The sequence below is a fragment of the Ranitomeya imitator genome, unplaced genomic scaffold, assembly GCF_032444005.1.
Source record: "Ranitomeya imitator isolate aRanImi1 unplaced genomic scaffold, aRanImi1.pri SCAFFOLD_170, whole genome shotgun sequence".
Lineage (NCBI taxonomy): Eukaryota > Metazoa > Chordata > Amphibia > Anura > Dendrobatidae > Ranitomeya > Ranitomeya imitator.
The window spans coordinates 346,129-407,076 of record NW_027194006.1 but is presented as its reverse complement, the minus strand read 5'-3'; the positions used below and the strand labels follow the sequence as shown (position 1 = coordinate 407,076).

The following is a 60,948-nucleotide window of genomic DNA, read 5'->3' as shown; positions in this document are numbered from 1 at the left end:
AGTCACACCTCAGGGACATTGTAATGGTCTGTAATGAGACACATTTTGTACTTGTTGAGTTTCACGTGTGCAAGGAGAAAAAGTCAGCCACCTTGTACAAATGCAGCAGTACTGCTGTACAAGGTGGCTGTTATACATAGAAACACCTGGGGGGGTGGGGGGCAGGCTCACTTCAATTTCAGTTCATGTGCCTGCGTGGCGTTTGCAGGACACGTTGCCAGCTACACAGCAGGGGAACAGCTGGCGGTGCTGAACCCCACTAACACATTGGCTGGTGTTTTTCTCTGTGCAGCTAGCATGTCCGGGCAGAAACTGGCGTTGTTTGAGCCCAGGGTCAGCAGGAGGAGGAGAGGAGCAAAGTGTAGGCCGAAGCCTGCACTGGTGGCAGCTTTTGGTCAGTTGTGCCAGCGTGGCTTGTGCTGGACACGATGCCGACTACACAGCAGGGGAACAGCTGGCGGTGCTGTACCCCACTAACACATTGACTGGTGTTTTTCTCTGTGCAGCTAGCATGTCCGGGCAGAAACTGGCGGTGTTTGAGCCCGGGGTCAGCAGGAGGAGGAGAGGAGCAGAGTGTAGGCCGAAGCCTGCACTGGTGGCAGCTTTTGGTCGGTTGTGCCAGCGTGGCTTGTGCTGGACACGATGCCAACTACACAGCAGGGGAACAGCTGGCGGTGCTGAACCCCACGAACACATTGACTGGTGTTTTTCTCTGTGCAGCTAGCAGTTCCGGGCAGAAACTAGCGGTGTTTGAGCCCAGGGTCAGCTGGAGGAGTAGAGGAGCAGAGTGTAGGCCGAAGCCTAGTTGAACCAATTTCAAAGGTTACCTTTAACCCCCCCCTCAGGTGTTGCAAGATACAAGAGCCACACCTTGAACAGCATTAATGATGCACAAGTCAAAGGTTGCTCTATTTAATTTTGCTCCTTGCACAAGCTGAATAAAACACGTACACTATTTAGCCCATTATACTGTCAAACAGTAGTGGAGGCGTGACTACTAGTCTTTTTAAGGAGATGCAGCACAGGTGTCAAAATTTACACCTAGCTGCTGTGCGCAGATTCCTGAGCGTTGTTATTTGCTGTACAGGAGTCTGCGCTATTGGGATCCCTTGGCCATGCGCTGTGAGCGCTTCCTGTCTTCTGACCTCATTTAATGTCGGCCGTTACGGTTAGCGATGGACATGAATCCCAGACCCACAGTGTGTTTTCAAAAAATCACACTGCGTGGCTGGGATTCGTGGCCTTGTTCAGTAAATATGTTTGACGCTCACACATGTCCTTACACCTGCTTCAGACTGGGCGGCCTCATCTGATCCCTTATCGCCTGCCGCGGCCATGAGGACACCCAGTCTGAAGAAGGCGGAAGGAGATGAGTGAACACAGGCAAACATATGCACTGCACATGCCCATCAATCACACCCTCGCTGTTCAAAAAAATAAGACACCGAGGGGCGTTGTTTCGAGCAGGGCAGACGCACAGGCGCAGCCAGCTAACCAATGATGTCAAAAGACGGGCAGCGCTAACAAGGGTGGTGCTGCGTATCATTAGAAAGGAAAGTCACACCTCAGGGACAGTGGAATGGTCTCAATGAGACACATTTTGTACGTGTTGAGTTCCACGTGGGCAAGGAGAAATAGTCAGCCACCTTGTACAAATGCAGCAGTACTGCTGTACAAGGTGGCTGTTTTACATAGAAACACCTGGGGGTGGGGGGCAGGCTCCCTTCAATTTCAGTTCATGTGCCTGCGTGGCGTTTGCAGGTCACGTTGCAAGCTACACAGCAGGGGAACAGCTGGCGGTGCTGAACCCCACTGACACATTGACTGGTGTTTTTCTCTGTGCAGCTCGCATGTCCGGGCAAAAACTGGCGTTGTTTGAGCCCAGGGTCAGCAGGAGGAGGAGAGGAGCAATGTGTAGGCCGAAGCCTGCACTGGTGGCAGCTTTTGGTCAGTTGTGCCAGCGTGGCTTGTGCTGGACACGATGCCGGCTACACAGCGGGGGAACAGCTGGCGGTGCTGAACCCCACTAACACATTGGCTGGTGTTTTTCTCTGTGCAGCTAGCACTTCCGGGCAGAAACTGGCGGTGTTTGAGCCCAGGGTCAGCAGGAGGAGGAGAGGAGCAGAGTGTAGGCCGAAGCCTGCACTGGTGGCAGCTTTTGGTCAGTTGTGCCAGCGTGGCTTGTGCTGGACACGATGCCGACTACACAGCAGGGGAACAGCTGGCGGTGCTGAACCTCACTAACACATTGACTGGTGTTTTTCTCTGTGCAGCTAGCAGTTCCGGGCAAAAACTAGCGGTGTTTGAGCCCAGGGTCAGCAGGAGAGGAGCAGAGTGTAGGCCGAAGCCTAGTTGAACCAATTTCAAAGGTTACCTTTAACCCCCCTCAGGTGTTGCAAGGTACAAGAGCCACACCTTGTGCAGCATTAATGCTGCACAAGGAAAAGGTTGCTCTATTTGTTTTGCTCCTTGCACACGCTGACTAAAACACGTACACTATTTAGCCCATTATACTGTCAAACAGTTGTGGAGGCGTGACTTGTCTTTTTAAGGAGACGCAGCACAGGTGTCAAAATTTGCACCTAGGTACTGGGCGCAGATTCCTGAGCGTTGTTATTTGCTGAACAGGAGTTTGCGCTATTGTGATCCCTTGGCCATGCGCTGTGAGCGCTTCCTGTCTTCTGACCTCATTTCATTTCGGCCGTTGCGGTTAGCGAAGGACATGAATCCCAGACCCACAGTGTGTTTTCAAAAAATCACACTGCATGGCTGGGATTCGTGGCCTTGTGCAGTAAATAGGTTTGCCGCTTACACATGTCCTTACACCTGCTCCAGACTGGGCGGCCTCAGCTGATCCCTTATCGCCTACCACGGCCAGGAGGCCGCACAGTCTGAAGAAGGCGGAAGGAGATGAGTTAAGACAGGCGAACATATGCACTGCTCGTGCCCATAAACCACACCCTCGCTGACAAAATAAATATGACAACGAGGGGCGTTGTTTCTAGCAGGGCGGATGCACAGGCGCAGCCAGCTAACCATGATGACAAAAGACGGGAAACGCTACCAAGGGGGGTGCTGCGTATCATTAGAAAGGAAAGTCACACCTCAGGGACAGTGGAATGGTCTCAATGAGACACATTTTGTACGTGTTGAGTTCCACGTGGGCAAGGAGAAAAAGTCAGCCACCTTGTACAAATGCAGCAGTACTGCTGTACTAGGTGGCTGTTATACATAGAAACACCTGGGGGGGTGGGGCCAGGTTCCCTTTAATTTCAGTTCATGTGCCTGCGTGGCGTTTGCAGGTCACGTTGCCGGCTACACAGCAGGGGAACAGCTGGCGTTGCTGAACCCCACTAACACATTGGCTGGTGTTTTTCTCTGTGCACCTAGCACTTCCGGGCAAAAACTAGCGGTGTTTGAGCCCAGGGTCAGCAGGAGGAGGAGAGGAGCAGAGTGTAGGCCGAAGCCTGCACTGGTGGCAGCTTTTGTTCTGTTGTGGCAGCGTGGCTTGTGCTGGACACGTTGCCGACTACACAGCAGGGGAACAGCTGGCGGTGCTGAACCCCACTGACACATCACCTAGTGTTTTTTCTGTGTAGACAACACTTCCAGGTGGCAACTGACAGTGTTGAAACCCAGGGAATCAAAGAGGAGCAGAGTGTAGGCCGAAGCCTGCAGTGGAGCAAGTTGAAAGGGAACCTTTAACCCCCCCCCCCCCCAGGCATTTGTTGCTGAAAGAGCCATCTTGTACAGCAGTAATACTGCACATGGAAAATGGTGGCTCCGAAAATTATGCTCCTTGCAAACGCTGAAGTACACACTCATATAATGTGTCCCCTCACACCGTCAAACCATCCCGGAAGTGGGACTTTCCTTTGTAATGTGACACAGCACAGCCGTCATTCCAACCCCCTTGGTGCCGGGCGCCACCTCCTCAACGTTGTTTGGTTCTGTCACGGAGCCCGCGCTGTAATGTTATCCCTTGGCCATGCACAGTTAGCGGTGCCCGTCTTCTGACATCATGTAGGTGTCAGGCTGGCAGTGCCTGTGCGTCCAAGCTGCCCGAGATCCAACCTTGCAGTGTCATCTAATGTAGTCCCACTGCGGGCCAGGGATCCATGGGCATGCGCAGTGCATATCATCGCCTCTCACTCACCTCCTTCCTGCTTCTTCAGACTGTGCGGCGTCACGGCCGTGGCATGCTATTAGGGATCAGCTGACGCCGCCTAGTCTGAAGAAGCGTGAAGAAGGGGAGTGAGAGGCTAGTATATGCACTGCGCATGGCCATGGATACCAGGCCCACTGTGGGATCACATTAGACGACACTGCGAGGTGTGATTTCGGGCAGCGTGGACGCACAGGCGCAGCCAGGACGACAACAAATGATGTCAGAGGACGGGCAGCGCAAACTGTGCATGGCCAAGGGATAACATAACAGCGCAGGGTCCATGACGGAATCAAACAACGCTAAGGAGGCAGCACACGGTGCCAAGGGGGTAGCAATGACGGCTGTGCTGCGTCACATTACAAAGGAAAGTCCCACCTCCGGGACGGTTGGACGGTGTGAGGGGACACATTACATGAGTGTGTAGTTCAGCGTTTGCAAGGAGCATAATTTCAAGAGCGACCTTTCCCTTGTGCAGTATTAGTGCTGCACATGGTGGCTCTTTCAGTAACAAACGCCTAGGGGGGGGGGACAGGTCCCCTTACATTTTAGTTGTGCCAGCGTGGCGGTCGCATGACACGTTGCCGGATACACAGCTGGGGATCAGCTGACGTTACTGAACCCCAATAACAGAGGAGCGACTGTTGACTGTGCACACAGCACTTCCAGGCACCAACTGGCGGTGTTAGAGCCCAGGGACAGCAGGAGGAGCAGATTGGAGGTATTGCCGCACACACAGCTGGGGATCAGCTGACGTTACTGAACCCCAATAACAGAGGAGCGACTGTTGACTGTGCACACAGCACTTCCAGGCACCAACTGGCGGTGTTAGAGCCCAGGGACAGCAGGAGGAGCAGAGGAACAGAGTGTAGGCCGAAGCCTGATTGGAGCAAGTTGAAAGGAAACCTTTAACCCCCCCCCCCCAAGACGTTTGTAGCTGAAAGAGCCATCTTGTGCAGCACTAAGGATGCAAAAGGAAAAGGTTGCTCTTTTAATTATGCTCCTTGCAAACACCGAAGTAAACACTAAAAATGTGTCCCTTTATACCGTTAAACCGTTCCGGAGGTGCGAATTTCCATCGTAATGGGACACAGCACAGCTGTCATTCCTATCCCCTTGATGCCGTGCGCTGCCTCCTCAGCATTGTTTTAAGCTGTCACGGAGCCTGCGCTGTTCTGTTAGCCCTTGGCCATGCCCAATTAGCGCTGCCTGTCTTCTGACATAATTTGGTGTCAGGCTGTCAGTGCCTGTGCGTCCACGCTGCTCCAGATCCCACCTCGCAGTCTCGTCTAACGTAATCCCACTGCGGGCCTTGGAACCATGGGCATGCACAGTGCATAACCTCGACTCTCACTCCCCTCCTTCCCTCTTCTTCAGACTGTGCGGTGTCACGGCCGTGGCATGCTAGGGATCAGCTGACGGCGCACAGTCTAAAGAAGGCGGAGGGAAATGAGCGAGAGCCCGAGGGGAAGATATGCACTGTGCATGCCCATGGATCCCAGGCCCGCAGTGTGACTCAATCAGAAGACACTGCGAGGCGGGATCTCGGGCAGCGCGGCCGCACAGGCGCAGCCAGCCTGACACCAAATTATGTCAGAAGACAGGCAGCGCAAATAGGGCATGCCCAAGGGATAACAGAACAGCGCAGGCTCCGTGACAGCTTAAAACAACGCTGAGGAGGCAGCGCATGGCACCAAGGGGGTAGGAATGACGGCTGTGCTGCGTCACATTACGAAGGAAAGTCCCAGCTCCGGGACGGTATAACGGTATCAGTGAACACATTTTATAAGTGTTAAGTTCTGCGTGTGCAAAGAGCTAAAAAAAAAGAGCTACCTTTTCCTTGTGCAGCATTACTGCTGCACAAGATGGCTCTTTCAGTAACAAACGACGGGGGGGGACAGGTTCCCTTACATTTAGGTTGTTGTGCCAGCGTGGCGGTCACAGGACACATTGCCGGCTACACAGCTGGGGATCAGCTGACGTTACTGAAACCCAATAACACTGGGTCGTATGTTTTTACTGTGCAGCCTGCACTTCTGAGCCGCAACTGGCGGTGTTGGAGCCCAGGAATAGCAGTTCAGGTGGTAGAAAGATGAACACAGCAGGAGACCTGGATGACACCCAATTACTTAATCAGGCAGAGGAGTGGCAAATTACTGCGAGATCCAGGCCTGGTTCATTTTCAGGAAAGTAAGCCGGTCAACGTTATCGGAGGATAGTCGCATGCGACGGTCTGTTAGTACACCACCTGCGGCACTAAAGACACGTTCCGATAAGACACTAGCCGCAGGGCAAGCCAGCACCTCCAATGCATACTGGCTTAGCTCTGGCCATGTATCCAGCTTAGAGACCCAAAACTTGAACGGGGAAGAGCCGTCTGGGAGTACAGTAAGAGGGCAAGCCATGTAGTCTGTCACCATCTGACGGAACCGTTGCCTCCTGCTGACTGGAGCCGCCGGTGATGGTGTAGACATTTGGGGCGGGCACACAAAAGTGTGCCAGAGTTGTGCCATACTGGGCTTGCCTTGGGCAGAGGCACTGCTTCTGCTCCCTCTTTGGGCAGAGCCTCCCCCACTGCCTCGACGCACTGAGCTGCTTTGTAAAGCACTAGCAGCACTCCTCTCAGTTGGACAGGAGAAGATGATGGAATTCACCAGTGTGTCGTGGTACTCCCGCAATTTACGCTCCCGGGTCAACGCAGGGATGAGGTTTTGGACGTTGTCCCGGTAGCGAGGATCGAGGAGGGTGAACACCCAATAATCAGGCATGTTGAGAATGTGGTCGATGCGGCGGTCGTTTCTCAGGCACTGCAGCATGAAATCCACCATGTGCTGCAGAGTGCCAACTGGCCCAGAAACGCTGTCCCCTGCTTGAGACATGATCTCTGCCCGCTCGTCATCACCCCACCCTCGCTGTACACACTGACCACTGGACAATTGTGTCGCTCCCTCCTCTGGACGGAGCTCTTCCTCCTCCATTGACTCCTCCTCATCCTCCTCACAAATTGGCCCCTGCGTACCCCTTTGTGAGGAACCACGTGGCGCTGACTCTCCAGAAGCTGATGGAAAAGGTGACTCCTCATCCTCCACCTCTTCCACCACATCATCCCTTAACCCTTGCAAAGTTTGCTGAAGCAGGCAGATAAGGGGGACAGTCATGCTGACTAGTGCATCATCTGCACTTGCCATCCGCGTGGAATAATCAAAAGGACGCAAAACCTGGCAGACGTCCTTCATAGTGGCTCACTCTGTGGTTGTGAAGTCTGATCGGCGCTGACTGCGACTTCTTTGCGCCTGATGCAGCTGGTACTCCATAACTGCTTGCTGCTGCTCACACAACCGCTCCAACATATGTAACGTGGAATTCCACCGGGTAGGTAGGTCACACATGATGCGGTGTTCCGGAAGGCGGAATCGGCGCTGCAGAGCAGCAATGCGGGATCTGGCCAAGCTGGAACGCCGCAAGTGAGCACACTCTAGGCGGACCTTGTGCAGCAGGGCATCAAGATCCGGATAGTCCCTCAGAAAACTCTGCACAACCAAATTGAGCACATGTGCCAGACATGGGATGTGAGTGAGGTTGCCAAGGGCCAAAGCTGCCACCAGATTTCGGCCATTGTCACACACTACCATGCCTGGCTGGAGATTCGCTGGCAGTAACCACACATCGCTCTCCTGCTTGATGGCATTCCAGAGCTCCTGCGCTGTGTGGCTTCGATGCCCCAATGAAACTAGTTTCAAGACGGCCTGCTGACGTTTGGCCACGGCTGTGCTCATGTCGGTCATAGGTAAACGTTCACGGGTCCATGTGGAGGTGGACTGTGACGGATCCTGCAGAGAGGAATCAGAGGAACTGGTGTAAGAGGAGGAGTCGATGCGTACAGACTGGATTCCTGCAATCCTTGGAGTGGGCAGGACACGTCCTGCGCCACTCGCACGATCTGTACCTGGCTCAACAACATTAACCCAATGGGCAGTGAGGGAAACATATCGCCCCTGTCCATGCTGACTGGTCCACGCATCGGTGGTGAGGTGGACCTTGCTACTGACGGCGTTCAGTAGCGCATGTTTTATGTTTGCCTCAACATGCCTGTGCAGGGCAGGGACAGCCTGCCTGCTGAAGTAAAAGCGGCTGGGCACCTTGTACTGTGGGACTGCCAATGCCATCAAGTCACGGAAGCTGTCAGTCTCCACCAGCCTGAACGAGAGCATTTCCAGGGACAACAGTTTGGCAATGCCTGCATTCAAAGCCTGTGCTCGGGGGTGGTTGGCCGAGAATGCCCGCCTTTTCTCCCATGCCTGTACTACCGATGGCTGTAGAGTAGACTGGGAGTGTGAGGATGACTGGGAAGGTGGTGCTGTGGGTGGAATTACACAAGGTCTCTGGACAACAGTGGAGGAAGAGGCAACACGAGATGAAGAGGTGGTAGCTGCCGCTGTTGGTTGGCCTACGTCTTCACTGTGTTTCTGTAACTCCACCGCGTGCCTGGTCCGCACATGTTTCCACATATTTGTGGTATTGAGGTTGCTGACACTTTTACCTCTTTTTACTTTCTGATGACACAGCTTGCATTTGACAAAACAAATGTCATCTGCAACTGTGTCAAAAAAGGACCAGGCACTGCAAGTCTTGGGAGCGCCCTTTTTGGCTTTGGAAAGAGACAGGCTCCTAACGGGTGCCAAAGTGGAGGCTACAAGCTCCGCAGTCTTCCCCCTCCCTCTCCCTCTTTGGCCCGTAAGGGGAAGCTCTTCCTCAGAGCTGCTCCCACCACCTTCCTGTTCCTCACGCCACGATGGGTCAAGGACCTCATCATCTCCACTACCCTCTGCCACCAACTGCTCCTCCTGGGTAGTCTCGGCAGCACAGTACGCATCAGAAAGCGGCACCTGAGTTTCATCATCAGATGCGTACTGCGCTGTGGTCACCGGAGGCACTGGCCCACCTGCCTCTTCAGAGTCAGAGAGATAAAGCTTTTGGGCATCACTGCACACTGCCTCTTCTTCCATTTCTCCAATGCTGCTTGGCTGGCCCCCTGTTTCCAAGCCAAGAGATTCAGAGAACAGAAGTAGAGACGGCTCCTGTCCTGGGCTCTCTGACTGCCTGGCCAATTTGGCAGGTGGTGAAGAGACAGATGGCTGCTCTCCAGTGCTCTGTGCCTGAGAGGATGTGGCACTAACTGAAGTCGATGCCGAGGCGTTAGCTGCCATCCACCCGACAACGGCTTCAATTTGGTCTTCACGTAGCAGCGGTGCACGGCGCTCTCCGACAAAGCTGCGCATGAAGGACTGTTCCCTGCTGAAACTGAGTGACGACGAGTCACCGGCGCCCGCAGCAGGCACAGAATCACCACGTCCTCTCCCTGCTCCTCTCCCTGCTCCGCGCCCACGCCCACGTGCCTTACTCCCTGCCCTCTTCATCTTGGTTGACAGATAAAGATAAGCAGAAAAGTACTAAGGCCTTAGTGTGCTTATTCCTGTAATGCTCCTCCTAACAGGTGTAAGAAACACTAATGTTGTAAATTGTGGACTAAACTTTATTATTTTTCAAATGTGGCCTACACAAGTGTTAAGTTGTGTTTGGTGAACTTTACTTTTTTTTTGGTGCAGATCGGGCTACAGAGCTAGTTTAAATCACACGGAGACCGTGTAGACAGCCGTACAGGCTGCACTATTTGAAAAAAAGTAAAATTTTTCTCAAGGTATGAGGCAGTAACGAACCCTGAGCTGAATCCAACCGGCTATGGCTGCACACAGACTACAGGGCGAGCTGGGCTCACACGGAGACCGTGCAGACAGCCGTAAACGGCGCTGCAAGGCCAAAAAAACCTCCTCTAGGTTATCCTATATAGTGTTTTTCCACTATTTAGCTGGATACGAGTGGAAAGACACTAATAGGAATTTTTTTTTTCAAATTTTAAACTGGCTGCACTATTTGAAAAAAAGGAAATTGTTTTTCAAGGTATGAGACAGTAACGCACCCTGAGCTGAATCCAACCGGCTATGGCTGCACACAGACTACAGGGCGAGCTGCGCTCACACAGAGACCGTGCAGACAGCCGTAAACGGCGCTGCAAGGCCAAAAAACCCTCCTCTAGGTTATCCTATATAGTGTTTTTCCACTATTTAGCTGGATACGAGTGGAAAGACACTAATAGGAATTTTTGTTTTTCAAATTTTAAACAGGCTGCACTATTTGAAAAAAAGTAAAATTTTTCTCTAGGTATGAGCCAGTAACGAACCCTGAGCTGAATCCAACTGGCTATGGCTGCACACAGACTACAGGGCGAGCTGGGCTCACACGGAGACCGTGCAGACAGCCGTAAACGGCGCTGCAAGGCCCAAAAACCCCCCTCTAGGTTATCCTATGTAGTGTTTTTCCACAATAGAGCTGGAGACTGGTGGAAAAATACTAATAGGAAATTTGAGAAAAAATGTGCAGCAGGCTGCACTAAGAGCAAAAAAGGACAACTGTGTGAGGCAGTGTGAACCCCCCCTGAGCTGAATACAACCGGGTATATGGCTGCACACAGACTACAGAGTGAGCTGCACACACACACACACAGAGACCTTGCAGAACGCTGTTAAAACAGCGCTGCAAGGCAAGAGCAAGGTGAACAGTGAAGAACACACAGCGTTTTGCTAAATTAGCCTTTGGAAAGGAAAATAAAGCAATTAGCAAGCTCAACTGGCCCTCAGTTAGAACACAGCGTCCTGTCCCTAACTGAAATCACAGCAGAGTGAGCGCAAAATGGCGGCAGCGTTTTTTATAGTGCAGAGTGACATCATTTCAGCAGCCAATCACAGCCTTGCCAGTACTTACATGCCCACCATGCTAAACAGGATGTGCCCACACTTCCAATCATTCCTCATTGGCTGCTGCGTTCAGTTTGAATTCTGGGAACTTCCGATTCCGGTATCCGATACGCGGGAAGTATCGGAATTCGGTATCGGAATTCCGATACCGCAAATATCGGCCGATACCCGATACTTGCGGTATCGGAATGCTCAACACTAGCCACCACCCTTCTCTGCATAATTCATGTATATTTATTTGTTTATTAAATAATATTTTAAAATGCAAAATTAATAAAGATACAATTTTTAAAAAATTAATAAAATATAGCAATGAAATTATCCTTTTAGATTTATTTTTTTTATTGTCTTTTGCTGATAAAAATAAGGTACAAATTGTAATGATTGTGGTGGAATTTTTAAAAAAATAAATAATCATTATTTATCTGTCGTCCATGACAGCACTACGGAGAGAGGGGATCCGCCCTTCAGGAACAGGAAAACCTACAGATACATAAGGGCGGCACCTCTCCCACGCATCAGTTGGTTTCCTGTTCCTGGAGGACAGGATTCCCTTCAGATACAACTTCGATCACCTATCAACACCCAGGCCGACTGTCCGACCCAGGTAGCGAGGGGATCTCCTACCTCGGGCAGTGCGGGTCCCTGGAAGCGCCACGGTGGGTCCGGGTAGGACTCCACGACAGTGAGCGGTGCAGCGTGAAGCGGCGTCCGGTGGAGGTCCATCCCCAGTGGCAGCGAGGTGAGTATGCCCCCCACCCCCCGAGGTCCATTCACCCCACTAGGCCTCGGTCTTCCCCACCTCTGATCCCGTCGGTGCAGTGCAGCGTCATGTGCGCTCCTTCCGGTTCGGGGGGGGGGGGGGGGGGGCCCAGTCCGGAGCCGGGGGTCGGTCGCCGTTTTTTGCCGCCGTGGGCGGCGATAGTGTGGCGGCGGGCGGCTGGGGGGACCGGCAGTGCCGTCCCCGGGATTCCGGTCGCGTCCCTGAGCTCTCTGCCTGATACCGGAAGTGACGCACTGAGGGGGCGGGGCCTAAACCGGAAGTGAAACGCCGGCCGTTTTTCTTTTAAAAACGCCACTATGCGGGGGGAGGGGCGCAAGGATCTGCAGGTGCGGGGGTGGATTTAGCCACGCACCTGCACATGTTCCGGACCTGGGGGAAGGGCTATATATAGCCATACAGAGTGCTGCTTGTGAGCCCATCTGCAGCTATGGATGAGCCGGAAGCTACCGTCGGTCTGCTGGAGGAGCAGGACAGATCCTCGGAGAGGTCCCATGCGAACCCCCAGCCGAAGACCCGCGGACGCAGTAATCAGCCCAGTCGCAGATCTAAACAAAAGGATCTGGACGGACCCCCCCCCCCCCCCCAGTGTTCCGGTACCTACCGCTACTGCCCGGGTAAGAGATCTACGTGAACGTACCCTGATGCAGTTTTTTACTATGTTTATTTCCGTAGGGGAAAAAATGCGCTGGTAAAGTTAAAAACAAGGCGTGCGCGCTATGCGCTTGCCCTTTGCCAGACGTGTATTTACAGAAAGTGCAACCCAATCTGGTCAAGCCACACATACCGAATACTTATTTCCTATCCACCACAGGGAACGCCATCTATAATGTCTCCAATGATAATTATGCGTTACCATGAGAAGTAAGATTTAGAAAGTCTAAAATATTTCTGAAAGTTTGTGTGCAGAGCTATATGTTTGGTTCTCTAGATTCCATTCTAGGCTTGAGCTTTCCTTCGTCACCAGCCAAATGATTAGGAAGGTAATCGAATCCTGGACCATCTCGAGACTGAAGGACACCGAAAAACATTTGTTTGCCAGGTATCTAGGACACTCTAATGAAACGACAGAAAGAAACTACCGTGAAAATACCTTGGAAAATATTTGCCATGGCCACTCGGTGCAGGAATCAAGAGCCAGCGCATCAAGGTATTTAATTGTCAAGTTTGTTGCAAAGCAGGTTTGAGTTTGTATTTTACAAACACTCATATTTGATTTTTCAAACGCTTCTAACGAGCTGCAGAAGCGAATGCTAGGGAGCCTGCGATTAGACAGTTAGTATACCTTTAATTAAATACTATGATGCCAAGCCAATGGGTGCACTCATTCTCTAATAGTGCTAATGGGGCAGAAAACTCTGCACTGAAAATGCAGCAGATTCAAAAAAGGACCCTGTCAATTCTTTTGTGCAGTTCTGCAGCGTTTCTGCACCCATTCCATTATAGAAATCTGCAGGGGTAAAGAACGCATGAAATCCGCAGCAAATCTGCAACAAAAATGCAGAAAATCCACAAGAAAAGCGCATCAAATCTGCCTTTGTCTTTTCTGCCAGGAGATGCAGATTTTGTGCAGAAAATTCTGCACCCAAATCTGCAACGTGTGCACATAGCCTGAAGGTGAATGCAAAGTAAACTATAGGTACTCAGGAATGATATCTGCTGTCTCTCTAGAGCAGTGTTCCCCAAGTCCGGTCCTCAAGAGCCACCAACAGGTCATGTTTTCAGGATTTCCTTAGTAATGCACAGGTCATTGAATGCTTGCCTGTCCAGGTGATGCAATTATCACCTGTGCAATACTAAGGAAATCCTAAAAGCATGACCTGTTGGTGGCTCTTGCGGACCGAACTTGGGGAACACCGCTCTAGAGGGACCTCTGCTGTCTCTCAGAAGGGACACCATGTTAAAGGGACTCTGTTAGCAGGTGGTTGCCATGTAACCTGAAGGCACCATGCTGCAGGGGTTGAAAAACTTCTGATCTGTCGCTCTACAATATGTGTTTTTCTTATCTTTATCTCCCAGTTATTGACTTAAGGTACCGTCACACTCAGCAACTTTCCAACGATCACGACCAGCGATACGACCTGGCCGTGATCGTTGGAAAGTCCTTGTGTGGTCGCTGGAAAGCTGTCACACAGACAGCTCTCCAGCGACCAACGATGCCGAAGTCCCCGGGTAACCAGGGTAAACATCGGGTTACTAAGTGCGGCCCTGCGCTTAGTAACCCGATATTTTAGTGAATACATCGCTGGATTGGCGTCACACACGCCGATTCAGCGATGTCAGCGGGAGATTCAGCGACGAAATAAAGTTCTGGCCTTCTAGCTCCGACCAGCGATGTCACAGCAGGATCCTGATCGCTGCTGCCTGTCAAACACGAGATCGCTATCCAGGACGCTGCAATGTCACGGATCGCTATCAATGTAATGTTGTTCAGTGTGAAGGTACCTTTAGTGATTTAACAGTGTCTGACCAGAGGCACTTGTGTCTGCCCTAAAAATCTCTCTATTAAGAGCCTGGTGTGGGGGAGGGACAGCTCTTCAATTCTGCTTTTCTGTTTATAAAAACTTTATGTCAGAACGGCCGTAGCTGCCAACCTGAGTGATTTCTCATTGAATTCCGAGTCTCTCTGCCTACATTATGCTGCTCTCAGATGAGGTAGCAAAAGCCTGATGAAAGATCCCTTTTAAAGGTAAAACATTGGAAAGTGTTTGGTAAGCGGTGTCACTGTTTTGGGTCAATTTCTCTGGAACCACATATCGTAGCTAGTCTGGGTAGCTGCCTCCCATTCCTCTTGTTTATTGCCGAGGATGTAAGAATTTCAAAGTCCTAAATGAATGCCATTCTGCATAGGGAGCCAATTGACTGTTATGGCTCGGGTTGCTGCGACTTGCGGTTCTGGAGAAGCAGGGCCGTAATCGCAATTATAATCCAAATGTGTAGGTCTCATCTGTTCTGGTACATGTATGTCTATTAAAGGTGATAAATACTCAGGAAGGACCTCTGCTGTCTCTCAAAAGGGGCAGCCAGGAATCAGGGACTCGGTTACAAGGGACAGGGGGACATGCTGCTGCTGCTGCACTTTCCACGAGTTCTGGCGGTGCTGGTCACATGATCAGCTATGAAGGAGGAGATGGAGAGTGCCTTGACCTGGGGAGAGTGAAGCAGTGGCCATTAGTAGACTGTAAATTCACACCAAATTTTAAGGTGCAAATTCACATCACAAATGTGACTTCGCCTTTATAATTCCAACCCTGCATTACAAACCTTGCATTTCTATTTTAATAGGTTGTCTAGGATGCCCATGCCCTGTCCCAACTGCCACAGAGTAACAACCATACTCGCCAAACATCTCAAGCGGCGGTGTGGTAGGTTTGACACGGATGACCAGAGAAAATCTACTTTGGCAACCGTCAGGCATAACCTCATGAAAATTGCATCAAAGGGAGAGACCATCAACTATGAAGACATGTCTCTTGGGTCCGTAGAGAACGTGGTTCCTTTCCTGGAGAATAGAGGATTCCTTGTGTTAAACAAGCCAATGGCCAGGTACAGTGGGGCAAAAAAGTATTTAGTCAGTCAGCAATAGTGCAAGTTCCACCACTTAAAAAGATGAGAGGTGTCTGTAATTTACATCATAGGTAGACTTCAACTATGGGAGACAAACTGAGAAAAAAAATCCAGAAAATCACATTGTCCGTTTTTTTAACAATTTATTTGCATATTATGGTGGAAAATAAGTATTTGGTCAGAAACAAACAATCAAGATTTCTGGCTCTCACAGACCTGTAACTTCTTCTTTAAGAGTCTCCTCTTTCCTCCACTCATTACCTGTAGTAATGGCACCTGTTTAAACTTGTTATCAGTATAAAAAGACACCTGTGCACACCCTCAAACAGTCTGACTCCAAACTCTACTATGGTGAAGACCAAAGAGCTGTCAAAGGACACCAGAAACAAAATTGTAGCCCTGCACCAGGCTGGGAAGACTGAATCTGCAATAGCCAACCAGCTTGGAGTGAAGAAATCAACAGTGGGAGCAATAATTAGAAAATGGAAGACATACAAGACCACTGATAATCTCCCTCGATCTGGGGCTCCACGCAAAATCCCACCCCGTGGGGTCAGAATGATCACAAGAACGGTGAGCAAAAATCCCAGAACCACGCGGGGGGACCTAGTGAATGAACTGCAGAGAGCTGGGACCAATGTAACAAGGCCTACCATAAGTAACACACTACGCCACCATGGACTCAGATCCTGCAGTGCCAGACGTGTCCCACTGCTTAAGCCAGTACATGTCCGGGCCCGTCTGAAGTTTGCTAGAGAGCATTTGGATGATCCAGAGGAGTTTTGGGAGAATGTCCTATGGTCTGATGAAACCAAACTGGAACTGTTTGGTAGAAACACAACTTGTCGTGTTTGGAGGAAAAAGAAAACTGAGTTGCATCCATCAAACACCATACCTACTGTAAAGCATGGTGGTGGAAACATCATGCTTTGGGGCTGTTTCTCTGCAAAGGGGCCAGGACGACTGATCCGGGTACATGAAAGAATGAATGGGGCCATGTATCGTGAGATTTTGAGTGCAAACCTCCTTCCATCAGCAAGGGCATTGAAGATGAAACGTGGCTGGTTCTTTCATCATGACAATGATCCAAAGCACACCGCCAGGGCAACGAAGGAGTGGCTTCGTAAGAAGCATTTCAAGGTCCTGGAGTGGCCTAGCCAGTCTCCAGATCTCAACCCTATAGAAAACCTTTGGAGGGAGTTGAAAGTCCGTGTTGCCAAGCAAAAAGCCAAAAACATCACTGCTCTAGAGGAGATCTGCATGGAGGAATGGGCCAACATACCAACAACAGTGTGTGGCAACCTTGTGAAGACTTACAGAAAACGTTTGACCTCTGTCATTGCCAAAAAAGGATATATTACAAAGTATTGAGATGAAATTTTGTTTCTGACCAAATACTTATTTTCCACCATAATATGCAAATAAATTGTTAAAAAAACAGACAATGTGATTTTCTGGATTTTTTTTTCTCAGTTTGTCTCCCATAGTTGAGGTCTACCTATGATGTAAATTACAGATGCCTCTCATCTTTTTAAGTGGTGGAACTTGCACTATTGCTGACTGACTAAATACTTTTTTGCCCCACTGTATGTCCCCCATTTGTCCACCTATGCCTCGAATGTCTACTTGTCCGGTAATCAATTGGCTTTTTATAATTTACAGGACTGTCCAAGATGTAGAGACACAGACACCTTCCACCAGTACTGAGCAAGCACCTACGGAGGAATTTCCAGCCCGTATGGATGACTGGCAGGATAAAGAATGCAATATCCAAGAGAGCTTGAGGTTAGAATATATGTGCTCTTGGCCTCACTCATCCCTGGCACCTATTTCGGTGTATATACACAGGAATTATATGCGTCCTAGTGTGTGTTTATCATTTTACAGGATGCTCCAAGAGGCGCCAACTGTCAGTCCCTACGGTGTGGCGGGATCCCCACCCCCATGGACCCTGAAGACTTTGGTGACAGATTGGAGAATGACGAGCCTATTGGGAGTATCTAAGTCAGAGAGATATAATATAAATTGGGGGTGGGGGGAATTTTCATAGCTTTATGCAGCTGTGCATGTTGATTCACTCACCCCTGGTACCTGTTGCAGTGTATGTACATGAGAAGGATACACACCCAAGTTTTTTTTATCTTCTAATGTCTTGTAAATGATAAACTGCTAACAATCTCTTCCAGCAAATCCTGTGACAGCAACATTGCTGATCCAGTCGAGGCTTCTGAAGATGTGTCTGCGGACATACCTACCTGTGCAGACCCAGGAAAAGCACCTGTGGACATACCTACCTGTGCGGACTCGGGACAAGCACCTGTGGACATACCTACCTGTGTGGACCCGGGACAAGCATCTGTGGATCTCGCAGAAGAAACAGACGACTCTTCAGCAATGGAAAATGAGGATGAAGAGGGACCCAGTACCTTGGATTCGCGAACACAGAAGTTAGTTTATGGGCAATATATTTTCATGGCTTCTTATGGTTGCTAAAATATCTCAACGCTGGCTTGCTGTTCTTTCCTCCAAAATTATAGAATTCTGTGGACAAAATGGTCAACTGATGTCAGGAAAAAGATAAAGACTGCAGGTCTTTATAAGCGTCATTCGCTAAGTGATCCTATTCTGCAAAGGTTTGCTGATTATTTACAAAAGACCCTGTGTGTTCAAAACTACAAGCAAGAGGTTGAGAACGCTGCAAGATTCCTTTACTATATGGACCCAGAACATGTGACCTTGAACTTCGTGCTAGACATCGAGAGGGCTATCTCATTTTTTTACCAAGCTACAGGATTTGAAGCTCATATCCCAAACAGTATTCAATTACTTGAAGCATCTGAAGAGGTTTGTCCACCATCAACTCAGGGCATCCAACCTGGCACATGAGAATCAGGATTTGTACAATTCCTTCATAATATTCAAAGGTGTGACCAAAGACCTCCAGACTAGGCTGTCCAAAGGGATTTCAAAGGAAGTTTTTGGCAAAAGGTGAGTTATGAGCTATTATGATTTGTGTATATTTAATAACAATAAATACTTAATCCACCTCCGGGTTTTCAGATGAACTCACTAAATATGTTTTAATTTTTTTCTTAGATATAAAGCATTGAATACACTAATAATGATAGCAGCGGAGGCTCAGAAAATTCTGGATGTCGCCAAACCGGAGTTTTGATGTGTATCAGAAAGATTCGTGCAGGGAGCATAGCTAAAGAACAACAACAGCAAATCCTTAATTACCTGGAGTGCCTCCTAGTGCTGAAGCACGGACAAAGACCAGGAGAAGTACACCATATGACTGTAAGTAACCACCTCCTCTAGCTTGTCCTGTTTTCTGAAAGTAAGGCTGGAGTCACACTCAGCGTAAGACAATACGGTCCGTATATGACGGCCGTAATACGCTGAAAAGTCCCCAAAAAAGTGGTCCGTAGCTCCTCCGTAGGCAGGGTGTGTCAGCGTATTTTGTGCATGGCATCCTCAGTATGTAATCCGTATGGCATCCGTACTGCGTGTTTTTCTCACAGGCTTGCAAAACCGACATACGCTATACAAGGGATCCATGTGTAAAAAAAAAATATATATATATATATATATATATATATATATATATATCTCAGTAGACACATATGTATATATATTATTACTTCATACAGCGCTAGATAGCTTTAAAGCCGGTAATTCAATTACCGGCTTTGCTATCTCCTTCCTAAACCCGACATGATATGAGACATGGTTACATACAGTAAACCATCTCATATCCCCATTTTTTTTGCATAATCCACACTACTAATGTTAGTTGTGTGTATATGCAAAATTTGGGCGCTGTAGCTATTAAATTAAAGGGTTAAATGGCGGAAAAAATTGGCGTGGGCTCCCGCGCAATTTTCTCCGCCAGAGTAGTAAAGCCAGTGACTGAGGGCAGATATTAATAGCCTGGAGAGGGTCCACGGTTATTGGCCCCCCCTGGCTAAAAACACCTGCCCCCAGCCACCCCAGAAAAGTCACATCTGGAAGATGCGCCTATTCTGGCACTTGGCCACTCTCTTCCCATTCCCGTGTAGCGGTGGGATATGGGGTAATGAAGGGTTAATGTCAACTTGCTATTATAAGGTGACATTAAGCCAAATTAATAATGGAGAGGCGAATGGAGAGGCGTCAATTATGACACCTATCCATTATTAATCCAATAGTAGTAAAGGGTTAAAAAATACACAAACACATTATTAAAACGTATTTTAATGCAAAAATAACAAAGGTTGTTGTAATATTTTATTCTACGCTCAATCCACTCACTGAAGACCATCGATCTGTAAAAAAATATCCTTACCTTCCGAAGATCTGTAAAGTCCCACGATGTAAATCCATCTGAAGGGGTTAAAATATTTTGCAGCAAGGAGTTCAGCTAATGCAGCGCTGCTCCTTGCTGCAAAACCCCGTAGAATGAAGGTAAAGTAGGTCATTGACCTATATTTACCTTCATTTGCGGTGAGGCGCCCTCTGCTGGTTGTTCCTAGATCGTGGGAACTTTCCTAGAAAGCTCCCAGGCTTGAGTTCATAAGAGGCGCCCTCTGCTGGTTCTCTGCTTCTAATAATAATAATAAAGGCTGATTAAGTCCTTGGACTTTACCATCTTTTCAGTTACCCATTAAAAGGCATCAACCGCTGAGGACTCTCAATAAGGGTAAGTTCACACATTGCGTTTTTGCTGCATTTTTATACTAATTCTCAGTTGCTTTTTACAGTACCAGCAAATACTATGAGATTTCTGAAATCTCATGCACACACATTGGTGTTTTGTTTGATCGGTATTTTGTGCTTTACTGCGCTTTTTGGACAGAGAGCATGTCACTTCTTTCAGCCTTTTTGCTGCGTTTTTTCACCCATTGACTTGAATGGGTGTTGAAAAAAAATGCAGGTAACATTATTTGCTGCATTTTTGCTGCTGAAAATCCAAGGACATTAGCCTGGACAAATAGAAAAAAAAAAACGCACTAAGAAAAAGCACCAAAGACGCATCAAATACGCAACAAAAAAAAGCACCAAAAAGGCACCTAAACCTGCGTTTTTGACGCAGCTTCTTTCCTGCCAAGATGATCAGGTTTTACTGCAGAAAAAAAGCAGAAAAAACGCCCTGTGTGAACTTACCCTAAATGTTTCTGTACATTCAACAAAGCAGAAGATTTGAGAAAGGTGCCTCTCCCCCACCCCAGGCTTTCTATTGAAATTGACAAGTGCCTTTGGTTTCAACAATGTTATATCACTAAATTGAAAAGATGTAAAATAAAGTTAACAAAAATGAAAGCACTGCTGAGCAAGAGATTTCAAGTTTACTTGTTGCCTTCATAGTAAAAACCTGCTGGCAGAGTGCCTTTAAACAATGATATCTCCGTGGCTGACCTACTCAGAAACTAAATCTTTCAGAGCATGAGAGCACAGACTCTGCCACAAATTTTAAGACCATCCTCACCCAGCTGTAACTTGGGGTACCGTACAACAGGGGCCGAGATCGTGGGCTCCCTTTCAATATCATTCCCCATGGGTGGTGCTGGGTAAGAGATGCTCATTCCCCTCGTTATTCATCTCTCGATACTGTCAATCGGATGGAAGGGGAGTTCTTGCAGTTCCAGGTACGCTTCTCCGGAACCACAAGTCCCAGCAACGGGGTCTCAGTGTCTATTTGAAAAACAGACTGTCAGCGGTCCACTCTGGGAAGGGCGAATGTCTGGTGCTTATGGCACGGGAGTGGTGGCTCTCAGAACCACGGCCTAGTTTCTCCGGAACCGCAAGTCACAGCCAGACGAAACAGGTCTTAAAATCTGAGGAATTTACTTGGCTTCCAACCCCTAAAACAGCTAGAGGCTGTGCAGTTAGGCTGCAGAGCTATCCGCCAAATAATTAAAATGTCGGCCATTTTGACAGGGAACTGCGGGGGGGGGGTTAGGGGAGTATAAAACTTTCCCCAAGCGTGTGATATGTCAATCTTATAGAGAATTTCACCAGAAAAACAGTGGCATGCTTTTTTTCCGCATAATGTTAGTTGTTCTTGATTCAATGCAGCATTTCACTTTAATTTCAGTCAAAATGAACGATATTCTGTTAACTAAGTGGTAGGAAGTAGAGAGGAGTCATAAAATGTTGGTGAGACCCCTTGTTCTCACCCTCTGAAAGATATTGTGGCCACGTGACACCGCCATGGAGATGTGATTGATTTGCTCCCTATGGAGAATGCCATTCATTTAGGACTTTGATTTTTTCCACCCTTGTTTTAAGGCCAGGAAGGAACAAGGGGAAATGGGCTGCTGTTACCCAACTCACGATATGGTAATTTACATGGACCGGGCCTCCTGCTGTGAGAATTCCGGTCCTCAAGAGCCACTAACGGCTCATGTTTTCAGGTTTTCCTTAGAATTGTAGAGGTGATGATTGCATCACCTGGACAGGTAATAATTCCATCACCTGGGCAACACTAAGGAAATCCTGAAAACGTGCCCTGTTGGTGGCTCTGGAGGAACGGAGTTGGGAAACACTGCACTACACCTTGAATGTAGATGGCTCAGCCTGTAGTGTTTCCACTCTTGCTTGTAGTGACCAGTCTTCAAATACTTTATTGTCTGCTTGCTTCAATATCACTTCAAATACTTTATTGTCTGCTTGCTTCAATATCACTTCAAATACTTTATTGTCTGCTTGCTTCAATATCATTTCTTGTTCTATTTCTTTAAGGGGTGAGGTCTTAGACTTGAGCAGTGACAGCACTGGCCATCTAGAGGAGGAAGCGGAGGTGAGGATTTGCCTATGGGGCATGTCTTTACTTGCTTTCACACTGCCTGTGAGGAAAGATGGCTGGGAGACAAACTGTAAATGCATAAATCAGTAACTCGGTTTTGATGTCTATTTGAAGGGCAGACCCTGGGCTTTCTTCCCCTAAAAGGGCTCGTTTTCAGGACTTACAACCACAGAGTGGTGACCTCAGAGTTTGGGCATGTTTTTTCTCATGCATTGGAAGCATTTTGGATAGATGGGGTCCCAGTTTTAGGCGAATCTCTCTGGAACCCCAAGTCGCATCAAGGCGATGGGGGTCTTAAAATTTGTGTGAGAGTCTGTACTCTAACCCTGTTAAAGACCTAGTGGCTGTATGCATCAGCCACGGAGATATAATTGTGTAGTTCTCTCTGAAGAATCCCATTCATTTAGGACTTACATATGTTGATGAGCATGCTTCCTATAATTTATAGCACGGTTTACGGAGAGGCTTCACAATGGCGATTGATGTACAATTCAAATTGACTCAGATTCCTTGTCCTTAGTAAGATGTCTATTTTTTTCTAGGGTTCTGCACACTCCAATTATGACTTGTCCAAAGTTTCTCCTCAACAATCATTGGTTCCTGTGACTGAAAAAAGAGGTGGATGGAATCCTAAAAGAGCCTGAGGCCGTGGTGTCACATGCAATATTCAATAGCATTTCGCATTGGGTTCCTGTGGAAAACGGTGAACAAGTAAAGAAGTGTTCCGGTGAGGAAGAGGTGTTTACCATCCAGGTAACGTCCTGCCACATATTTATCCACGTTCCCATTTGTTCTCCATCCTCAATCACATCACTCTTTCTGTAGGTCAGAAGTCGGCGTGTGTACAGAATTCTAAACATAATAATCGATGCCCTGGAGAAACAGGATGAAGCCAACCAGATAAAAGTGTAGGTGCAGAGTCTTGTGAAAGTCCTTTTACAAGGGAGGATTTATCGTCTGATCACCCACATCTAGCACCTCGATTGTCCATGAGATTTTAGCATCAGGCGACTTTACACACAACCATTAAACAACTGTCGCTCAGTAGTTGGTGATGAGCCACTATCGGTCTAATTGTGCACAGCCACGCACCGGACACTAAACGATGGTCCCTCACATCATGCAGGGTTGGTTTGTTCGACTGAGGCCATCATGCAGCCAATATTTAATTAGCACACTGGCTGGGGAACACTGCATTAGCACTGTGAGGAGGTTTGTACCACACTCCGGTATATATGACAGTTCACCACATATCATCTACCGGAGCGTTGAAAGGGTTAAACCCCCGAATGCTGCCACCGCTGACCGAGGCTTCCTGCAGTACGTCAGGACCTTGAACACTCAGATCAGTTGATCTCCAACATCATTGAAGGTCCTGCACGAAGCCTTGTTGAGCAGCGGTGTCGTTCAGGTGACTAAAGCCGCCCTTCGATAAAAAAGTGACAATGAACACTGAGCAACTTCTAGATCAGCCATCTTGGGCAGGAATACATGGATTTTGCTCTGAAGGTACACAGCCTATCAGCACAGAATACATTAGGGTTGTTCACTGGCAGGAGGTGGTAAGAGAGGTAATGAAGAAAATCAGTTGGCCAAAACCTTGCACATCTCCACAGCCCGGCTGTCTGCACTAGACCCTTCTGATTGCAGGCACAGACCTCTCAGATGCTCCCGGATAACAAAGGAGATAAGAATTAGTGTGTGGAAACATTGCTGTGTAGAGGGGGTAGACATTACATTTTTATAAAATAAAATGGACTCCACATAGCAAATGTTTGTACACCCCTCAACTCTGATCTCCATTGCTATCTTCTATTGTGATCTGACTCGGCTTCTTCGACTATAGTATAGAATGTATAATAATGAGGTGACAATGTCGCCGAGGTGCCACACCAGACACATTCACTATGCAGAATGCTGCACTGGGCAATATTGAGCACATTCTTCTTTTCTCCCCAGCTCCGATACTGATTCACAAAGCGGGAATGATGAAGATGGAGAAACGCAGCTATGCGATCGCTGTAAAGCAGAGGAATAAGAACAAATATACTTTTATTATGTTTGCTTCTCTAAATAAAATGAAGTTTGCTTTGGTTTTGTGCCCTTTTCTATACTATAGTGGTGATATATAAATATAATGGACGCCCCCCCTTCGAAGAATATGAAGGGGGTCGCATGATAACACAGCCTCTCCCCGTATCTCCCATCTGTTTTTTTTATACATGTTCCGGTATACATGTTCTAATAGGTTTTTATGAGGTACTGAAGCTTTTAATGAAAGGGTTAATTTAACTACTAAGCTGCGCTATTGCAGCTTAGAAAGTGCGGGAATAAACCTGTCAAAACCAGGCAGAACCTGCTCTATTTCATCCCTACGTTTGTCTTTTCATCTTAACTCACAGTCATTATATGTGGGGGGCTGCCTTTTCCTTTGGGGTATTTCTCTGAGGCAAGGTAGGCTTATTTTCTATCTTCAGGCTAGTTAGTTTCTCAGGCTGTGCCGAGTTGCATAGGCAGAGTTAGGCGCAATCCACGGCTGCCTCTAGTGTTGTTTGGAGAGGATTAGGGATTGCGGTCTGCAGAGTTCCCACGTCTCAGAGCTCGTTCTATTATTTTGGGTTATTGTCAGATCACTGTATGTGCTCTGACCTCCGTGTCCATTGTGATACTGAATTGCCTTTCATAACAGGCATGGCCTGGTTGCTTTATGACGAGGCATTCAGGCAGAAATTATCGATGTTCCCTAATTTATCTTGGGGTACGAAGGATGTCGGGCTATGGATAAATCTAATGTTACCTCAGAGGTTCCCATCACATAGACAGACTTCTAACCCCACGATAAAAAAGGGTGTGTGTTTCACATTTAACGAATCAACATGTAAATGGGCCCAGAATTGTAGGTTTCGGCATGAATGCTCCTTCTGTGGTGGCGCTCATCCAATGGCAAAATGTTTTAAAAAACAGATGCAAAGTAGCCAGCACATTAACAGTAGAGAATCCTTTTCTAAAAGCAATGACTCCAGTGATTCTGGAAAAAAAATGGCCCCATGGCTAAAAATCTATCCAGATCAGGAGAGTAGTTCTCTACTGTTTAATGGTTTTTTAAAAGGATTTTTTGTACCCCCATTTTCGGGTATAGGCTGTAGGTCTATGGTTAATTTGCCGTCTGCACTTGAATTTCCACACATCGTGGAGGAGAAAATCAAAGCAGAATTAGAATTGGGTAGGGTTGCTGGTCCGTTTCATACTCCCCCATTCGAGAACTTTAGGATTTCACCACTAGGTGTAGTTCCTAAGAAGGACAGCGGGTATTTTAGACTCATTCATCATTTATCGTACCCTAAGGGTGCGTCTCTAAATGATGAAGTGGTTAATTATAATTGTTCGGTTCAATATACTTCTTTTGACGTTGCATTAGACTTACTACGTAAATTTGGTCACGATGCCCTTATGGCAAAATCGGATATAAAGTCTACATTTAGGATTTTACCAGTCAATCCGGACGGGTTCAGCTCCCTTGGTTTTTCTTTTCAAAATAAATTCTTTTTTGATAAATGTCTCCCAATGGGTTTTTCCCTTTTATGTTTTTATTTTGAATCCTTTTCTACGTTTCTTCAATGGGTAGTGGAGTTTGAGTTTTTAGGTGATGGTATGTTGCACTACCTTGACAATTTTTTGTTTATCGGTCCTTTAGATTCGGGTATTTGTCAGTCTATGTTGGGTAGGTTTTTGGAATTATGTGATCACTTTGGCGTTCCCATTGCCAAGGACAAACCTGTACCTCCTTGTACCTCGCTTGAGTTTTTAGGTATTGTAATAGACTCTCAAAGTATGTGTTGTTCTTTACCTCCTGAGAAGCTGTCTAAATTACAAGCTGTGATTTCTCGTTGTTTGATTTTAGAGAAAGTTACGCTAAAAGAATTGCAGTCTTTGCTAGGTCTTTTAAATTTTGTGTTAAGAATTATCCCCATAGGTAGGGTGTTCTCTAGAGGTCTTTATGAAGCTACAGCTGGTTATTCTTCTCCTAAGTCTGATATACGTTTGGGTAAGGCGTTAAAAGATGACTTAAAGGTCTGGTAGAAATTTCTATCTAGTTTTAATGGTAAGACTATGTGGCAGACTGCATTCGTGTCAGCAGATGAACTTAGTTTATATTTTTACTCGGACAGAGAATTTGGATTTGGCATATCATTTGTTTCATCTTGGGCTTCTGAGCCTTGGCCGTCTTTTTGGCAGGAGGACAGGGTTTTAAATAACCAGACAGTTCTAGATTTATTCTCGATATTTTTATTTTTGCAGCTATGGGGCAATTTTCTCATAAACAAACGAATTTTGTTTTCATCTGATAATCAGGGTTTGGTCTTTGCATTGAATACCCTTTCATCAAAAAATAAATGGGCCGCTAAGATTATCAGGCATATTGTTTTTCTTTGCTTGGACTTTAATATTTGGATAAAGGCCTCTTTTTCCTCTAAAGGGAGTAATAGTAATGCTGCATCTGTTTGTCACCGCCAGCTGTTTCTACTCAAGAGGGAGTCCTTGAAAGTAGAAGAAAACAGAGCTTTCTGCCCGAAATGGATTTGGAATGTAATTCAGGATTAATTTCTCACTTCATTGCTAAATCCTTGGCTGATAGAACATGGGCCGATTATTCGGCAGCATGGAAGCTTTGGATCGATTTTTGTTCAGTTAAGAATCATCCTCAGGGGAACTGTAGCGTGGGGATGGCACTTAGTTTTTTGGAGCATCTGGTGGGCAAAGGTTTATCTTTTTCGGACTTGTCAAAGAACGTTGCGGGAGTTTCATTTTTCCTTAAAATGCGAGGTGGAAAACCAATGTCGGATATATTTCATGTTCGGCAGTTTTTAAAAGGCTTTAAAAAGGCTCATTTTAAACCCGACGACCGTCGCCCTATTTATTTTCATTTGCTCAAAGACCTTTGCTCATGTCTTTCCTCGGTTTGTATTAATGAATTTGAATCCTGCCTTTTTTCCACAGCTTTTTCTCTAGCTTTTTTGCCGCCCTACGGGTAAGCAAAATTGTATCTAAAAAAAAGTCTTTTCCTTCTGGTCTGTTTTTTTGAAGATGTTAAAATCTTTGACTCGCATGTCATGTTGTTTATTAGAAAATCTAAAACAGACCAGATGGGTAGAGGCTCCTCATTACGTCTGAATGCTATCTCGGATAAAGTGATATGTCCCATTTCCAATACTAGGAGATGGGTTTTATTAAGGCCTAAAGTCAATGGCCCATTTTTTATTCATCTTAATGGGGACCCTGCGACAATTTTTCAATTCAATTTTATTCTTAAAAAATGTTTAAAAGTGTTGAATATACCAGACCAAAAAATTTCATCCCATTCTTTTCGTATTGGTGCGGCAACGGAAGCCGCCAGAATGCGCCTTCAGGATAGCAGGATAAAAAGTATGGGCAGATGGGAATCGAACAGATTTAAACTTTATGTTCGCCCTGATTTGTATACTTCTTAACATATGGTTCATTTTTTAGGTGTATTATCCGTATGGATCATCAGGCATTCTTATGTCTTTTGGGCTGAAAAAAGGGCGAGTGTGAGATCGTATTCAGCAAATCTTTCTTTTAATACTTCTTTTCTTCAAGTTTTTTGGTTTTGCAGGTGTGGAATGCGATGGAAGAATCTGATAGAGGACATGAGAAGATTGAAGATGATGTGGCCTAGTCCGGACTTAATAATATTGCATTTGGGTGGCAACGACTTGGGCAAAATTTGCACCCTTAATCTAATTGCTTTGATGAGGAGGGATATCTCCATTTTAAAAACTGAATTTTTTAATTCCACTTTAGTTTTTTCCGAAATTATACCAAGATTTTTATGGATTAGTAACAGCATGGTTTTTTTTGGAAAAAATTCGTAAAAGAGTCAACAGGAATATGGAAAAATTTATGTCTTTAATCGAAAGTTTTTCTTTCAAGCATTTAGATCTGGAGGAAGTCATCCCGGGCATGTACAGGGGGGATCTGGTTCACTTATCTGATGTGGGGCTGGATATTCTGAATTTGGATTTTAAGTCCATTATTGAGAAGTGGCTCTGGCGTTTTGGGGGGGCCTCTCCTTCTTCAGGCGAGGCGTTTGGGAGAATCGCCCGAAGAATTCGGGTGGATTTGGTAATGAGTTGGAGTACTATTAATTTATTTATTCAAATGGTTTCATTCTTGATTATTGGATTAAAATTTAATCTTACATGTAACTCAAAATAAATGCCACGGCCATTTTCTTCCAACATTTATCTATTGTATCACGTGTCTTTATTGGGGTTTTAATGGGGCTTGTGTTACCATGGACACCCCCCCTTCGAAGAATATGAAGGGGGTGGCATGATAACACAGCCTCTCCCGGTATCTCCCCTCTGGTTTTTTATACATGTTCCTATATGTATGTTCTAATAGGTTTTTATGCGGTACTGAAGCTTTTAATGAAAGGGTTAATTTAACTAGTAAGCTGCGCTATTCTGGTTCTGGCTGGTTTTGACAGGTTTAGTCCCGCACTTTCTAAGGGTTCTGATTGGTTTATTCAGAAAGTGCGGGAAGAATTCCCTCTATATAATCAGCTGTTCCATCAGCTGTCTCTCAGTCACCTGACGAAGATAGAAGACCCCACTCTCCCTCCCTTAAGCTTTGCTCTTTAATGTGTTAAACTGTTGTCGTTTATTTGAGGGAGAATCGCCCGTTGAATTCGGGTGGATTTGGTAATGAGTTGGAGTAGTATTAATTTATTTATTCAAATGGTTTTATTCTTGATTATTGGATTAAAATTTAATCTTACATTTAAGGCTACTTTCACACTAGCGTTAACTGCAATACGTTAAAATGCGTCGTTTTGCCGAAAAAACGCATGCAGCAAAATATTTTGCTGCATGCGTTTTTTTCCCATAGACTTGTATTGGCGACGCATTGCGACGAATTGGCATTCGTCGGTATACGTCTTTCGGCGGATGCGTCGAAAAGAGGCGACACGTCGTCTGGAAAAACGTAGATTGTAACGTTTTTTGGCTCCGACAATAAAACGTGTCTCGGCGCATCCGTCGGCATACATCTTTTGCTACAATGAAAGTCTATGAGCGACGGATGCGTCGAGACACGTCGTACGACGCAATGCAGCGCTGCAATACGTTTTTTTCTATTGAGCATGCTCAGAAACAGGATTTTTTATCTAAATGGCCAGACATCCCCAAATCTATATAAACCTGTTCTGGGCCTTCAACCCCCACATATGCCAGCAAGACCCAGAGACAAGAAGAAGCCTCCAGCCAGCCGGACACCAAGAGCCCAGCCGGACACCAAGAGCCCAGCCTGGACACCAAGAGCCCAGCCTGGACACCAAGAGCCCAGCCTGGACACCAAGAGCCCAGCCTGGACACCAAGAGCCCAGCCTGGACACCAAGAGCCCAGCCTGGACACCAAGAGCCCAGCCTGGACACCAAGAGCCCAGCCGGACACCAAGAGCCCAGCCGGACACCAAGAGCCCAGCCTGGACACCAAGAGCCCAGCCTGGACACCAAGAGCCCAGCCGGACACCAAGACCCCAGCCTGGCAGCAAGACCCCAGCCTGGCAGCAAGACCCCAGCCTGGCAGCAAGGACCAGACACACTCCAACAGTGTGAGTATATTGCCATTTTTGTGTGTGTGTGTGTGCATTTGTTTATGCCGTACTGATTACAGCAAGAGCTTTTAAAACCTGAATCCAACCTGAGGCCTGCCGTCGTCCTGCAACAGCCAGTGCCATGCTACAGTCCAGATCCACCCTGAGGCCTGCCACTGTGAAGACATCAAGCTCCAGCCGGAGGACTGATGGGTGTGTGTGTGTATTTTTGTACTGCTGTGTGCTTATGTGTTCACGTGGCTGCACCTTATTATGCCTTTGTCAATATTACGCCTGTTCATGTGTTATGCTTGCGTTATGATTCTGCTTGCAGGTATGTTTGTGTGCGTCTTGTTGGTTGCATGTGCATTTGTCAATGCCATATTGGTTAATGTTGATTTTTGATGTATTTACTAAAGGTACCGTCACACTGAGTGACGCTGCATCGATACCGACAACGATCTGGATCGCTGCAGCGTCGCTGTTTGGTCGCAGGAGAGCTGTCACACAGACAGCTCTCCAGCGACCAACGATGCCGGTAACCAGGGTAAACATCGGGTTACTAAGCGTGGCCCTGCGCTTAGTAACCCGATGTTCACCCTAGTTACCAGCGAACACATCGCTGAATTGGCGTCACCCACGGCGATTCAGCGATGTCTGCAGGAAGTCCAGTGACGAAATAAAGTGCTGGACTTTCTGCAGTGACCAACGACATCACAGCAGGATTCTGATCGCTGCTGTGTGTAAAACTGAACGATATCGCTAGCCAGGACGCTGGAATGTCACGGATCGCTAGCGATATCGTTCAGTGTGACGGTACCTTTAGTATAGTGGTTTGTGCAGCATGTGTGAATATTTTTTTTTTTTTTAATCGGATTTATTATTGCAAAGCCTAGTGGTCTGCAGCTTTTGGTTAGAATGTGTTAGTGCTTTTTTTTAACAAAGTGTTTATTTTTTTAATTTACTGTTGAAACCATTCGCAGTTGATGTACTTGTATTTAAAATAAAGAGCATTTCTGCTCCATTGTGATTTAAAAAAAAATATATATATTAATAAAATGTTTATTAAAAAATTGTCGGTAGTATAATTTCATAAAGGTAAATTTAAAACAGGTGTATGTACCAATGGTTACACATGCAATACAGAGTTGGGTGAGGGCTTATTTTTTACTAAAGGTTATCCTTTAAAAGGTTTTTTTGGGGAGGTAATTTTTTTTTTTTTTAAACTTAAAAATATTTTTAAAGGTGTCTCACATTTTTCCTTTTTTTTTTTATTTTGGGACATGGAAAAGAATGGTATAACGTGCACCTGTTTTTGGATTTGGGTGTTCACCTATTTTTCACAATTTAACAGGGTGATTACTGCTGAACATTACCTAGTTCTGGGGTGGTCTAACTATAAATCCATTATACTTTTTATATTGCAGATAGAGTAGGGACCACAGCCACCAGGTCCACAGCCACCAGGTCCACAGGCACCAGGACCACAGCCACCAGGACCGCATCATCAAAATATTTAAAGTAAGTTTTGAAGACCCCAAATCTGCTACTTCAATGTGTAGAGCAGATTGCAAGTTTCTTTTATCTTACAGACCCACCAGGTCCACAGCACCAGGTCCACAGCCACCAGGTCAACAGTTTACCGGAACCCAATATCCTCTTCTGGCAGCCCTCCTCCACAGCAACAGCGTGTATCGGTAAGTAAATGGCCCAATTTTTTTTTTTTTTTTTAATTTTCATAAATTTTATTCACTACATGCATTTATTATGTTTACACAGGAAACAGAATCCGATGAGGAGCTGTCAGAAGGGACCGAGACGGGTGGAGATATACAAGTGGAGGAGGAACCAAGTGTAAGTAGTTGTGAATCACTTGCTTCACACCATACACCAGCACCATACATGAAACAGATTTTCAGATACAACGGAACCAAGAAAACATATACATACATTCAAGCTAATTTTTTTTATCCTTTATTTCAGTCTCCTGCTGCTGCTGCTGCTGCACACCATAAAGGTTCTCCCAGGCACTCCCAGAGTCGGCGGACTCATCGCCGCGGTCGGCCATCAGTAAGTTGTTTTTTTTTTTTTTTGGGGTGGGGGGGGGGTTCGATTGTTCAATTTTATTTTTCAGTGTACTAATTTTTATTTTGTTCTTATATTTTTTTTTCTCACAGGCTTCACAGTGTGCTCCCGCAGAAGACTCTGACATAGAGATTGAAGCCCTCATCGAGGAGGTTCGCGAGCGGGAGCCGCTGTGGAACATGGCTAACCGCAGGCATGCTGATACCAGTGTCACCCGTCGGCTCTGGTTGGAAGTATGCCAGAACATCTTTCCGAGGTGGGAGGACCTTCTTCCACAGCAGCAGAGCAAACTTTGTAAGTATTCACTTTTCAGTGATGTTTAGCGCTGAATGTAATGTCTTGCATTTACAATGTTTTTTTTTTTTCTTCATTCCTGTCTTCACAGGTAGCAAGGTTAAGAAGCGGTGGCGGTCACTGAGGGATCGCTTTAAGAGGGAGTTTAACGAGGAGATGCAGGCCCGGAGTGGCTCAGCAGGAAGGAAAAAAAAAACCTATAGATACGCCCCTGCACTCTCCTTCCTGAGGCAAACCATGCTGAGTCGAGTGTAAGTATTAAACATCCCAGTAATAACCATGTTAACCTGTCTAATCACAAAACTTTTGTTTCAGTCCGGGCTTTTCCATATCAATATATTAATTGTTTTTGTTTTTTCTTTCACAGCACCTACTCCAGCCACCGTGCGCCTGCATCTTTCTCTGCGCCCTCTGGAGCGATCCCTCCTGAGTCCGCCACCGGGGACCACATCGGTAGGCCCCACACCTCTGACCCCTCTGTCCCCTCCACTTCATCCACCTCTACCAGTGGAGCGCAGCCTTCCTTATTCGCATCTGATGGTCAACAGATAGCGTTCCCTTTACCCCACCCCTCTGACCCTGCCACCTCTACACCACCGTTAGGTTTGTGGCGGCAGCGTCAAAGGGGTCAGGAAAGGAGCTATGCTCCTGAGTTCTTGCATCTAAATGCAGGCTTCCAAAATTCTTTTAAAATTTTGGGAGAACAAGTGACTGCTGGTTTCAGCATGGTGCAATCACGCATGAGTGAAAACCACCATGAAATCAGCAGTCGCTTGGATAGGCTGCATTTAGATGTAAGTCAAGCTCCAGCAAATCTTTTTTTTCAGTCCATGCTCAGGAGCATGGAAAAGCTTTCTTTTGATCAGCAGATGCGGGTAATGAATAGCTGCCATAACGCTCTGCTCAAGGTAATAAACGAACCCCAATCTACCCCCACACATCCCAGTCACCATTTCCACATCATGCCCCACAATATCAGCGTCAGTCCCACTACCAAACCAGGCCCACAAACCTAATGTATTCCCCAGTATTTTCGTCTTCTTCCCTTCCTTTCCCAGCTTTTCACCATTCAGTTACACAACTACCCCAACACACCACCCCTCTGGTCAGCCTCCTGCTTTCCAACACCCTTCTGCAGAACAAACAGGTAGGGTTTCCCCAATCCCACCTACTGATGTGGTCCAACCTTCCAGCCCCTCCTCCCATAGTTACTCCACCCGACACTACCAAGACCTGTAAACTGTTTGATTTTTTTCCTTGTTACCACAAAATAATATATTTTTACTAGAAAAAAAAAAAGTTTTGAAAATTAAAAAAAAACAAAAAAGGTTTGAAATAAAAATATTTCTGGTTTACAATCTACTGTGTGTGTGTTGATTCATTAACGTAACTATTAAAGGTTAAGTGAAAAGAAACACCAGACGTTTTAAAGGTATAACAAAATGGTTTTATATTAGCAAGCAAACCACACTTTGTGGTTATTTTTTGGGTTGCTACAAACACAATTTTGACAAACACCAAACGACAAGAAAAACAGGTCACACAATCATGTCTTGCCATGGAATCCGCCCAACAGGTGACAAAAAATAATCCGCAAACTGGTCCCTCATCATAGTAACAGAACTGGTGGAGCGAACAGAGGCACTGCGGTAATCCCACAAGGATGTCTCCAATTCTTCGTCATCCAAGGTAACAGGCTCCTTTGAAATAACAAAATTATGGAGCACCACACATGCCTTGACAACATCGTCTACAGTTTTTGTTTCCAGTTTTATTGCCGTCAGCAGAACTCTCCACTTTGCCGTCAATATACCGAAAGATCACTCTACCACTCTTCTTGCTCTGGTAAGACGGTAATTAAAAACCCGCTTGGTACGGTGTAATTCACGGCTGCTGTATGGTTTCAGTAGGTGCGGCGACAGTTGAAAGGCTTCATCACCTACACACACATATGGCATGGCTGGTTCACTTGTTCCTGGGAGCGGTCTTGTTGGCGGGAAATTGTATGTATCTCCATACAGGCAGCGACCCATTGCAGAGTTTTTAAACACTTGTGAGTCGTTGGACCGCCCATACGCTCCTATGTCCACAGCAAGGAATCGGCAGTTGGCGTCAGCAATGGCCATGAGTACAATGGAGAAGTATTTTTTATAGTTATAGTACTCGGAGCCTGTTCCTGCCGGTTTAGCAATCCTAATGTGTTTGCCGTCCACGGCACCAACACAATTTGGGAAATTGCAAATTGTCTCAAATTATTCGGAACTTCTCAACCAGATTTCCATTGTTGGTTGTGGGATATACTCCGGCTGTAAAGTGTCCCAAATCGCACGACATGTGTCCTTCACAATTCCGCCAATAGTGGAAATCCCCAGCCTGAATTGGAAATGGAGTGAAGTCAAAGACTCTCCCGTAGCTAGGAAGCTGCAGAAAAAAAAATAAAAATGTAAAAAAAAATTGCACAGACCATCAACCAAAAAAAGCAGTGGAATGGCCTCAAACAACCCAACAAATTACATGTTGCAGAAAATGGTGCGCAATGTGTCAGCGCAGTTTTCTCTGCAGCATGTAATAACATTCAATATGACCAATGACATAAAAAAAAGATGCTTACCGCAGTGTCACCAGGAGCCGCTCCGCCGGTGTGATGGCAAGCCTCATCCTTGTGTGCTGCCTTTGGATGACATCCTCTAGTTTTCCAACCAAAAAATCGAAATGTTCCATCCTCATCCGTACATAATTGTAGAATTTCTGTGGGTTGCACCGCAACTCCAGATAGAGTGGACTGGACACCCCTGGTCATCCGCAGCTCATTGATCGGATGTATCCAGAATCGTCTCACTCTCCGTTGCATCCTCCGTCTTTTTGCTGCCGCCTCCTTCTCCCGCACTATGATATCCAGGCGATTCGTCTCAAATATAACTTCAGTAACCAAACTCGAAATCCTCCCAATTACACCATCCATCCTTGCCACTAAACTAAAACCCTCAAAGATGTGCTGTAAATACAGTCAGTATATAGATTTCCCTTAGTTTCCAGTAGCCAATCAAATTTGGGTGCCTCCCATTTTAAAAACGGATCCGTCGTAAAAACGGATGCAACGCATGGTAAAAACGTATGCAACGCATCCAGCATTTCAACGGAACCGTTTATCGGATTTGCGACGGATCCGTCTAAATGCTGTATGCGTTGCATACGTTTCGCAGTTTTTTGACGCATCCGTTTTTTCGGGAAAAAGACGTTTTTGTGACGGTTTGCAGTTAACGCTAGTGTGAAAGTAGCCTTACTCAAAATAAACGCCACGGCCATTTTCTTCCAACATTTATCTATTGAGTCACATGTCTTTATTGGGGTTTTAATGGGGCTTGTGTTACCATGAGTCCATGTCAGCATGTGGCATTACAGAGTAAAGTAAACATAGTATTAATTTGCAGCAGAATATAGTACGATGTAAACCGATAAAGGACCTTAGTGATGAGGTGACCATGTGACAGAGGTTACAGAATACTATTGTAGCCATGGTGACCGATGAGGTTATTCTCATGTGATGTCCTCATCACATACCTTAAAAAGGAGATGGAAGTAGAATAGTCCTGGATAATCTGACAGTGCAGGCACTAAAGGTACCGTCACACTAGACGATATCGCTAGCGATCCGTGACGTTGCAGCGTCCTGGCTAGCGATATCGTCCAGTGTGACAGGCAGCAGCGATCAGGCCCCTGCTGTGATATCGCTGGTCGGGGAAGAAAGTCCAGAACTTTGTTTCGTCGCTGGACTCCCCGCAGACATCGCTGAATCGTGTGTGACACCGATTCAGCGATGTCTTCGCTGGTAACCAGGGTAAACATCGGGTTACTAAGCGCAGGGCCGCGCTTAGTAACCCGATGTTTACCCTGGTTACCATCCTAAAAGTAAAAAAACAAACGCTACATACTTACCTACCGCTGTCTGTCCTCGGCGCTGGGCTTCTCTGCTCTGGCTGTGAGCACAGCGGCCGGAAAGCAGAGCGGTGACGTCACCGCTCTGCTTTCCGGCTGCCCGGCGCTCACAGCCAGAGCAGAGAAGCAGAGCGCCGAGGACAGACAGCGGTAGGTAAGTATGTAGCGTTTGTTTTTTTACTTTTAGGATGGTAACCAGGGTAAACATTGGGTTACTAAGCGCGGCCCTGCGCTTAGTAACCCGATGTTTACCCTGGTTACCGGGGACCTCGGGATCGTTGGTCGCTGGAGAGCTGTCTGTGTGACGGCTCTCCAGCGACTAAACAGCGACGCTGCAGCGATCCGGATCGTTGTCTGTATCGCTGCAGCGTCGCTTAGTGTGACGGTACCTTAAGGCTCATGCCTGGTCTTTCAGGCAACTCACTGGCAGCTCTGTGATTCCAGCTAAAGTACTGAATGCCTAGTGGGGAGGGAGAGGTGCTATAAGGACAGAGCACAGGAGGCCGTGAGTACAAAGATGGTGGCCTTACAAACCCCAATACCACCATTAAGCAAGTCTTCTGCAGCACATATCTGGGGAGCTGCGGTAGATCTTTGACAATCTGTAGGATGTAAAGTACCACCTTTACAGCAGCTTTCTGGCGTTCTCCAGGTGACTGGTGCATTTAGAGTGTGTCCCTATCATTGAGATGCGGAGATGCCAATGCAGATGTGTTACGTGTCTGGTGTAAGTTTACGGTTAAAAAAAACAAACAAAAGTTTTCTGTAGCCCAGATACAACTACAACACAGCCAACCTAAATAACACTTAATTGAATTCAAAAGAAATCTCAAACAGTTACAAATAATAATAATTCAAATAAGAGTATGTTTGCTCAGGCAAGCAATCCGGTGACAAGGGATGTGCCTTATATATAACAGCTCAGATTCCTGTCCGTAGTCACTTTTGCTCTGATGCCAACACTTGACAGTTTTTTTTTCTCATCATTACTGTTAGCCCTACGCCTTAAAGCTTAGCAATTCTTTTAGTATAATAACAACAACATTATATAATCCAATATATATATATATATATACACATACTAGATGGTGGCGCGATTCTAACGCATCGGGCATTCTAGAATATGCATGTCCACGTAGTATATTGCCGAGCCACGTAGTATATTGCCCAGCCACGTAGTATATTGCCCAGCCACATAGTATATTGCCCAGTTACGTAGTATATTGCCCAGCCACGTAGCATATTACCCAGTCACGTAGCATATTGCCCAGTCACGTAGTATATTGCCCTCAGAACCACGGCTGTTGTGAATTCCGCTCTTGGGCTCCCTCCGGTGGTTGTAAGTGGCACTTTTGTGAGTTCTGCTCTTGGGCTCCCTCTTGTGGTTTCTAGTGGTATGGCTGCTCCTTGGAGTTAGCTGTCATCAGCTGCCTCCACTTATCTTCTCTTCTGCTCGGCTATTTAGGTCTGGCTCTTTCTTCAGCCAGTGCCACTTGTAAATGGTTCCTGGTTGGATTCACATCTCTTTGGAGTTCCCTGTTATCCTGACCAGTTCAGCAAAGCTAAGTTTTTGCTTGCTCTTTTCTGTCCATAGATTGTGGACTTATCCATTCTGTGCTTTCTATGTTTGTCCAGCTTATCAGTGTGAATTTATTCTGTCTTGCTGGAAGCTCTGGGAGGCAGATTTGCCCTCCACACCTTTAGTCAGGTGTGGAGATTTTTTGTAAACTCTGCGTGGATTTTTGTAGTGTTTTATACTGACCGCACAGTATTCCATCCTGTCCTATCTATTTAGCTAGACTGGCCTCCTGTGCTCATCCTGGTTTCATTCTGTGTATGTCTCTTCCCTCTCCACTCACAGTCATTATATGTGGGGGGCTAATCTATCCTTTGGGGATTTTCTCTGAGGCAAGATAGCTTTCCTGCTTCTTTCTTTAGGGGTAGTTAGCTCTTAGGGTGTGACGAGATGCCTAGGGAAAGTTAGGAGCATTCCACGGCTACTTCTAGTGTTGTGTTGAGCTTAGGGACTGCGGTCAGTACAGTTACCACGTCCTTCAGAGCTCGTTCCATGTTGCTCCTAGAGCACCGTATCATAACAGTACAAGTGGCCAAAAATGAATTAAATGCATCTCAAAAGAAGGAAAAGAAAGTTCTGAACCATTTTATTTTCTGTGCTCTGGTTTGTCTTTTTTTTTTCCTCTTGATATCTGGGTGGTTCAGGATATATGCTCTGGCATGGATGTTCAGGGGTTTTTTTCTCGTGTGGATCAACTTTCTGCAAGAGTACAGAGTATCCAGGACTATGTTGTCCAGACTCCGGCTTTAGAGCCCAGAATTCCTACTCCTGGTTTGTTTTTTGGGGACAGATCCAAGTTTTTGAACTTTAAAAATAACTGCAAATTGTTTTTGGCTTTGAAACCCCGTTCTTCTGGTGATCCCATTCAGCAAGTAAAAATAATCATATCCTTTCTGCGTGGTGACCCTCAGGACTGGGCTTTTTCCCTTGAAACAGGGGATCCGGCATTATTTAATGTAGATGCATTTTTTCAAGCGCTCGGATTATTGTATGACGAACCTAATTCTGTGGATCATGCAGAAAAAACCCTGTTGGCCTTGTGTCAAGGTCAGGAAGCGGCAGAGTTATACTGCCAAAAATTTAGAAAATGGTCTGTGCTCACTAAATGGAATGAAGAGGCTCTGGATGCTATTTTCAGAAAAAGTCTTTCTGAAACCCTTAAAGATGTTATGGTGGGCTTTCCTACGCCTGCCGGTTTGAGCGATTCTATGTCTCTAGCCATTCAGATTGATCGGCGTCTGCGCGAGCGCAAAGCTGTTCACCATATGGCAGTATCCTCTGAGCAAAGTCCTGAACCTATGCAATGTGATAGGATTTTGACTAGAATAGAACGGCAGGAATTCAGACATCAGAATAGGCTGTGTTTTTACTGTGGCTCATGTTATCTCTGATTGCCCTAAGGGTACTAAGAGAGTCGCTAGGTCTGTTACCATTAGTACTATACAGCCTAAATTTCTCTTATCTGTGACCCTGATATGCTCATTGTCGTCCTTTTCTGTCATGGCATTTGTGGATTCAGGCGCTCCCCTGAACTTAATGGACTTAGAATTCGCCAGGCGATGTGGTTTTTCCTTGCAGCCTTTGCAGAGCCCTATTCCTTTGAGGGGCATTGATGCTACACCCTTGGCCAAGGATAAACCTCAGTACTGGACACAGATGACTATGTACATGGCTCCTGCACATCAGGAAGATTGCCGTTTTCTGGTGTTGCATAACCTGCATGATGTTGTTGTACTGGGATTTCCATGGTTACAGGAACATAATCCGTTGCTGGATTGGAAAACTATGTCGGTCACTAGTTGGGGTTGTCGAGGAGTACATAGTGACGTTCCTTTGATGTCAATTTCCTCTTCCCCCTCTTCTGAGGTCATTGAGTTTTTGTCGGATTTCCAGGATGTATTTGATGAGCCCAAGTCCAGTTCCCTTCCTCCACATAGGGACTGTGATTGTGCTATTAACTTGATTCCTGGTTGTAAGTTCCCTAAGGGCCGACTTTTCAATCTGTCTGTGCCAGAGCATGCCGCCATGCGGAGCTATGTTTAGGAATCTTTGGGAGCGGGTTTCTTTTTTGTTGCTAAGAAGGATGGCTCCTTGAGACCCTGTATTGATTATCGTCTTCTTAATAAGTTCACGGTCAGATTCCAATACCCCTTGCCTTTGCTTACTGATTTGTTTGCTCAGATTAAGGGGGCTAGTTGGTTTACTAAGATTGACCTCCGAGGGGCATATAATCTTGTTCGTATTTAACAGGGTGACGAATGGAAAACTGCATTTAATACGCCCGAAGGCCATTTTGAATACCTTGTGATGCCATTTGGGCTCTCTAATGCTCCATCTGTGTTCCAGTCTTTCATGCATTATATTTTCCGCAATTATCTTGATAAATTCATGGTCGTATATTTGGATGATATTTTGATTTTTTCTGATGATTGGGAGTCTCATGTGAAGCAGGTCAGGATGGTGTTCCAGATCCTTCGTGATAATGCTTTGTTTGTGAAGGGGTCTAAGTGCCTATTCGATTCGGAGTTCAGAAGGTCTCTTTTTCGGGTTTTATTTTTTCTCCCTCGTCTATAGAAATGGATCCTGTTAAGGTCCAAGCTATTCATGACTGGATCCAACCCACATCGGTGAAGGGTCTTCAAAAATTTTTGGGCTTTGCTAATTTCTATCGCCGTTTCATTGCCAACTTTTCCAGTGTGGTTAAGCCCCTTACGGATTTGACGAAGAAAGGCGCTGATGTGACGAATTGGTCCTCTGAGGCTGTTGAGGCCTTTCAGGAGCTTAAACGCCGATTTACTTCTGCCCCTGTGTTGCGTCAACCGGATGTTTCTCTTCCTTTTCAGGTTGAGGTCGACGCTTCTGAGATTGGGGCAGGGGCCGTTTTGTCTCAGATTAAGTCTGATGGTTATTTGATGAAACCGTGTGCTTTTTTTTCCAGAAAGTTTTCGCCTGCGGAACGCAATTATGATGTCGGCAATCGGGAGTTGTTGGCTATGAAGTGGGCATTTGAGGAGTGGCGACATTGGCTTGAGGGAGCTAAGCACCGCGTTGTGGTCCTGACCGATCATAAGAATCTGATTTACCTCGAGTCGGCCAAGCAGCTGAATCCCAGACAGGCTCGATGGTCCCTGTTTTTCTCCCGTTTTGATTTTGTGGTCTTGTATCTTCCGGGATCTAAGAATGTTAAGGCTGATGCCCTCTCTAGGAGTTTTTCGCCTGATTCTCCTGGAGTCCTTGAGCCGGTTGGCATTCTTAAGGAGGGGGTGATTCTTTCTGCTATCTCCCCTGATTTGCGGCGGGTGCTTCAGGAATTTCAGGCTGATAGGCCTGACCGCTGTCCAGTGGGGAAGCTGTTAGTTCCTGATAGATGGACAAGTAAGGTAATTTCTGAGGTTCATTGTTCAGTGTTGGCTGGTCATCCTGGGATTTTTGGTACCAGATATTTGGTTGCTAGGTCCTTTTGGTGGCCTTCCTTGTCGTGCGATGTGCGTGCTTTTGTGCAGTCCTGTGGGACTTGCGCCCGGGCCAAGCCTTGCTGTTCCCGCACTAGTGGGTTGCTTTTGCCGGTCCCTGAGAGGCCCTGGACGCATATTTCCATGGATTTTATTTTGGATCTTCCTGTTTCCCAGAAGATGTCTGTTATCTGGGTTGTTTGTGACCGGTTCTCTAAAATGGTCCATCTGGTACCTTTGCCTAAGTTGCCTTCCTCCTCAGATCTGGTTCCATTATTTTTTCAGCATGTGGTTCGTTTGCATGGCATTCCGGAGAATATTGTGTCTGACAGAGGTTCTCAGTTTGTCTCTAAATTTTGGCGGGCCTTTTGTGCTAGGATGGGCATTGATTTGTCTTTTTCTTCGGCGTTTCATCCTCAGACTAATGGCCAAACTGAGCGAACTAATCAGACATTGGAGACCTATTTGAGATGCTTTGTGTCTGCTGATCAGGATGATTGGGTGTCTTTCTTGCTGTTGGCCGAGTTTGCCCTTAATAATCGGGCTAGTTTGGCTACTTTGGCTTCACCTTTCTTTTGTAATTTTGGTTTTCATCCTCGTTTTTCTTCTGGGCAGGTTGAGCCTTCTGATTGTTCTGGTATTGATTCTGTGGTGGACAGGCTGCAGCAGATTTGGACTCATGTGGTGGACAATTTGACGTTGTCTCAGGAAAGGGCTCAACAATTTGCTAACCGCCGTCGGTGTGTTGGTCCCCGGCTTCGTGTGGGGTATTTGGTTTGGTTGTCTTCTTCCTATGAAGGTTTCTTCTCCTAAGTTTAAGCCTCGGTTTATTGGTCCTTATAAAATTTCTGAAATTATTAATCCGGTGTCTTTTTGTTTGGGTCTTCCAGCCTCTTTTGCCATTCATAATGTTTTCCATAGATCTTTGTTGCAGAGATATGTGGTGCCCGTTGTTCCCTCGGTTGCCCCTCCTGCCCCGGTTTTGGTTGAGGGAGAGTTGGATTATGAGGTTGAGAAGATTTTGGATTCTCGTTTTTCGAGGCGGAGGCTTCAGTATCTTGTCAAGTGGAAGGGTTATGGCCAGGAGGATAATTCTTGGGTTGTTGCCTCCGATGTCCATGCCACCGATTTGGTTCGTGCTTTTCACTTGGCTCGTCCTGATCGGCCTGGGGGCTCTGGTGAGGGTTTGGTGACCCCTCCTCAAGGGGGGGTACTGTTGTTAATTCCGCTCTTGGGCTCCCTCTTGTGGTTTCTAATGGTATGGATGCTCCTTGGAGTTAGCTGTCATCAGCTGCCTCCACTTATCGTCTCTTCTGCTCGTCTATTTAGGCCTGGCTCTTTCTTCAGCCAGTGCCACTTGTAAATGGTTCCTGGTTGGATTCACATCTCTTTGGAGTTCCCTGTTATCCTGACCAGTTCAGCAAAGCTAAGTTTTTGCTTGCTCTTTTCTGTCCATAGATTGTGGACTTATCCATTCTGTGCTTTCTATGTTTGTCCAGCTTATCAGTGTGAATTTATTCTGTCTTGCTGGAAGCTCTGGGAGGCAGATTTGCCCTCCACACCTTTAGTCAGGTGTGGAGATTTTTTGTAAACTCTGCGTGGATTTTTGTAGTGTTTTATACTGACCGCACAGTATTCCAACCTGTCCTATCTATTTAGCTAGACTGGCCTCCTGTGCTCATCCTGGTTTCATTCTGTGTATATCTTTTCCCTCTCCACTCACAGTCATTATTTGTGGGGGGCTAATCTATCCTTTGGGGATTTTCTCTGAGGCAAGATAGCTTTCCTGCTTCTTTCTTTAGGGGTAGTTAGCTCTTAGGCTGTGACGAGATGCCTAGGGAGAGTTAGGAGCATTCCACGGCTACTTCTAGTGTTGTGTTGAGCTTAGGGACTGCGGTCAGTACAGTTACCACTTCCTTCAGAGCTTGTTCCATGTTGCTCCTAGACCACCGTATCATAACATCCTACCTCTCTGCCTCATGCCCGTGCCAGTAGCCAGCAATATGGGCAAATGTCTGATCCTACCTCTCTGCCTCATGCCCGTGCCAGTAGCCAGCAATATTGGCAAAGGTCTGATCCAAGCAACACCTACAGCCAACATTCTGAATCAATGTCCTCCAGCATGTCTGTTGGTGATAGTAGTGGTGCTCATTTTGCTATTCCACAGCCCTACAATCTGCCATCAAGGCACCAGACACCTATGGTCACCCAATTTGTTCCGCCCAACCGCATGGCAAGAGGTGAGACTTATAGTAGTTCCCAATCATATGTGAGCCAGATTGGTCATTCACAACCTACTTTACCTCACCCACAAAGTGTTTCTTAAACATTTTTGAATGAGTCTTACAAAACACAACCTTATACCCCATCTACATCTGTACCAGCATCAGTTTTGCACAATGAACCTCCTAAAACAACCACATGCCAGCCCACAGTGCCTACAGGACAAATGCCCACACTCTCTACCAGCCCCGAACGTGTCAGCGCAGAAAATACCACAGATTAATCTTTCTTAAGTCATGGTGACTTTGATGATTTATGAGTAACCTAACTAAGTATGTTACCTTCATTTTGTTTTTGCAAAGTTAGCTTTATTTGTCCTACACAATCGGCTGACTAAATGTGTTGTCTGAAAAATCAAACACATAGTTAAAGTGTTAATATGTCTTGTTTATTTGTGAATGTATGTTATTTTAACACTACTTTATTGATTCGAGCATAATCATAATTTTTCATACAGTTAACAAAGACACCATACCTGTCCAGCGTTATGTCACACTAACTCATCCATATCTTGCCCATACACAATTTAAAAAAAAAAGGATGGTGGTAATACCTACTGAACAGCCGCACAGCCAGCTCTTCCCTCTCCTAGAGTATCCTCACCCACCCCCTGCAGACTGTGAGCCCTCGCGGGCAGGGTCCTCCCTCCTTATGTACTCGTGTGCCTTGTTATCTGCTCATGTTTAATGTATTTGTCTATATTTGCCCCGTATTCACATGTAAAGCGCCATGGAATAAATGGTGCTATAAAAATGTATAATAATAATATTAATCCGTCAGGGATTCTAAATAATGGTACAGGATCAGATGGTGGTGGTGCACGCAACTTGAGTGACTATCATTGAGTCATTGAAGCTGAGCCCGCTCACAGCCTCAACTGCGTTGAGCTATTGACCATGGCCAAATAGCAGTGTAAATGTAGTCTTCTATTTCAGTATGTTTGATGTTATGATCTGGTGGCCCTGGGGCCACATGGAACTTTCTCTGGAGTTGGTGGAAACTGTACTGACCGCAAATCCTGAACTTAACACCGCAACTAGAAGTAGCCGTGGGGTGTGCCTAACAAATCCTAGACACCTCGACACAGCCGGAGGACTAAATACCCCTATAGATGGAAGTAGGAATTCTCCCTTGCCTCAGAGCAGAACCCCAAAGGATAGGCAGCCCCCCACAAATATTGACTTTGAGTAGTAGAGGAAAGACACACGCAGGCAGGAAACAGGATTTAGCAAAAGAGGCCACTCTAGCTAAATAGGAAAGGATAGGACAGAATACTAAGCGGTCAGTATTAAAACCCTTCCAAAAAATATCCACAGCAGATGATACCAAAAATTCCACCATCTAACTAAAGATGTGGAGCGTATATCTGCAACTCCTGAGAATCCAACAAGACTGAGAAAACACTGACACAATCTAAGCTGGACAAGAGAAAAGAAATGAATAGCACAAAATTATTAAGCACGCAGCATGTGTGCCACAGAAACAAAAACCAGACACTTATCTTTGCTGAATTGGCTGCAAGGCAGGAGGAACCAGACAAAGATCCAAAACCTCCCTGAACCATGGACAACTGGCAAGGACTAATGAATCCTGCACACCTAAATACCCCAGTCAGAACTGCAATCAGCAGATACACCTGACCAGGACTGCAACCCATGGACAACTGCATTACCACCTACAACCACTAGAGGTAACCCAAAAGCAGAATTCACAACAGTCTGAACAACATGATCCAACGGTCACCCACTCTTCTTCCAGAACACAGTCAATGAGTGAGGGTCTTGGGTAGTTTTGGTTAGTCTACATTATCTTAGCAAATACATACTTTAATACATGGCATATTTAGGACACTCACATTAAACACATTATAATGAGGTATTAGTTATTTGTTAGGGGTAGCAATGAGGCTTTGAGACACCCATGTATCAGTTACCCACATCAAATGTAAGCTCGCAACCCACGTAAAGGGTCCTCATTGCCTTGTCCCTAAACAATTTGTAATGAAAGGAAACCAAAAAAGTGTTAAATAATAAAATAACACTCTTGAACATAATACATTTTTAAGTGTAGCATTAGTTGTGCTCCTCCATTTGCCATTGCACACTACCCTCTGGTGTTAGAAAATAATCTGCAAAAATATTCCTCACGATAAGGGCAGAGTGAGATACTCAGGGAGCATGCTCTCTATCCTCTGATAATGCCACATTAACCAGTCTCCCATCATCAACATCATCCAAGGATGGTTCTTGTTGTTGGCAGAAATTATGCAAAAGAACAGTAGCCTTTATGACTGCCTGTACATTTTGGGGATGCATTTGGATTTGGGTTTCAAAAATACGCCATCTTGAAGTCAATATTCCAAAAGTACACTCAACCAATCGACGGGCTTTCATCAGTCGAGTGTTAAAAATTCTTCTCCGGTTGTCCAAACCTCGACGTGGAAAGGGTCTCAGAACATGCCTTGATAGCGCTAAACCCTCATCAGCAGCCATGATAATTGGTGCAGGTGGGCCTGACGCACCAGGAAGCACACATGGTTGTGGCAGATTTAAATTTCTGTCAGCAAGTCGACGAGCTAATCTGGAAGCTCTAAAGATGCGAGAAGAGGCACTCCCATATGCCCCAATGTCAGCAAGAACAAAACAGTAGTTGCTGTCAGCTACAGCCAGGAGCACAACAGAAAAATATTTTTTATAATTAAAATAACGAGAACCAGAGTTTGGTGGCTTTTTGACACGAATGTGTTTACCATCCAGGGCACCAATGCAGTTTGGGAACTCAGTGGCTTCCATGAAACCCTGGGCAATCTGCAACCAGTCTTGTGTGTTTGGCTGAGGCATGAGGCGACTCTTTAGCTTGTCCCAAATCACATCACAGGTTGAGCGCACAATCCCGGATATGGTTGATGTGCCAAGGAGGAACTCAAAATGAAATGAAGAATATGAGTGTCCAGTAGCCAGGAATCTGTTAACAAAACTATAGTTTTGATGTGAAAGAATCACCATCAAGTGTTGATTATGTTGCTAATTAAAAAAAGTTTTACATAGTGAATGTATGTTTGCTCAAATAAAACCCACACACATTAATGCACCACCACACAGATGTGACTTCGAATGAACATTTCACAAAGTGTCCATGTTAAGAGTTTGGTTGTGGGCCCTACTATTTGATTGTTAGTAAGAATAGATAACCAAACTGTGTGTTTGGCTTCATTTGTATGTCAATGGTTAATCAATACTTGCATTAACGATTATGCTTACTGTATAACCTAGTGACCTGGAACATTGCTCACTAGAGAAAAACACATTGCACGTTATAAAAAAAAATTACTTCAAGGTTACTAACAAACGCTCCTCTGGAGAAACACTGAGTCGCATGCAGGTGTTTTGTCTGAGAAGGAAAGGCCGCAAAACATGAAGTAGTTTGTCAAAGCCGAGAATGGAAAGACGACAAAGCAACAAACTTCACTGGGTATCTGCGAAGTTCATTATATATATATATATATATATATTAGAAAAATGACCATAAGCCCCACGTAGCAACAGTAGAGGGTGAACCCAAAGCCTCTTTTGCAGCTGTGGTTCCTCTTCAAGCATATGGTTGCGAACACCAAAGCGACGTGATACAAGCCATGCCAACCACAACGCCTCATTGTCAGTAGACTTATTTGTGACACCTAAGGAGTCCTAACACACACCCCTAAGATGATATGTAATTGTCCAAGCATTTATAGTAACTGGTTTAAAACATCTTCACTAATGGATCACACCTTTGCAAGTTCCAAGCCTTTAATTATGCCTTAACCCCTCATATGGACCTGTAAACCTTTGTGTGTGATACGTATGCACACGGACAGCACACGGACGACAAAAAACGGACACACGGACGACAAAAAACGGACACACGGACAGCAGACGGATGGCCTAGGTGAGCACACGGACACGGATAACTCCGGTACCGGAATTATCTGGACGTGTGAGACTGGCCAAACATTGTGTCTATGTAACCCTGGGACATCAGGGTTTTCAATCAGGGTTTTTTCCCAATCAGTGAAAAACACCGATTGCAAACCCAGAAGCAAACATGCAGATGTGAACATAGCCCTATATTGTTTTCTGAAGGAGCAGACGGCAAAGTGATAGCTTCCATTCTTGTAAATATTTTTTGTGCTGTTGGAGTTCCACAAATATCTGTGTGATAAGTCTGTAAGGCTGGGTTCACATCGGCATTTTGCAGACCGTTTTGCCCTTTCTGTGTTTGAGAGAGCAAAACGGTCTGCTATGGATGCGTTTTGCATCCCATGTAATCCTATGGCAGCCGCAGAGTATTCAGTGTTACACTATAGCAGCGGTCCCCAACCTTTTTGACCTTGAGAGCCACATTCAGCACTGAGAGGGTTGCGAGCCACATTCATTTCTGAGAGGGGGTCATGAGCAACATCCTGCTTATTTCCCCCTCAAAGTCGTGTCAACCAAAGCCACCATTATGGGTATAATGATAACCAAAGCTTTTCCACAGAAATCACACCAAAGCAGTACACTGAGATCCAGGGGTTCCCACAAAGCCCCAATTCAGTATTATCCCATCAAGGACTCCTAACACTCTGTTGTATCCAGCTTCAAAACCTCCTCTAACAGGTAGTATCATCCTCCAGCATACCATACCTAAAACATCTTTATGCCCCAGTATATGTGCATCCAGATCTTATCTTCTGTGCGGGCTGTTGTGAATTCTGTTGTCAAGCTCCCTCCTGTGGTCGTGAATGGTACTTCGGTGAGTTCTGTCCGTGGGCTCCCTCTGGTGGCTGTCAGTGGAGCTGCTGCTTCTGAGGTTCCTTACACAGGTGACATGGTTTATCCTTTGGTTGACTTCTCTATTTAACTCCACTTAGATCGTTACTCCATGCCAGCTGTCAATGCTTCTGCATTGGTTCAGTTCGCTCTTGGATCTTTCTGGTGACTTGTCTACTCCAGCAGAAGCTAAGTTCCTGATAGTATCTAATTCGTTCATTGTTTTCTTGTCCAGCTGGATATCATGATTTTGTCTTGCTAGCTGGAAGCTCTGGGATGCAGAGTGGCATCTCCGCACCGTTAGTCGGTGCGGAGGTCTTTTTTGCACACTCTGCGTGGTCTTTTGTAGTTTTTTGTGCTGATCGCAAAGCTACCTTTCCTATCCTCTGTCTATTTAGTAAGTCTGGCCTCCCTTTGCTGAAACCTGTTTCATTTCTGCGTTTGTGACTTTCATCTTTACTCACAGTCAATATATGTGGGGGGCTGCCTTTTCCTTTGGGGAATTTCTCTGAGGCAAGGTAGGCTTTATTTTCTATCTCTAGGGCTAGCACTCCACGGCTATTTCTAGTGTGTGTGATAGGATTAGGGATTGCGGTAAGCAGAGCTCCCACATCCCAGAGCTTGTCCTGTGTGAGTTTTAACTATCAGGTCATTCCGGGTGCTCCTAACCACCAGGTTATAACAGTACAGCTGGCCCAAAGTATTAATGCATCTCAAAAGAGGGATAAGAGAAGTTCTGAGACCATTATTTTTTCTTTGCACTGTGTTTTGTCTTTCTTTTCCCCTAAACCTTTGGGTGGTTCAGGACACAGGTGTAGATATGGACATTCAAGGTCTGTCCTCTTGTGTGGATCATCTCACTGCAAGGGTACAAAACATTCAAGATTTTGTGATTCAGAATCCGATGTTAGAGCCTAGAATTCCTATTCCTGATTTATTTTCTGGGAATAGATCTAAGTTTCTGAATTTCAAAAATAATTGTAAACTGTTTCTGGCTTTGAAACCCCGCTCCTCTGGTGACCCTGCTCAACAAGTAAAAATCATTGTTTCCTTGTTGCGTGGTGACCCTCAAGACTGGGCATTTTCCCTTGCGCCAGGAGATCCTGCATTGCGTGATGTTGATGCGTTTTTTCTGGCGCTTGGATTGCTTTATGATGAACCAAATTCAGTGGATAAGGCAGAGAAAATCTTGCTGGCTTTGTGTTAGGGTCAGGATGAAGCGGAGGTATATTGTCAGAAGTTTAGAAAGTGGTCTGTGCTTACTCAGTGGAATGAGTGTGCCCTGGCAGCAATTTTCAGAAAGGGTCTTTCTGAAGCCCTTAAGGATGTCATGGTGGGGTTTCCCACGCCTGCTGGTCTGAATGAGTCTATGCCCTTGGCCATTTAGATCGATCGGCGCTTGCGTGAGCGCAAAGCTGTGCACCATTTGGCGGTGTTCTCTGAGAATAGGCCTGAGCCTATGCAGTGTGATAGGACTTTGACCAGAGCTGAACGGCAAGAACACAGACGTCGGAATGGACTGTGTTTTTACTGTGGTGAATCCACTCATGCTATCTCCGATTGTCCTAAGCGCACTAAGCGGGCTACTCAAATATTCACAATTTTGAGGTGTACTCTTCATACCTGTTTGCTAGACCTGGAGCTAATGCACTAAGCTGGCAGACAGTCGCGAGCCACAATTCCTGGGACCGTGAGGCACATGTGGCTCCCGAGCTACAGGTTGGGGACCCCTGCACTATAGTAACACTGAATGTCTGCCTGCCGCTTTTTTCAGGCGCATCTCTGGTCCCAAAAGCGCAAACAGTTGCGTTTTTGGGACTGGGTGATGTATCGATATGGAAATGGTTGTAATCACAATGGATGGCACAGCACTGTTTAAGGAGTGTGCCACTGACTGCGGTGCCCCCCTCCCCCACCCATTCCATTACTTGGTGCTCTCCCTCCCCCCCCCTTTTCTTTTGGTTATGGGAAAAATGGTCTGGCCTGTTTTGGTTGGCCAATGGTAGCTCTTAGGGCGATTCAGCCCCCCCTCCCACTTGTACCTGGTATATAGCAGCAGTAGCTGCGTGGTTCCTCCTCTTCCCCTTTGGGTCCCGGAGGTGCTCGTCTGCGCTGTCTGGTGAATAGTGGTGTGATGGCTGATCCTATCATGGACATGCTGCGTGTCAGGGCATCGCAGGAGGGTGAGCACTGGGTGCAGGCTCTGATTTCAGGGCTTAGTGCCTGTCTTCCTCCTCCGGCTGTTGCAGTATCTGGAGGCCGGCGGTCCACGAGGTGTTCCCGCCCTCCTGCTCGTCTCAGCCCTAGCCCCTGCCCCATTCCCTCTCCTGCTCTGCGAGCAGGGCGTACACATGATCGCAGGGCAAGCAGGGCGGTCCCGCCCAAACCAGCTGTCTGCTGTAGCTCCGCCCGTCTTTCAGAGCGCGGTAGCCCCGCCCCTTTTTATCACAGCACCGTAGCTCTGCCCCCTTCCTCTGGGATCGCTCCTGCTCAGCCTGCTTCTAATAATGCTTTCATGTCCTCCTCCTCTCCCACAGGTCAGCGTGCAGGGCACTGTAGACGCCATTACTGAGGCTCCAAGTTTAACCCCTCGGCCTCAGTATTTTTTTACAGCACTCACATAGTTTACAGATGGGGTCCAGAGGCAGTACCTCTGCCTCTACAGATGACTCTACTGAGCCATTATCAGTAAGCACGCAGCAAGGCACGCAGCAAACTTCAGGGGCTCCCCCCCGCCAGTAGGTAATGTTGATTTTGGGGTGGTTGTAGCCCCTGCTGTGCCCCAAAGGGCGTCCTCTATTTTGGCTACTGCCACATCTAACGAGGCTGTATCACATAGGCGTAGACGTCGTGAGTCTAGTTTATCAGCATCATCTGAATCACCACAGCATCATCGTCGCCATGGACACCGCTCCTCACGCCGGCGTAGCAAGCGTTCCACGCATGTGCGCCGGAGGTCCGGATCTCACAGGAGGGGTCATAGGTCACGGTCCTCAAGATGGCGCTCTCCGTCATCATCGGAGTCTTTGAGCGCATCGGCGAGTCCCAATTATCGGCATCGTTCTCGTGGCGAGACGTGAGCCTAGTTCAGCTTCCAGGGCATCCAGCCTGGCCGAGCCGAGAGCTGCGTCCAGGGCTGCCAGCCTGGCTCTTACTCACCCAACCATCGACCCAGGGGCTGGAGTTCCTCCATCTAGCGGAGTCCCTCCTCCTACGGCAGATTTAGGTGAGTGCAATTTTTCTTTTGCAGGTAAAAATGTGAATTCTGATTTTCTACTGGCCCTTAAGACTTTGATTGAGAAATTTGTGACACCGGTTGGCGATACACTAGTAAATCAGAAGAATTCAGTTAAAACGGTTGAACCACCGCTAGCCAGTGTATTTAAAGATTCCCTTTATTGCGGGATTAGCCCACTTGGTTCTCATTTAGATAGTGAAACCAAGACAAAAATTTGGTCAGACAATTATATAGATATATAATAATAATAATAATAATTTTTATTTATATAGCGCCAACATATTCCGCAGCGCTTTACAAATTCTAGAGGGGACTTGTACAGACAATAGACATTACAGCATAACAGAAATCACAGTTCAAAACAGATACCAGGAGGAATGAGGGCCCTGCTGCTCGCAAGCTTACAAACTATGGGGAAAAGGGAAGACACGAGAGGTGGATGGTAACAATTGCTTTAGTTATTCGGACCAGCTATAGTGTAAGGCTCGGGTGTTCATGTAAAGCTGCATGAACCAGTTAACTGCCTAAGTATGTAACAGTACAGACACAGAGGGCTAATACTGCATAAAGTGTATGAGAACATGATGCGAGGAACCTTTTTTTTTTTTATTATAAATAGGCCACACAGGGATCGTTAGGTTAATACATTGAGGCGGAAGGCCAGTCTGAACAAATGAGTTTTTAGGGCACGCTTAAAACTGTGGGGATTGGGGATTAATCGTATTAACCTAGGTAGTGCATTCCAAAGAATCGGCGCAGCACGTGTAAAGTCTTGGAGACGGGAGTGGGAGGTTCTGATTATTGAGGATGCTAACCTGAGGTCATTAGCGGAGCGGAGGGCACGGGTAGGGTGGTAGACTGATACCAGGGAGGAGATGTAGGGTGGTGCTGAGCCATGGAGTGCTTTGTGGATGAGGGTAGTAGTTTTGTACTGGATTCTGGAGTGGATGGGTAGCCAGTGTAATGACTGGCACAGGGTAGAGGCATCGGTGTAACGGTTGGTGAGGAATATGATCCTGGCTGCAGCATTCAGGACAGATTGGAGAGGGGAGAGTTTTGCAAGAGGGAGGCCGATTAGTAGAGAGTTACAATAGTCCAGACGAGAATGAATAAGTGAAACAGTCAGAGTTTTTGCAGAGTCGAAAGTAAGAAAAGGGCGAATTCTAGAAATGTTTTTGAGATGCAGGTAAGAAGAGCGAGCCAGTGATCGGATGTAGGGGGTGAATGAAAGGTCAGAATCAAGGATGACCCCAAGGCAGCGGGCATGTTGCTTTGGAGTAATGGTGGAACCGCACACGGAGATGGCAATGTCAGGCAAAGGTAGGTTAGTAGAGGGAGAGAATACGAGGAGTTCAGTTTTTGACAGGTTTAGTTTCAGATAGAGGGAGGACATGATGTTAGAGACAGCGGTAAGACAATCACTGGTGTTTTCTAAAAAGGTCGGTGTGATATCAGGAGAAGAAGTGTATAATTGGGTGTCGACAGCATAGAGATGGTACTGGAAACCAAATCTACTGATTGTTTGTCCAATAGGGGCAGTATACAACGAGAAGAGAAGAGGGCCTAGGACTGATCCTTGAGGAGGATTAGTATCAGTGGATCAGCATACGATCGATAAGGAGAGGCGTCTTAATGACAGGCCATTTAATAGGAGCAGGCAGAAGGTCGCAAAAACCATGAGTAATTGGTTACAGGCGTTTTCCGTTTTTGGGCTGTGTAATGGGCCAGAAACATCCGGAACGGTGTTCTGAGTTGTTCATTTATCAGGACATGATTTACACTTCTTACAAGGCCCACGGCGGTTCCGCCTGGTGGCGCTATGATGAGGAGTTCCGGAGGCGGCTGGCCCTGCAGCCTGAAATAGGTTGGGGGGTAAAAGCTACGGACGTGTGGATCAGGTTAATGCTTTCTCAAAAACAGCCCCCCTTTCCAACAGCGGCCACTAGTCACCCCACAACAGCAGGTCACAACTCAGTGGTCGTCCGGAGACCTGGAGCCTGCTGGTTGTTTAATGAGGGACACTGCAGTTTCTTTGGATTATGCAAGTACAAGCATGAATGCTCCTCCTGCGGAGGAGCTCATCCTGCGGCCCGCTGCCCCCGTCCAACAAGCAAACTGCCAGTCAAGCCTGCCTCTAGTGAAGGCAGGGAACATAAGGACCCGGGTGAGCGTATCCGCGATGGGCCCTTGGTTAGACCGTTATCCTAATAAAGATGCGGCGGGCCAACTTCGATTTGGTTTTTCATATGGGTTTTTTATCCCTTTCAAAATTAGCAGGTCCCCGTCGTTTGCTGCGAATTTAAAATCTGCCCGGGACCACTCTGATGTTTTACGCGAGAAAATCGTCAAAGAAGTGAAGCTAGGCAGGATTGCTGGCCCGTTCAAAACTCCTCCTTTTTGGAACTTTAGAGTTTCCCCTTTGGGTCTAGTTCCAAAAAAGGAACCTGGCAGTTTTCGTCGTATACACCATATATCCTACCCCAAGGGTGAGTCTGTCAATGACGGAATTTCAACGGAGGAAGCATCGGTATCATACATTTCTTTTGACAGGGCGGTGTGTTAAGGACCGGCAGAACACACCAAGTATAGATAGTAAGAAACTAGGTGTGTTCGCAGTCTGAGGTCCACCGTGCAGGTAAAAGACCCTGCTGCTAGTAAGACGGACTATATGGCGGTACTAAGTATACACACATGGGTTAACTTCACCCTGCGTGAAGGAAGCAATCCTGTTGCGTCACAGGACCGCAGTACCGCACATAAAGCGCGAGCAAGAAGTCAGCGGACTCAACCCCTACACAGGATTGAAGTTCGATTAGACACTTGCTGGCACAACACCGCAACTGGGTGTGTCAGAGGAATATAAATAATAATATAAAGGCACAAGAGTGCGTGCGGTGCCGCACTGACGGATGCCACTAACCACCCAGGCTTGGGTCAGGAAAGCGCAGAGCAAGCGCACGGCGCCGTACTGGCGGACACAGCAACTGGTAGCTGTAATGTGTGTTTCGTGCTGTTGGATAAGTCGGGCGCTAGATAGCAAACATACACCTTCCGCGAACAGACATTCAATAGGGAGGGTTATTTAAAGAGCGACTTTCACTCACAACACACACACATATTTACAAGACAATACTAGCGCATGGCCGTGCGGTCATGCGCAGTTTATATAGTAGCAGCACAGGAAGCAGCTCCAGAAGTTTTGCCCTTCCAGGACCTGCCAAGAGGACCAATGGGATGTGCTGCAATACCTGAGCATGTGACCCTCGATCTCCAACGGGAGATCCTGCCCTGGGCATGCTCAAACAGAGAAAAGCAGGACTTAGATCCAGAAACGTCCACTCGTCGCTGCCCAGCACTGGCTTCAATAGCAGAAGCAGGAAAAGCAGCAGTAACTCTTCGCACAGAGTCAGACTGAGCGAGACGCTGGGATCGATGTCCCTGCTGAGCAGACTCCACCGTGGCTGGAGAAAAATGGGAGACCGCAGCGGAGACGGATCGAGATTCCCCCAGTGCAGCAGAGGAAACTCGACTCCTAACATTACCCCCCCTCCTAAGGCCCCCCCCCTCCTTGGGCCTCGCCACGTTCGAAGGCAGCAATGAGCTGCGGGGCCCGAATGTGCTCAACAGGCTCCCAGGACCTGTCCTCGGGGCCATAACCCTTCCAGTCCACCAAATAACATTTTTTGCCACGTACCACCTTGCACCCCAAAATAGCGTTCACCTCATAATCGTCCGTAGACGAACCCGATGTCCCAGCAGATGATTCGGAAAACCGGGACATATACACAGGTTTCAAGAGGGACACATGAAAGGTGTCGGTGATACCCAGGCGTGGCGGAAGGGCCAAACGATAGACCACAGGATTAACCTGCTCGGGGACCTTGAACGGACCCAAGTAGCGAGGAGCAAATTTAGTGGACTCAACTCGCAGCCTGATGTTACGGGCGGAGAGCCACACCAAGTCGCCAGGAGCAAAGGTCGGAGCGGGGCGCCGATGAGCATCAGCGGAGGACCTCATTCTCTCCTTAGAGGCCCGAATGGCATCCTGAGTGCGGTCCCAAATATCCCGTGCCTCCACAGCCCAGTCTGCCACCCTGGATGGAGTCGGCGGAAGACACGGGCATAGGCACAGCTACCCGTGGATGCTGACCATAGTTGAGGAGGAATGGGGTTTGTCCAGTGGAGTCGGCTACGGTGTTGTTCAGTGCAAACTCTGCCCATGATAGCAAGGATGCCCAGTCATCCAGCCTGGCTGAAACAAAATGTCGCAGGTATGTGACCAAGGTCTGGTTGGCCCTCTCTACCAACCCATTGGTCTCGGGATGATAAGCGGAAGAGAGATTCAACTCAATACTGAGAAGACGACAAAGCTCTCTCCAGAACCGAGACGCAAACTGGGGACCCCGGTCACTGACAATTTTGTCAGGCATACCATGTAGGCGGAAGATGTGTTTGATGAACAACGCTGCCAAGACCCGTGCAGAAGGTAACCGTGGTAGCGGCACCAAATGCACCATTTTTGAGAAATGATCGGTGATGACCCAAATGATGGTACAGACGCGAGACTTGGGTAAACCCACAACAAAGTCCATCCCGACCATCTCCCAGGGCCTATCTGCCACCGGCAAGGGATAGAGCAACCCAGCTGGCCTTTGACGCAGAGATTTATTTTTGGCGCAGGAGACACACGCCAGAATATAATCCCTGACATCCCGGACCATATGCGGCCTCCAGTACGTCCTCGCCAGTAGCTCAGATGTCCTCTTTGTCCCAAAGTGTCCACCCACCCTGGACGAATGAGCCCAAGAGAGAACCTCCGGTCGCAAATTAATGGGCACAAAAGTCTTGCCCGGAGGCACAGACTCTAGCGAAACCGGCGCTACGGTTCTCAGGCTCTCGGAAGGGACAATAAGCCGAGGCTCCTCTTCCTCCTCCTCAGTTGACATAAGGGAGCGAGAGAGAGCGTCAGCACGGATATTCTTCTCCCCGGCGAGATAATGAAGGGAAAAGTGGAACCGGGAGAAGAACAGGGACCATCTGGCCTGGCGAGAATTTAGCCGCTGGGCTGTTTGTAAATAGACCAAATTTTTGTGGTCCGTGTAAACTTGGAAGGGAAACCGCGCACCCTCCAGAAGGTGTCTCCACTCCGAAAATGCCAACTTCATTGCTAGCAACTCCCTGTCCCCGATGGAGTAGTTTCTCTCCGCTGGCGTGAAGGTCTTAGAGAAGAAGAAGCATGGATGCTTCCGACCCTGAGCATCCTTTTGATAGAGGACTGCTCCAGCACCAACGGACGAGGCATCCACCTCCATTAGGAATGGCTTATCCACATCGGGACGATGTAAGATGGGAGCGCTAGCAAAGTGGGACTTAATAGAAGTGAAGGCCTTGGAGACCTCTTCCGACCACAATTTGGGATTCGCTCCCTTCTTGGTGAGGGCCACCAAGGGAGCTACCAGAGTTGAGAAGTGGGGAATGAACTGGCGGTAATAGTTTATGAACCCCATAAAGCGCTGCACCGCTTTAAGAGAATGGGGCTCTTGCCAGTCCATCACAGCCTGTAGCTTGGCAGGATCCATAGCCAATCCCTGGGCGGAGATGATATAGCCCAGGAAAGGTAAGGACTCCTGCTCAAACACACACTTCTCCAACTTCGCATAAAGAGAGTTTGCCCGTAGGAGGTCGAAGACTCTGCTAACATCTCTCTGGTGGGAGTCAATATCTGGAGAAAAGATGAGGATATCATCCAGATAGACTACAACCGAGGAGGAAAGCATATCCCGGAAGATGTCGTTGACAAAGTCTTGGAAAAAGGCAGGTGCATTACAGAGCCCGAAGGGCATCACCAGATACTCATAGTGCCCATCTCTGGTGTTAAACGCCGTTTTCCATTCGTCCCCCTCACGGATGCGAATCAGGTTATAAGCACCCCGCAGATCTAGTTTAGTAAACACTCTAGCTCCCCGAAGCCTATCGAAAAGCTCAGATATCAAAGGCAAAGGGTACTTGTTCTTAACTGTGATAGCATTAAGACCCCTGTATTCTATGCATGGACGTAGTTCTCCACTCTTTTTCTGCACGAAAAAGAACCCTGCCCCAGCAGGTGACACTGACTTCCTGATGAACCCTCTTGCCAAATTCTTTTGAATGTACTGAGACATTGCCTCCGTTTCCGGGAGAGATAATGGATAGACTCGACCCCGGGGAGGCTCAGCACCAGGCAAGAGATCAATAGGACAGTCATAGGGGCGATGGGGCGGAAGGGTCTCCGCTGCCTTTTTGGAGAACACGTCTGCATAAGACCAATATTGCTTGGGGGAGAGAGGAAAGATCTGCGGGTACCTCTGTAGTAGCAACCTGAACGCACTCTCGATGACACCTGTTCCCACAAGATTCACCCCATCCCAGAATTGTGCCTGAGGACCACTCGATGTGAGGAGAGTGGTACCGTAACCAAGGTATCCCTAAGAGAACCTCATCAATTCCCTCAGGAATGACGAGTAGAGATATAACCTCCTGATGAGATGGTGACATGGACAGAGTAAAAGGGATAGTTTGATGTGTAATCTGTGCGGGCAGTGTCGACCCATTCACCACTCGTACCATTACTGGTTGAGATAGCATGACCAGAGGAATTGCGTGACGTTGGGCGAAGGCTGAAGACATAAAATTGCCCTCCGCCCCAGAATCCACGCAGAGTTCTACCGAGTGAGAGGATGAGCCCAATGTTATTGTCCCCTTAAAGGACAATTTGGAGGCAAACGTCGCCGTGTCTGGTGCACCTCCACCAACTACCACTAGACGCTGACGTTTCCTCGACCGCTGGAGACATCTGGAGGCAAGATGTCCTGACTGTTGGCAAAGATGACAAATCTGGAGTGCACGAGCGGTCCGGGACTTAGATCCCGCTCGTGACTCTACCACAGGCTCATGGCGCTCAGGAGCCTGGTCTGGAGATTCCAAAGGTTTGGCGAAGGTGGGAGCCAGCCGAAACCTCTGCCTACACTGGGCTCGTTCTAACCTCCACTCGTTAAAACGGAGATCAATACGAGTGGATAGAGTTATTAACTCCTCCAGTGTGGCGGGAATCTCCCTAGTGGCCAGGGCGTCCTTAACGTGGTCAGCCAGCCCCCTCCAAAATATTGGAATGAGAGCTTTATCCGACCACTCCAGCTCAGATGCTAAGGTGCGGAAGTGGACGGCAAAATGACTGACCAAGGACGAGCCCTGAGTCAATGCCAACAATTGGAGCGCCGTATCATGGGTGACACGAGGTACTAAAAAGACCTGTTTCAGAGTGCTCAGAAACAACGGAGCACTCTGTACCACATGATCGTTACGCTCCCATAGCGGAGTAGCCCACTGCAACGCCCTGTCCGATAGAAGAGACACTATAAATCCCACCTTAGCCCGCTCTGTAGGGAAACGAGAGGCCAGAAGCTCGAGATGGATAGAGCACTGACTCACGAAACCCCTACAAGACTTACTGTCACCAGAGAATTTCTCTGGAAGCGGGAGGCGAGTTAGAGTCGGGACAGGAGCGGCAGTGGACAAGGTGGCTGCAGCAACACTAGCAGCCTGAACAGCGACAGCAGTCACATCCACAGCTGAGGTTGAACGCTCAAGAGCCGCCAACCTTCCCTCCAGCTGCTGGATGTACCGCTGTGAACGCTGATCGTCCATCATTTACTAGCCAGACCTTGGCGCTAGTATTTAGTTAAGGACCGGCGGAACGCACCAAGTATAGATAGTAAGAAACTAGGTGCGTTCGCAGTCCGAGGTCCACCGTGCAGGTAAAAGACCCTGCTGCTAGTAAGACGGACTATATGGCGGTACTAAGTATACACACATGGGTTAACTTCACCCTGCGTGAAGGAAGCAATCCTGTTGCGTCACAGGACCGCAGTACCGCACATAAAGCGCGAGCAAGAAGTCAGCAGACTCAACCCCTACACAGGATTGAAGTCCGATTAGACACTTGCTGGCACAACACCGCAACTGGGTGTGTCAGAGGAATATAAATAATAATATAAAGGCACAAGAGTGCGTGCGGTGCCGCACTGACGGATGCCACTAACCACCCAGGCTTGGGTCAGGAAAGCGCAGAGCAAGCGCACGGCGCCGTACTGGCGGACACAGCAACTGGTAGTTGTAATGTGTGTTTTGTGCTGTTGGATAAGTCGGGCGCTAGATAGCAAACATACACCTTCCGCGAACAGACATTCAATAGGGAGGGTTATTTAAAGAGCGACTTTCACTCACAACACACACACATATTTACAAGACAATACTAGCGCATGGCCGTGCGCAGTTTATATAGTAGCATCACAGGAAGCAGCTCCAGAAGTTTTGCCCTTCCAGGACCTGCCAAGAGGACCAATGGGATGTGCTGCAATACCTGAGCATGTGACCCTCGATCTCCAACGGGAGATCCTGCCCTGGGCATGCTCAGACAGAGAAAAGCAGGACTTAGATCCAGAAACGTCCACTCGTCGCTGCCCAGCACTGGCTTCAATAGCAGAAGCAGGAAAAGCAGCAGTAACTCTTCGCACAGAGTCAGACTGAGCGAGACGCTGGGATCGACGTCCCTGCTGAGCAGACTCCACCGTGGCTGGAGAAAAATGGGAGACCGCAGCGGAGACGGATCGAGATTCCCCCAGTGCAGCAGAGGAAACTCGACTTCTAACACGGTGGCCTTGGTCCGCCGCGCTGGCGCCCTCCTTGCGAAGTCTGATATCGAGTCTGCCTTCCGTCTCTTACCAGTTCACCCCGATTGTTTCCATCTTTTGGGATGCCAGGTGGATGATGGTTTTTATTACGACATGTGCCTCCCGATGGGTTGTTCCATATCTTGTTATTATTTTGAACTCTTCAGTTCCTTTTTGGATTGGGTTGTTAGATCCGGAACGGGTTTCAGGTCTGTCACACACTATTTGGACGATTTTCTGTTTGTGGGTCCTAAAGATTCAACTGTTTGTGTGCAATTATTGAATTTTTTCAGGGATATAGCACACCATTTTGGGGTCCCGTTATCTGCGGAAAAAACTGTAGGCCCAGTTACAACCCTGTCGTTCTTGGGGATCGAAATTGACACCGTGAATATTTTTTATCGATTACCTGCGGAAAAAGTGGAGAAACTGATGTGCATGATTGAAGGTTTTTGTTCAGCTAAAAAAGTTACCCTCCAACAAATGCAATCTTTACTCGGGCTATTGGTTTTTGCCTGTAAAGTCATGCCGGCGGGTAGAGTTTTTTCACGGCGTTTGTCCTTAGCGACAAGAGGGGCTACTCTTCCCGGTCATAAAATTCGGATAACAAGAAGTTTACGGGCTGATTTGGAGGTTTGGAAAACTTTTTTGAGTTCATTCAATGGCCGTAATTGTTTTATGTCTTCAGAAATTTCTAGCCAGGAGTTAAAATTATTTTCGGATGCGGCCGGGTCAGCTGGTTTTGGTACTATTTTTGGAGATCAGTGGTGCACGGCCGCTTGGCCGGAGTCATGGAAGTTGCAAGGCCTTTGCAAAACCCTTACGCTATTGGAACTTTTTCCCATTGTAGTAGCTG

At 47.0% G+C, this 60,948-nt stretch overlaps 2 long non-coding RNA genes across 2 annotated transcripts; both read left to right on the top strand.

The window, feature by feature from the left end:
- Positions 1-17,284: 17,284 nt before the first annotated feature.
- LOC138654526 (uncharacterized) lies at positions 17,285-18,607 on the top strand. Its single transcript, XR_011316344.1, has 3 exons — positions 17,285-17,772; positions 17,863-18,313; positions 18,422-18,607. It is a non-coding gene; the product is annotated as an uncharacterized lncRNA (long non-coding RNA).
- Positions 18,608-22,666: 4,059 nt separating this feature from the next.
- On the top strand, positions 22,667-24,187 carry LOC138654533 (uncharacterized). The gene is made up of 3 exons (XR_011316347.1): positions 22,667-22,865; positions 22,938-23,020; positions 24,072-24,187. It is a non-coding gene; the product is annotated as an uncharacterized lncRNA (long non-coding RNA).
- Positions 24,188-60,948: the final 36,761 nt, after the last annotated feature.